Source organism: Chelonoidis abingdonii, chromosome 5 (assembly GCF_003597395.2).
Source record: "Chelonoidis abingdonii isolate Lonesome George chromosome 5, CheloAbing_2.0, whole genome shotgun sequence".
NCBI classification, from domain to species: Eukaryota; Metazoa; Chordata; order Testudines; family Testudinidae; genus Chelonoidis; species Chelonoidis abingdonii.
In genome coordinates, this window is record NC_133773.1 from 95,313,704 (window position 1) to 95,383,629 (window position 69,926).

At 42.9% G+C, this 69,926-nt stretch overlaps 1 protein-coding gene across 1 annotated transcript; it reads right to left on the bottom strand.

The window, feature by feature from the left end:
• Positions 1-21,770: 21,770 nt before the first annotated feature.
• On the bottom strand, positions 21,771-43,273 carry NIPAL1 (NIPA like domain containing 1). Its single transcript, XM_032768911.2, has 4 exons — positions 43,222-43,273; positions 41,655-41,745; positions 35,617-35,777; positions 21,771-23,430 (listed from the first exon to the last, which is right to left on the bottom strand). Coding segments are annotated over exons 1-4 (885 nt in total). The 5' UTR covers positions 43,223-43,273; the 3' UTR covers positions 21,771-22,798.
• Positions 43,274-69,926: the final 26,653 nt, after the last annotated feature.

Consider the following 69,926-nt stretch of genomic DNA (forward strand, 5'->3'; position numbering starts at 1 on the left):
TAACTTTTTTTTAAGAAACAAACCAGTCAACAATGAGAAGTAGAAATGCCACAGGCAAATTTCAGCCAGAGCCCAATTTTCTAGAGTTCTTGTTAAATGTTATAAAGAAAAACCAAACAAAAGCTGCTCAGAAAATTCAAAGGACATAAAAACTGACCCTGGGCAAAATTACAGATAGATAGGTCATCTATTTTTAGAGAAAAACATGAATTTATATCCCATTTTAGAATGCAGTCATATCCATCATCTCCATAAAATATTTAGGTAGAAGTTACGTAAAAGTGTCAATCTGCATGTCTATTTATGAGATTTTGAGGCGGGAATGGGTGCTTCCATATTTTTGCACCTATACCCATTGTGTCCTCCTTTGAAAAATATGCCTTTACAGGCTAGTCCATTGTTGAGGGGTATTTCGAGGTCCCTGAAACAGGGCCGGCTCTAGCAATTTCGCTGTCCCAAGCACGGCGGCACGCTGCAGGGGGTGTTCTGCCGCTCACCGGTCCCGCAGCTCCGGTGGACCTCCCGCAGGCGTTTCTGCGGAGGGTCCGATGGTCCCGCGGCTCCAGTGGACCTGCCGCAGGCGTTTCTGCGGACGGTCTGATGGTCTCGCGGCTCCGATGGAGCTGCTGCAGGCTTATCTGTGGGAGGTCCACCGGAGCCGCTGGGCCAGCGGACCGTCCGCAGAAACGCCTGTGGCAGCTCCACCGGAGCTGCCTGCTGCCCTCCCAGCAACCGGCAGAATGCCCCCTGCAGCGTGCCACCCCAATCACGCGCTTGGCGTGCTGTGGCCTGGAGCCGGCCCTGCCCTAAAAACACTAAAAGGATATTGCCTATAGTAAAGTTTCAAAATCAAGTTCATAGAATATAAATGTTTATAGTTATCCAGAACAATTTTGGGGCAGAACGTATCATTTATGAGCATCCTGTCCATGGGAGAGCAGAGCCATTGTTCCACCCAGTGGTGTATGAATGACTTTCTCTGGTTTAATCTCTGGAAACATCAGTTACAATTAATGTAGGAAATTCATTGATTTGGGTTGTTTCAATGTCAACTCCATGCCAGGAATGGGCATTTCCTGCATGACCACTAATATGTTCAGAAGTCCCAGGACCATTTGAGGTGTTCTTACACTTCTTGCACCACATTCTAAGGCACCCATAGAGCAGTACCATGGCTAATATGATGAAAAGGACACTGCTGATGAGCCAAATAACCATAGCCAGGTCAATCATCTTGCTGGTTGGAAACACAGCATCTCTGGCCATTGTATGAAAAATGGTACACTGACCTCTAGAAGGCTCTATCCCCTGGCAGCGTAACACCAGGATATAGTTTGTAGATGGTGTTATAGCCTCTGCAAGGCCAAGAAATCATGGCTCAAAAGTAAGTTCCTCCTGGTGAAAATTCTGTCGCAAAACACCAGACAAGATGCTGTTCCAGGTGGGCCAATATATGACTCTTTAAAACGCGTTAGGACAGGTAAAATGGTCATGTGACCATACTACCGAAGCTGAAGTAAGGGTGACATTCTTAATGTTAATTTCATCATCATAAATTTTTTACATATATATTAGACCTGGAAAGAAGAAAAAACATATTTGGTATTTTAAAATGTTATACAATACACATTTATTTCTGTGCAGATACACCTAAAGTAATTTATCTAATACACATTTTAAATAAGACCTAAATGTATTTCAACACTGGGAACAGAAATACCATAAACTATCTGTAACACTTAGCTGGCTAACGAAAAAGTCTGCCCAGTTATACAAAAGATACAATTTAATGCTTATGTTGGGTTTAGATTTAGTATTACTTTGATACCAATGTCATCTTATAGCTACCTATTATATAAGAAAACATATGTTTTATGGCAGAAAAGCTAACTAATCCATCTATGACTGTCTCCTTCTTTGTGTAAGCAGTTCTATGTCATAGCATCTTTTCACGTTAAAATATACAACACCTTTAAAGGTGACATATTTTTGCCAGTTACTTCTTTTATATATTAGTGGTTTTACTTATGAAACAGAAAAAAACAGCTGTGACATTAATGCAGGAAAGTCCCCAACAGTCACATTCACACTTTAAAGCAAGCACTACAACAATGCTTTATTATGAGCTACAATTAGACTGTTTAATGTTTGTTTTTATTAGGATCTAACAGGTGCTATTGTTATTGCTTTCTTGTTGTCTTAGAAACGCCCCTCTGCCCTACCATAGTCCATATCAGTAAAAAGCTAAACTCTGGAATGGATTGCGCCAGAAACTGGGAATGGGCAATGGGATGGATCACTTGATTACCTGTTCTGTTCATTCCCTCCAGGACACCTGACATTGGCTACTGTTGGAAGACAGGATACTGGACAAGGATACTGGGATCTTTGGTATGATCCAGTATGGCCATTCTTATATTCTTATGTGCAGTGAGCTGGACTGGAGCCATTTGCATCACACTTACCTTGACACACATGCATCACATAAAGGGATTATTTATCTCCATACAGCAGAGAGATAGTGAGTGTCACAGAATAATTCAGAAGAGCAGGTTCCTTTTTCCTGGGTAGAATTCATGTCCCTGAGAGGACAAAACAAACAAACATACAAAAATAGGTTATTGAACATTTGTGGCTCAGTTCTGCCTTCCAAAAATACGACATCCCTCACTCTACAGATTGCAAAACCAGCTGCCATACTCAGATGTCAGCACTGTAGCTGATTTCACAAGCTTCAGGGCAATGGACACTTACATGATGGAGAAATCTGCTGTGTTAGAGCAAGACTTAAAAAGAGAATACTTAAACAGGGGGTCCTAAGTCCATATTTAGATACCTAAATAAGTGACAATTTTCAAAAGTACTGAGCATCCAGCAGCACCCTCTCAGAAGTAATATGTGACCACTGAACTCAATGAGAGTTCGATCAGGAACCAAAGAACAACTGAGAGAGTGAGAACCCAGCAACATCACTGAAACTTACTTCCAGGGCAAAGTTAAACCAATGCATGAATGCCAGAATGCAAAAGGTTACAAAAGGCAATATCACACCAAAAGATATGATCTTGAATACATATGCCATACATAGATTAGAGTCATTATTTTCAATGGGAGCTGGTGACATATGAAAGTGGATAGGCAAAATGGAAATATAATAGGTACACTCAAAGCCAGATCACAGCATTTGATAAAGACCTATTTGTCTCAGAGTCCAAACTATGTAAGAAATGGCTATTGATTTCTATAACTTTTATTTTTTTTATTTATATTCACACTAATGGTTCCTGGCTATGTCATCACTTCCTTTGACTCTTTACTATTGTATCTGCTTCTGCAGTATCTGTTTTATGAAGCTTTAATGGTAGAATATTTAATTTGTCTGTTCAATGCCCCCTTTGTCAGGGGACGGGATTCATTATAAAAGAAATGTTTTGGAACAACATCTTGTCACAGGAGAGTTGCAATTGCCAGATAACGTGAGTCCGAAGTACATAGTATAAAGCTACAAATGCAATTGGTTAATGGTAGCGAAATGGATATGGATGAGAGGACATTCAGGGTCCAGACACCCCAGGGGGAAAAACAGGCAGTTGAATCAACTGATTACAATATAATAATATTGTACTACAAGTGTGTATTAAGTAAGGTCTTTCATGAAAACTGATGAAATGCTTGGTCATGCATATTATTGCCTGGGGTATGTACAGGTAATGTATAAATGGTTATGTATGTTTGCTGCAAATATGTTTCTAAAATATTTTGTGGAGATAGTTGGTAAATAAGCCTGCCTTAGACAAAGGAATATGGATGTATTTGTTGGGGTCAAGCTTTGTAAGCCAGAGGACAATGAAAATACATTCACATATAAGGTAACAAAGCACTCAAGCTAACTAGTGGCAGCTTGGTGATCACACCAGGGGAAAAAACAAAGTCTTAATCTCTGGGAGGAGGTCTTCCTGCTCTTGAGGAAAAGGCAATGGACTTTGGGAAATATAAGAGGAACAAAAAGACATTCTGATAATCCAACACTTAGGGAACAAAGGTGACAGCACCCTCTGAGTTTGTGAAAGTTGGATCTTCTAGCCTGGAGGGATAGAGATGCTGGTATCCTGATGCAAGTGAAAAAACTGCTTAGGCAAAGATTGTAACTTGCTAAGAATAAGTTTTAGTCACTAGAAAGCATATTATGTTTTGTTTTGTTTGTAACCATACCCCTCTTTTCTCTTGGTTAGTATCGCTTACATCTCTTTTCTTTATTAATAAACTTATTCTTAGTTTTACTATGTACCATCTCAATGCTGCTATACTGAACAATAGAGTGAGTTCTCAGCTAAACTGGCAGACTGGTGTGTGCTCTGTCTTACTCTGGAGGCAGTAAACTTAATTTCTGAGAGAATCTAGTGTTAGGGACTGGATGTTGCAGTCAGACATCTCTGGGAAACTCTCTAAGGAACTCGGGTTCACTGACTGTTACCTGCAAGACAAGGTTTAGACTGGGAGAGTCTTGAGCAGTTTGCTGGCAATGAAGACAGACTGGTGTATCAGGGAGATGACACACAGTCAAGCCCCAGGAAAGCTCTCCCTTGATGAGGCAGAGGGGTAATACAGTGGCTTACAGTTCTTAGTGTCCTAAGAAGAGTGTCACAATGAGTTAAAGATTATAATCAGGAATATCACTTTAATACAAAGAAGGGCCATCAGAGATTTCTCTCAAGCTGTTCACAACAGTGGAAGTCAGTGATTCACTTTTGCATTTCATGGCTTTTATTGCCCCAAGAAAATTATTCATATTTCACCACTTAAGGTAAATCAGACAAGCATAGACGGTAGAAACTAACATGGGAAAATATACTCTGGCTGAATATCTTTTCTATATGTTTCATTAAGGTAAATTATTTAGCAACTTAATTTCTGTTATGGTCATAGTTACAGAGCAACCTGGGAAGCAATACCACTGATCAGCCAGTAAAGGTCAAGAAAAAGCAGGATGGGAAAAAGTTAAAATGAAAAATGTATATATTCTCTCATACCTTTAAATTTTCCGTGTTGTAAATGTCCACCTTTTCCTCCTGGGTTGACGATTTCACAGTTATACTGAGATGTCTTAAAGGAAAGAAAATTCAGTCTGTTCTATATTTATCAGAAAGGTTTTTTCCCTCCTTCTTTGAAAATAAGATCTTCTACCATGTCTGAAGGGCTCAATGGAACTCTAGTTCCTGTAAGAGAGATGCAGATGTTTAAACATCCAAGACCTGCCTGTGGTGATATCACACAACAGCAAATTAATTCGATAGTAAAAGTTCTACTGGGGGAGGTGGAAAATGACTATTATTCATCCAGGTTGTCATTTACACAGAACATGCAGTAAATATAGACTTGAAATAAATACATGGATGGTTATTACTACATAGGGGAATGAATTATTTTGATTTGTGTAGAAATGGCACAATTTCTTGAACATTCTTTTAGATCCCAATATGAAACAAAGTTCTAAATAAAACAATATACAGAAAAAACATAGTATGCCTATGCATCCTCCTCACTCTCTACTCACTGTAATATCCATTTAGCGTTTCTCTAGATTTGGAAGAGAGGTTTATTTTAAATTGGGATTAGCCAGCCCTGACCTAACCACTACCTGATCAACACATATCCTTACAGAACTTAGTGTGTCCTTACCTCTGTTGTCAATGCCTTCTCTTAACAATGATTTCAGATTTTAATAGGGCAGCAGTTGAAGAAAAGGTAAGACACGGGGGTTTGGGGAGAATAGAAATGTCCAGATAGGAGCAGTGGAAGCTCTCTAAAAGTGTGTATGTGGGGGAGGGGGGCATGGGCACCCAAACCATAGCCTCATCCCCTGCACCACTCCTCCTGCCGAGGCCCCGCCCTCACACTGCCCCTTTTCCCTGAGGCCCTGTCCTCATGCTGCCCCTTCCCCCTAGGCCCCTGCTCCCACACTGCCTCTTCTCCCAAAGCCCTGCTCCCATGCTGGCTCTTCCTCCCAAGACACTGTTCTCTGCTCACTCCTCTCCACCCTTTCCCCCTGTCACTCACCCTTACGGCAAGTAAAAAGTGGGGGGGCGTGGCCCCCTAGCTGCCCTTGTTCTGACGCCCTGTGTCCAGACACAAAAATTACTTACGGGATGTAGACATACAGGATGACTCATGGGACAAGCTGATAACCCATGGCTTATTCATGGATGCACTACTAGCTAATAAATCATGATTCTACAACTTTTCCCTTTATGCTGAACTTTATCAATCTATTAAGTTACAGCTAATCTCTCCCAATGATATACTGCTGTTATCTTGGGTTTCTTATGTTAAGGTCCTCTTGGCCTTAAGGAGTATGTACATTAAGGTGAGGCAGTAATAAAGAAGATTATAATGGAGCTCAAGGGAGTTTTGCCTCCTCCATCTACAAAACAACAATTTTCTTAAACTCAGTTACAGTTCAACATAGATATATAAAAAAGTGCTTTGGACCAAGCATTATTATTATTATTTGTATTACCATACTGCCGAGGAGCCTTAGTCATGGAGCAGGAACCAAATATGCTAGGTGCTGTACAAACACAGAACAAAACAACCTTCCCTGTCCCAAGGGATTTACAATCTAAGAATAAGATAAGAGACAAAAGTTGGATATAGACAGATGGGGGAGTACAAGGAAACAATGAGACAATACTGGTCAGGATGATAAGCAGTGGTCTTAGCATACCAGCAACCTAACTGTTGTCAAGTTTGTATTTGTATGTGTCACAACAAAGGAGAGTTTTGAGGAGGGATTTGAAGATGGCAATAAGGTAGTTTTGTGGATGTTTACAAGAGTGTAGGGCAGCCTGGGATAAAGCACTAAGGTGCTTTTGTGAAAATTTAACAAGTGGGCAGTACAGGCTAGCATTATGGCCAAATCAGAGGCAAGCATTGGCAGCTTGATAGCAAATGACAGAGGATAGGTAGAATGGGAATTGATTGTGAAGGAACTTGAAACTAAATACAAGCAGCTTATGTATGATGCACTAGAGAAGAGGGAGCCAGTGGAGGGATTCAAAGAGAGGAGTGATAGGTCATAGCAATTGGCTAGGAAAAAACAGTTACTAACCTGTTCCATAACCATTGTTCTTCAAGAAGTGTTATGCATAGACTCGTAGACTTTAAGGCCACAAGGGACTATCATTATCATTTAGTCTGATATCCTGCATGTTGCAGGCCACAGAATCTACTCAACCACTCCTGCATTAAGTAACCTCTAGCTGAGTTACTAATATCCTCAAATCTTAATTTAAAGATGTCAAATTACAGAGAATCCACTGTTTGCTCCAGTGCAAACCAGCAAGTGACCTGGTCTCTATGTTGCAGAGGAAGGTGAAAAAGTCCCAGTGTCTCTGCCAATCTGCACTTCTTCCCACCTCTAAACATGGTGATCAGTTAGACTCTGAACATGTGGGCGAGACCCCCCAGCCAGACACCTGGATAATAATTCTCCGTAGTAATTTGGAGCCTTACCCATCTAGTGTCTCATCTCTGGACATTGGAGATATTTGCTAACAGCAGTCATGGATGGGCCATATGCCATTGTAGGCAGTCTCATCATACCGTCCCCTCAATAAACTTATCAAGCTCAGTCTTAAAACATATTAGGATTTTTGCCCCCACAACTCACCTTCAAAGGCTGTTCTAGAGCTTCATTCCTCTGATGGTTAGAAACCACCATTTAATTTCAAGTCTAAATTTGCTGGTGGCCAGTTTATATCCATTTGTTCTTGTCCATTCCACTCTTGGTGTCTGTGTTCCCAGCACACAGTTGTTGGAAACCTTTTCCCTCAGCAGTACCCATTGGGTGCCTCGAGTGCCCTCTGTGGCCACACGCCACTGTGTGCAGGTATAAAGGACAAAGCTGCCCCCAGTCCCATTCAGTTCCTTCTTGCCAGAAGTCCAGTGCAGAGGGGTAGCAGGGTGAGTAATGAAATGGACATGTGCAACACATCTTAAAAAATAACAATTACGGAACAATTCAGTAACCATTTATCTTCTTTGAATGGTTGCACATGTGTAGTCCACTCCTGGTGACTCACAAGCCATGAATCAGGAGGTCGGATCAGAGTCTATCTAAATAAAGACTGGAGGACAATTCATTCAACTCTAACATTGTCTCTTGAGTCCTGAGTGACAGCTTAATGAGAAGCAAACATGTGGACAAGGACATTGGAACATGTGCCAGAAAAGGCACAGAGGCTGACTGCGATCTCATCAAATGAACTGTGAGTCTGCTCGGTGACGTGACATTAGCCAGGTCATAGGACAGGCATATACATGAAGCAATCCAAGAAGAAATTACCTGAGTAGAGACTGTCCTTTCATTCTACTGCCTTTGGGATAAGCCTTGGCTGAGGGTGCAGGTAAACTTTTTCCTTAAAGAAGATAGTATAGGGAGGCCCAGACATTAACATGTGCCGCTCTGCCATCACCTCCGCCAGAAAGGTGGCAACCAATAATGCCATCTTCATTGACAGATGTAGCAGACAGCAAGTAGCCAAAGGCTCAAACGGAGGGAATCATAAGCTTGACAACACTAAGGTTAGGTCCCACAGGAGAACAGGGTCATGCACCTAATGATACAATTTCACTAAGCCTTTCAAAAAACCTTTCTGGCATGTTGTTAGAAAAAACAGACTGATTATCCTTCTGCAGGATAGCTGAAATAGCTTCTAGCTGTACCTTCATCGAATTAAGAGTTAATCCTTGATGTTTCAGATACTATAAGTAATCTAGTATGGACTGAATTGAAGAACAGGACAGTGAGACTCCAGAATGGCATGACCAGATGGAAAAACATCTCCACTTAGAGAGGTAAGTAGCCCTACTAGCTTTCTACTATTTAGCAGAACATCTTGAATCTCTTTTGAGCAAGACTGCTCCCTAAGGTCTAGCCATGGAGATCCATACATTAAATGAAGAATGTGCAGGCTTGGGTGGAATAAACAACCATGATTTTGGGATATTAGGTCCGAGCCCAGTAAAAGTGAAATTGGAGGATTCACGGACCATGCCAGGAGAGTGGCGAACCAGTGTTGACAGACCCACGTTGAGGCTATGAGTATGACTCTGGCCTAGTCTCCTCTTATCTTCAGTAATACCTTGTGAATGAGTGGAATTGGCAGAAAAGCATAGAGGAGCCTCCCTGACCATGGTAATAAGAATGCATCTGTCAGGGAACCCAGGCTGTGACTCCACAGGGAACAGAACTGCTGACTTTTTGTCAATGAGACCTCCCCGTCATTCAAAGATGTATCTGGCCACATCCAAGCAAAAAGACCACTTGCGGTGACTCGTAAATGATCTGCTCAAGTGGTCTGCAAGATTGTTTTGGAACACCAATAGGTAAGAAGCTTCTAGATCTATTGAGCTGGCAATGCAGAACTCCTAAAGCAGAGATGCCTCTGGACAGAGCAGAACAGGGCAGGGCAGGGTCCTCCCTGCTTGGTGAAATACAACATTACCGCTCTGTTGTCTGTGAGGACTAACAGGCTGCTTATCTTGATCTGTGGCAGGAACACCTGGTATGACAACCTCACAGCTTTCAGCTCCCTGATGTAGATTTGTTAAACTAAGTCGTCTGCAGACCATAGTCCCTGAGTCTGTAGAGAAGTCAGATGGGTCCCCAGCCCAGGGCAGAAGTGTCAGTCACTAAAGTGAGCATTGGTTGTGGGGGGCAGCATCCAGCCCACCCTGCAGCGAAGTCCTCACCACTAATCTGCCCTCGTTCACCAGTGAACAGAACTGCTGCCTTGCATTCTCAGGGAGCAGATCTTTGAATTTCTCCAGGGATCCCCGCAAACTAAAATCATAATGCCCCAGTAGAGCCTGGTGGTTGGCAATTCTAAGCTGCAATCCCTCAGTCTACCAAATAAGTCCAGTTCTTTTGCCTCTTTTGATTTGGGGGTTGCAGCATGATGCCTCTGGTGCACCCTCTTGTTAGCTACTGCAACCACTAGTGACCCTGGAGGACCTCAGGCAATGAGAGGAGTCCCTGACCTCCTTGACCTGAATGCCCAAGTCCAAAAAGTCACTCTTTCTAACAATTCCTAATAAATCTTGTAGTTGTCAGGAGGGAGTGATGTTGTCTCTGAGGAAATCACCTCGTCCCGAGAGGACAAAGATGAAGGTAAAATTGGCTGTGGTGGAACCTCTTCTGCAGAAGGCTTCTTCCTGATGCTCGGCTCTGGGACTAGTACCAGACACTGGAGTCAGAGCAGCTTGGTGCAAGGACTCACCCCATCTGGACTAGGAATGACAAGGGGAAGATGTAGAAGCTGGGGGAAACCCTTTGTGGTTCCAAAAGAGCCACTGATAAGGGACCAGACCCCCATGACCTCCTGGCTGCAATTCCCCTTGAAGATCCCATTGTGTAGTTGCGAGGGTACCTGGAGAGAAAGGACTAGATGTGGAGTCACAGGTCCTATTCAGAGGTTGAGACACACATGATCCCATCTCAGAATCTGATGAAGACAACTCCCTTTCTGCCAACCACAGGTATAAACTGCTGGGGACCAGTTCTGAGAGCCTGGTGATGGCTGGAGACACACTATCATTGCTGTTTTTCTCTTGGACAGTACCAATGGGCAGACTGTCCAGGAAGTAGGGAGCTGGTGCGGTATCGAGTGCTACACTGCAAGTGTCAGAGTTGAGTGGTCTAACAGTACCAAGGGAGCCAATTCCTGTATGATTAGAGATACCAGCTGACAGTAAATTCCTTGCCACTGTAAATGCCGCTGGCATAGTTGGCACCAAAATTGTATCTGATTGATGCAGAGCCACTGACATTGACAGTTCCATTTCTGCAACCAGACTCAATGATGCCTGTTTTGGCATTGGATTCAACAGTGTTGTCTTCGACACTAATTTGGGGAAGGAGTACCTGGATCTCAGTTGCACTCTACTTAACTCCCCTTTCCTATCTTTCCTGGCTTTTGGGGTGGAAATCTTCGACTTGTTCATGCCTTTGTGGAAGGCTTATGCTACTTCCTCAGCACAGGTGAAGGTAACCTATCCTGGGACTCCCAACAGTATTCAAGGCGCGCTTCTGATTGAAACTGCAGCACTGGGCCCCAACTCAGACCAGGACAACTCTGAGGGTGCTCTCAGCACTTCCTCCATTAGCAGGAACTTCAGCCTAGTCTCCCTATCATTTTTCATGCTGGGCTTGAAGTCCCAACAAATCTGGCACTGGTCCTTCAGATGTGCCGTGCCTAGGCACTTAAAATAACTGCCATGTGGGTGGCTCACAGGCAGAGGGTTTGAGTAGGAAGCACATGGTTTGAAGTCCAGTGATCGAGGCATGCCCGCTTTTCGCTTTATGCTTTCATCCCGTGGTGAAGGGCAGCAGGGGCCACTCAAGCCGTCAAACGGGTACTGCTGAGGGAAAAACTTTCCATCTGTTGTGTGCTGGGCACACAGACCTCAAGAACGCAATGCACGTGGGCAGTCACTCAAAGATGAGAATGATCTTTGCAGCAGCATTCTGAGTGGGCACAACTGCATGTATGAAGGCCACTCAGAAGGATATTGCAGTAATTCAGACTATTATTATTTCTACTCTCCTACCACAAATGACTATCACATTCCTGTAGAGTCCAGTTCTTTCAGTGCTTCTTGTAGTCCTGGCCTTTAATCCTTCACCTTTACTGTCCCAGCCAGAAAAAGCTCTTGAAATATTTAGGACCTCATGGGGAAACTAGTATGTGGGATCTGATTGTGCAACCCATATATATGTTGAGTAATACCTTAGTGACTCATCCCATTTTCTTCAACAAGACGTCTCCCAGCATAAGATATTACTCAACATGCATAAATTTGGAAGAATCTGACCCTTCAGAGGGATATTTTTCAGTTTCATATTGAGCTCAAACTAACTAATACAATTATTCTTTTTGTTGTTATTAGAAAGATTAATTTCACAACCATTAGCAAATCACACAGTTGAAATTCTGATCTGGCTATAATGAATGACGCATACACTCAACCTGTATAGATAATACATCTTTGATTGCCTCACCTGGACTCTACCTACTAATCAGGTTCTCACATCACGTGTTCTAAGATTTCAAACTATTGAACATCTTCAAACACCCCCAGCAATCACTTAGAGAAAATAGTGTTATTTTTGTCATGAAAGAAAGCAGATATTACTCTAAATACACACAGAAAGCATTTTCCCAGGTGGAATCTCCTTTTGTCATTGCCTGCCTATGTTTCCAAACTTTTCCCAGGATATTAGGTATTATTCCTGTCTTCACTGGACATCTGTTTCTCTCTCTCTCTCTCTCTCTGTTCAGAGCATGTGAGTTCTTTCTAGGAGTCCCTTTCCTGACTTCTTCCGTATTAAGTTCAAGCTCCTTATTATCGAGGCTTCACACAGCTCCACTTCAGCCTACACATCAGATCTTGGATCCTTCTAGCTTTATGCTTGTGTTCTATGCTCCATTTGCTCCTCTCACCAGTTTGCCCCATTAATATTCTCCTTGTACTCATGACTTTGTGCCTTTTCCATATTGCATTCCATATTGCATCCATATGCTTGGACTAAACTAAGCCCGTCCTTTTCATCAAGTGCCATCCTCCCTCTCCCTTCCAACTCATTTCTTTCAGCTTCTGATCATTACTTATGTTACAACATTCTACTTCTTCTCAAACCCATGAGTATATTAAAAGGAGAGGGGGTGGGAAATTGCAAAGCAATCATGGTATCCCAAGCCTCGCTTTGCCAGAAGCTGGGAGTGGGTGACAGGGGATGGATCACTTGATGATTACCTGCTCTGTGCATTCCCCCTGAGGCATCTGGCATGGGCCACTGTCAGAAGACAGGATACTGGGCTAGATGGACTTTTGGTCTGACCCAGTATGACTATTCTTATGTTATCTTCAAGGCCGGCTCTAGCTATTTAGCCGCCCCAAGCACGGTGGCATGCCACGGGGGGCACTCTGCCGCTTGCCGGTCCTGTGGCTCCGGTGGACGTCCCGCAGGCATCCCTGCGGAGGGTCCGCTGGTCCCGTGGCTCTGGTGGACCGCCTGCAGGCAGTCCACCGGAGCCGCGGGACCAGCGGACCCTCCGCAGGGATGCCTGCGGAAGGTCCACTGGAGCCGCCAGCCGCCCTCCCAGCAACCGGCAGAGCGCCTCCTGCGGCATGCCGCCCCAAGCACGCGCTTGGCGCGCTGGGGCCTGGAGCCGGCCCTGGTTTTCTTCATCTACAATTTATCTGTAAGAAGAAAAGCTTCAAAACCCAGCTCTATATGTAAACAATGTTACCAACAAAAGCAGTTTTTCCTTCCCTCTTGGTTTTCTGTTGTCTCTCGCCTCCTCACTGTCTGTCGATTATTCATTTGATTTAGATCGTAAGATCTTTGGGTCAGGCACCTTGTCTTGTTACTTGTCTGTGATCACCATCCCACATACATTGCTTACCACATAGTTTTCAGGGTAAAATTAAAAAAAAAAAGGGGGGGGAGGGGTGGCCTGTGTATATAATGTTTGCAGTAACTTCCATTTAGTATAATCTGCAAGTTTGATAAGCATGTTTCTCTCCTCTCCCTCTAACTGAATACTGATCACTGCAGTCCGCCACTACATAAATCCCACAAACATGACACAATGCCATTTACCTGTCATTTGTGGTTATTTAACCAGTGTTCATTCTGTGTGTCAGTGGAACCATACATATCCTGTCCTTACATGGTCCACATCACCATGCCATCTGTGTCTCCTTGTGCTTGTGAATGTTATTGTAACAATATAAAAGGCAGTAGCCAGCCTGGCATGATGGAATGATAACTTACTGAAGCAAGTTTTACAGTATGTACTAATAAAAAGTAAGTTGTTGACTCATTCTGAATCATAATACTTCATTGCATATTTAGCAAAGCAGGCTGATGAATCTGATTCATCATTCTCAATATTCTGTATAGACTAAACTTAAGCAGAAGAAATGCTCTTTCCTAGTCCTTGTACTATAAAGTGTAATTAAAGTGCCCTTGGATAATATATAAAAGCAATATCTGACCGTTTTATCAGCAAATTTACAGTAAGATTTATAAAAAAACTGTAGCACATATACTTGATGAACGTTAAATTTAAAAATAATAGGCAAGTGAAGTTTTTTACTCCTCTCTTTTTAGAATGAATATATATTGCCCTTATCCTGGAAGGTGTTGAGTAACCTCAACTCCTATTGACCATCTTTGAAGATGTTGCCTGTCTGAATTAATGACTCGAGATTGTCGAAATAAAAGGCTCAATTGAAATTATTTAATCTAATATTATTAATCAGAGATCAGGACAGCACTATACAGAATATAGAAATAGATACCTTACCGCCTTTTGTTATCAGACTAAGAGCAGGATGTGTGTCTGTCCTGCATCTGGAAGGGACATGCAGTTTTCATTCCCCTCAACCTAAGTTTTCATATCACTATCTTTATAGAGGGTTTTAGACAAAGGAAATCTAGTTGCCAAGAATGTTCTCCCAGAAACGTGTTGTGATGTCATTTCTATACAGTCTCAGTTTACCTGACTCACGTGAGAAGGCATGATTACTTACAGCTGACAGGACTAACAATTCTTCAAGTTAATCTCTCTCAGTGGGTCTTTCTTACCCCACAATCATTCTTCCATGTTGACTTCCACAACAGAAAACATCTGCTATAACAATAATCTCTTATTAGTTTCCCTAGTCTATATATGCTAATGTTAGCATTATATATATTTAAGGAGATGGTTTCCAAGACTATATAGAGTTTTACAGACATGAAGGTGCCCTAGAGTTATTAAATACAGCATAATGAATAAATTCCTGAAAAGTCTTACACATTGGTCAAGACCAGTGTTTTGGACCATAGACTTCAGACATATTCTCTGGTGAAGATAAAGATTCTGACGAATAGTTAATGCATACAAATGAATCAAATATACAGAAAGAAGGAATTAATGGTATTACTATTTACTAGCAGGTACTAACAGAAAGATCAGCTCTCTGGTGCTCTTGGAAAACAGAAGACTAAAGTCTGTATTGCTAGTGCTTGTGTAGGTGAACAAAGAGCTCCTTTTTTCTATGTACAGAATGCCTGATTACAAAACAAGAACCATTTAGCATTACTCACAGTATGAGTAAAGGACTGGTAGGAGGACATAGGAGGCATACTAAAATTTTGGATGTAATTTTTATGTTGGCTTTGCTGGAAAAATAAGCACATTTAAAGTTACTATTGAAAAACACATCTCAGCTGTAAATATCTAATATTTATATGTACAGTATTTTCATAGTTGCCTAGTATCAAGTGAAAAGTATTTGAGAGAGTAAATTGAATCTATGTGACAAAAATCAGAATCATTAGACGTTATTTCCTGACAAGGCAGATGCAGCTTACTATTAGACTCCATGCCTCAGATGACTAAATTACTTAGTTAACTTTAGCATATAGGACATAGGGAGTTCCTAATATTACCAAGAATTTATGTTAAAATTGGATTTTCCCCATTTTGTTATATTTTATCATTTTGATTTACATGGATCTAATCAATCTCTGCTCACTCACTGCTGTCTGACATATCTGAGCTCCCTCAAAAAGTCTACAATCAACTAGAGGGGTATACTTTCCTTGTAGCTTTAGATCCTTTAAACATTAGTTACTGTCAATTCCAACACAATGCACTAAACCATAATGTATAAAATTTTAGAAGTGCCTAACTGACCTAGGAACCAAACCTAGGCCCCTATGCCAGTTAGATGTTTTTGAAAATGTGACCTGATATGTTTATCATGAAATATGTTGTACTTAGCTAACAAGTTTTGTGTCAATAATAACAAAGTCTGCACTATCATTCACTAGCTGTATATATAACTTACTAGTTAATTGGCATTTGGCACCCTGGCACTGTATTGTACTCTGAATATCTTCGATACAGATTAGCTTACAGCCCAGTGATATCTGGCTCCTTTTAAATTCTGACACAAACCAATATATCACCTTCTGTACTCTTTAACCATTCCCCACCCCTCAAAAACACTTCATATTACTTTATAAATAGCATTCTCATGTTTATCGTATTAGGTATTTGAGGAAAAACAACTTAAAACTCAGGAAAGAAGAATCACAGAAGCCAGAGGTGGGAAAGACCTATTAGATCATTTAATTAGTCCAAAGGTTCTCAAACTGGGGGTTGGGACCCTCAGGGGGTCACAAGGTTATTACATGGGGGGTCGTGAGCTGTCAGCCTCCAGCCCAAACCCCACTTTTCCTCCAGCATTTATAATGGTGTTAAATATACAGAAGGTCCCTGGGTTACACAAGACCCAACTTATGCAAATTCGCACTTACAGAAAAAGTTCCATATGCCAGAAATAGGATTTTTGAATTGCAGATATTTTTGTGTAACGTACTTTGAAAACTCATGGCAATCAGGGAAGGTCCTGGATGACTGGAAAAAGGCTAAAGTAGCGCCCATCTTTAAAAAAGGGAAGGAGGAGGATCCGGGGAACTACAGGCCAGTCAGCCTCACCTCAGTCCCTGGAAAAATCATGGAGCAGGTCCTCAAGGAATCAATTCTGAAGAACTTAGAGGAAAGGAAAGTGATCAGGAACAGTCAGCATTGGATCAGTCAAAGGCCGAGTCATGCCTGACTAACCTACTCGCCTTCTATGAGGAGATAAATGGGTGCTGTGCTGAAGCGGGACGCAGGGTGCGATTGTGTTATTCCTCCGTGACGTTTAGCAGCTTTTGATATTGTCTCCCACAGTATTCTTGCAGCAATTTAAAGTAGTATGGACTGGATGAATGCGACCAAAGTCGGGGACAGAAAGTGGCCTAGTATCGTCAGGCTCCATCGTCTAAGCTGGAGATGGTTTGAAGGGTCGGTCCTGGGGCCGGTTTTGTTTAAGTTCATTCATTAATGATCTGGAGGATGGCGTGGACTGCACTCGCATAAGTTTGCAGGACACTAAACTGGGAGGAGTGGTAGATACGCTGGAGGTGAGATAGGATACAGAGGGACCTAGACAAATTAGAGGATGAGCCAAACAACCTGATGAGTTCAACAAGGACAAGTCAGAGTCTGCACTTGGATGGAAGACCCATTCACTCTTACAGATTAGGGGACGAATGGCTAGGAAAGCAGTTCTGCAGAAAAGACCTAGAGGTTACAGTGGATGAGAAAGCTGGAATGAGTCAACCAGCGCTGCACCTTGTGCCCAAGAAGGCAACGCATTATGTGACAAAAAATTAGAGGCAATTGCCAGCAGATCGGGATGTATCCGTTCCATCTAATCGAATTGGTGAGCCTCATGGACGTGTGGTCTATTGGGCCCCACACACAAGAAGATGGGAAAATTGTAAGAGAGTCCAACGGAGGGGCACACAAATGATTCAGGGAGTTGGAACAGACTTAATTTGAGGAGAGGCTGAGGGAACTGGGATTGTTAGTCTGCAGAAAGAGAAGACATGAGAGGGGATTTGACAGGCTTTCAAATACCTGAAAGGGTGTTCCAAAGAGGAGTGATTCTAGGACTGTTCTCAGTGGTTACCTACTGACAGAACAAGGAGCACATGGTCTCAAGTTGCAGAGTGGGGGAGGTTTAGGTTGGATACTAGGAAAAACTTTTTCACTAGGAGGGTGGTGAAGCACTGGAATGGGTTACCTAGGGAGGTGGTGGAATCTCCTTCCTTAGAGGTTTTTAAGGTGAGGCTTGACAAAGCCCTGGCTGGGATGATTTAGTTGGAGATTGGTCCTGCTTTGAGCAGGGGGTTAGACTAGATGACCTCCTGAGATCCCTTCCAACCCTGATATTCTATGATTCTATGTTTCTGATTTATGCAAAATTTGAGTTACACAAGGCTTTCAGGAACAGAACAATTGCGTAAGTTGGTGGGGTATCTGTATAAAAATGTGTTTTTAATTCAGGGGGGGGGGTCACACTCAGAAGCTTGCTATGTGAAAGAGGTCATCAGCACAAAAGTTTGATAACCACTGCATTAGTCCACATCCTCCTAATATTGGGTTGTTCCCCATGGTGCATTTCCGGTGTTTTGCTCAGCTAAGTTTTCAGATGTTTTCCATGCAAATAAAATAACTTCAACAAAACTACCCTGACTGAACAGGGATCATCAGAGATTTGCTGCTTAGTTAAAAGGATTGTACCTAAAGCATACCCTCCTCAGGTCATTAGCCAACAAGCTTTTTAGACACGCTTTGTTTTTCTCTTTCCCACTCATGCCACCTCCCAACCCCCAAATTATCCCCAAAGCATTATAGAATTTTATAGCATTAGCTTGCTAAATATAATTAGTCAATATCAATTAGTCTAATAGCTAGCTTGCTTGCTTTCCTTGCAGTGCATATTTGGCCTTCTTCACCATCACAACAATATAACGAAGCTACTAAAAGAAGAAATATTTGAGGCCATCTTCTGTGAATACAGTTCTTTTTGTAGTATTATTTGCCTATCTTGTAGTAACGAGAGCAGAGAGATTCCATTCCCTTAATGCTATTATAGTAAGCAAGTTGCAAAGTTAGAGAATGGATGGTAATTGCTACCACTTCATGAATTTCCATTTTATTTCTATTGCAGACCAAGAAGTGAGGACTCCACAGAATGGAGTGTATGTACAGTCTGAATACGGTGCCAAGAAAGCAACTGAGACCCCACCTCCACACACAGAAGGAGGTAACTCCCTATGTGTGGATATCTGGGGCTGTGATCTGGTCCTGTTTCTATCCTGTTTTGGTCCATCATCTTTTGTATCATTCAATCTCTTTCAACCATTGGTTTTCTGCTGTGCAAAGTCCACTGTAAACCCCTACCTCATCCACAGCATCTCTCAGACCTGGTCTCATTTTCTAACTCTCTCAGGGTACGTCTACACTGTACGATTATTTCGAATTAGCTTAAACCGATATTACAAAACAGATCTAATAAAATCGGTTTAGCGCGTCCACAGTGGGATCCCGAAATCGATTGTTTGCGTCCATGGTCCAAAGCTACCATCGATTTCAGGAGCGGTGCACAGAGTGCATTGAGCAAACGCCATAGCACAGCCAATCTTCCCTTTTTTTTCACGTGGTGTGGGGGAAATAAACTGAGGACTGCTGTTCCTGAACCACGCCAGACACGTGTTTGAACCTAACAACATTGGGAGCTCAGCCAAGAATGCAAATAATTTCAGAGACTGCTGTGGACTGTGTGGATAGCTGGAGTCCTCAGTACCCCCTCTCCTCCCTTCATGAGCGTCCATTTGAGTCTCTGGCTTCCCGTTAACGCTTGCACACAGCGCTGTGTATCCTGGAGTTTTTATTCAAACGCTTTGGCATTTTGTTTCTGTAACGGAGTGGATACAACAGATTTGTCTCCCCATACAGGGATCAGACCTAGTATGCTCCCGTACGGTCTATGCTGGAGCTCTTTTCTCGATTTCAAACTGCATCGCAGCCGTGCGTGACAGAGCTCCACGCTGGCAAGCAGGAAATGTAATTCAAAAGTTCGTTGGGGCTTTTCCTGTTACCTGCCCGCTGCATCCGAGTTCAGATTGCTGTCCAGAGCGGTCAGTGCTGCACTCTGGGATGCCGCCCGGAGGCCAATAACCGATTCCGTCAACACGTGAACCCTAATCCGAGTTATCACTATCGAATTTAGCGCTACTCCTCTCGTTTGGGAGGAGTTCCGAAATCGATTTAAGGAGCCGTTTAACTCGATATTAATGACGACGTTGTGTGAACGGATACAGCGTTAAATCGGTATATCGGCCATTAAACCGATTTAAAGTCGCAGTGTAGACCTGGCCTCAGTCTGCTCTGGTGCTGAAAGCAGCTTCAATACCTTCTTTGGTGTTTTCTCTCCACCCTGTATACCATGCTGCTCCCTTAAAACTTGGAACTGTCCTCATCCCTACACCTATACACCAACCTCCCTTACCACATAAACGGTTCCTAAAAATCTCTCTCTCTCTTACTTTGGCTGTCTTGTCTATGAGAAACAAGATGAAAGAAAGTTCCTTTTTTTAAAAAAAACAAACAAAAACCCCACAACCCTAACAACCTATACATGTGCCTTGCTGAAAAACTATATGAACTTGTTACTGTCATCCTCTTTTTCCTCTCCTTATGCCATTTTTATCTGGAGGGTATTTAATCTGTCTTGTAAGGTTCCTTGCACGGCTTTGGGTAATCAAAAATATAATTATAATAAGGAATGAGTTATAATAGGGTAATTGTACTGATTAAAGCTTATAGGCTAGATTCTGATTTCAGCTGTACTGGTGTAAATGCAAACTGACTCCCCTCAAGTTAATGCAGTTAACACTGCTGCGAAATTGATAACAGGTGAGTTCATGATCAAGCCATTATCTACACTGAACTCAGCCCAGCAATTTCCTTCATTTAGATAAGCATGTACATAAATGATACACATGATGGGCTATACAGTTCTGTTCAGATTAATGATAGTTAAATGCTATAGTAAAACCACAAACATTTTTACTGCATTTTCTCTTAAAAAAACATTATCTAACACATAATTAATACACACTTTTATTATAAGACAAAACAGTGGAATATTTTTATACTCAAATTAAAACTTAAAAACCCTTCAAGAGAAGCAATCACTAAATATAAATATTTCCAACAAAAATATAAGATCTCTTATAGTTAAATAATTCATTCAAAAATATTTTAAGAATCAAATCTCATAATAAAAACAATTATTTCCTTTATTGACATTCTAGAGTGTTCTTGACATAATGAAAATAAGCATTAACTATGGAGTTCTGATACTTTAGGAAATACAAGTTTTACGTCCATTTTTCTTTACAAAGTTAACTTTGTATGAATACAAACTAAGCAGGCTCACCAGGAAAGACTTATTTCATGCTTATTACAACCAAGCAGATTTTGTCAGAGCCAGGTTTAAAAATAGGCAGCTCATGTGCATACGCAAAAATGTACAAGTATGAATTCATTTAAAAAACTTTACCTTACTGAGGAGTACAGCTAGACAAACCACTTCAGTCAAACTAGCATTTCACAGGAGGATGGTTTAAAGACAATCTGCAAATGATTGCTGATAGAGTTTGTGTGAATGTGTGCCAACTATCCTCATAACCAAGCTAAAAAGGTATATTTAGTTTAATACTTGGGATTAAAATGATTTTAAAGTAGTATTCTGAATACCATTATTAGTCTGTTTTTTGGTGGTTTCCAAAACATTGTTATAATAAGGGAAAATGATCATCATTAGCAAATAAGACATATTAAGAATACCTCCCCAAAATAAATAAAATACACAACCTTATAAGTTATGCAGATATACAAATACTTGTGAAGAATTGCAGTCCATTTTCCTCTTGTCAGGAACTCTTCAAAGTTAGTAAAGCAACTTTCTTCTGCATCTAAACTAAAGTGCACTTCACAGCACTGGCTTACTTTATAAAAGTAGAAAGAGCAACATTTCATTCTCTAAATTGCAAAAGATTTGTTTGTGTTTCCATGTTACACACAGTCAAGTTTTACACATCCCTTTGAGCAAGTCCTAAAATCACTTCCTGCTGAAGAGGCTTGGAATTCAGTAAGGGAGCCAAGCTGTGCAGTGATGCTGTGCTGAGGAGAAGCTATAGAACTTGACCATATTAGTCTATTGGACCTACACTTTTGATAGCTTAAGTCACTTTCTGGCTCACAATACGGCAGGAAAAGAGGTGTCAAATAAGTTAAATAGAAATCTGTGCATAGATTAGCTGTCTTTTATAGGTTTCATGGTCAACACTGTGACCTAGAGGCTCTTACAACATAGGCAATAGGCCATCAAGACATATAGTTTTAAAGAAGTTAACACATTTGTGAGGCAAATACTAAGTAGCTGTAGAAAATAAGGGCTAGACAAATCACTTAATGCAATGATTTGATGCTTCTTGATCACTCAATACAGTAAAGATAGATTATAGTATTCCCTTTGCTTAATACAGTCAGCACTATAGTGCATTACAAATAGTTTAAAACTCCATGTGTAGCTTTTATATAGAAAAAAATCCAGACTCAGAAGAACTGGACTTTATCATCAAGAAACAGGAACTAACAAAGGAAAAAAGAAAAAGCTTGCAGACTAGATATCAGAAAACTGCTACAGAAGTATGCTTTTTATAAGTTTCAAAATATCTGTAACTGGGCTCAATGCTCACAAATGAAGATCTCATTTAAACAAATTAAGTTTTAGTATAGAACTGTTAATGGGAGAAGGCTGTTTTCTTCAGGACATCTGCTAATTGATAGCCTTCAAAGTTGAATGTTATATATGCATTTATCTTGACAATATATTAAGCATTTCAATCTTTGAAATACTCTTATTCTTCTAGTAATGCCTTTATTAAGATACTTATGAAGTGCCTGTCACTTAAAGTGTTTACTACCCCATATCATGAAGGAAAACTGCACTTTATCAATATATATTGCACATATTGCAATTCTTCAGATGAAGAAGGAAGTCTTTCAATTGATAAAACCACAATAAGGACACTGAGGAAATTCATATACTGTCAGAGATATGGGCAATGAATTGCCCAGGTTTCTATTTGTGGCATTGAATGGAAAATTGTTGCATGTAATCAATAACTAACATCACAGTGACTTATCTACGTCTCCAAGCACACAGTGTTGTTGCCAACATTTATCTCACTTCATAAATGTTTTTCTCCCCCAGGAAAAAAGCAAAGATAGTTCTGATTGATGTAGGTGGATGTAGTTAGAATTTAAAAATTTTAATGGCAAATAGCTCCCTGTGCATTTCCTCGACTGAACAAAGGATTGTCCTCCTCATATGCCAAGATTGGGCTCTCCATGTTCTCCAATAAAGTATGATGAGCATCATATCCATGCAGAGGCAATGAGGGTTCTTTTACAGCTGCGGATGTCAATTGCTTCAGGGTGATATTAGTACTTTTAAAAGCATGCAAAAGGAAAATGCCTATGATTATGGTGAGGAATCCACTGAGGCTACCAATGATATCACCCAGGTCCATGCTATTCCATTCTTTAAACAGGATGATGGAACATGTAACAACTGTAGTAGTGAAACACACATAATAAATAGGTGTCACTAGAGATGTATTAAACATGTCCAATGCTTTGTTAAGATAGTTGATCTGAGTGCTGACTGAGAGCACTAAAGTCCCCACCAAAATATAAACCAGCGGATGTTGGTAAACCGGCTTCTGCTCCAGTATTTCTTTAATGGCAATGCCGAGGCCCTTGACAGATGAGACAGAGAAGGCACCAATCACTGAACAAATTGATATGTAGACCAGTATATTCGTCTGACCTTTCCTTGGAGCCACAACAAAAATCAGCATCAGGGAGACCACAGTTACAACCACAGCAAATGCAATAAACACTGTTTGGGAAGGAGAAAAAGAAGTTACACACAATGAATGAGGTACAGTTTCACATCAGATTCAGTCAGGTACAAAAATTTAGATAGCTTTTCTAACAGCAATATAAACATTGGCACAAATTCACATGGCACAATTCCACTGCAATCAATAGAGTTGCACCCACTTACTCAAACAGTGAAATCAGCCCAGTATTTAGGGATAAGAATCTAACCTGCTTTATGCTTACATTAAGGCAGTAAGTATGAAGTTATTCATTTACTTGCCCATTTAAAAGACAACTAATGAACTATATCAGATTTACACACACACACACACACACACACACACACACTATAAAAATGATTCTGGTGCTCTCTCTCATCCCCCATGGGTGGTTCCATTGCATTAGCCTAACCAAGGGATGCTCACTTCATTGAAGCAAATTCATAGCTTTTGGTTGGCCTTGATAGTCTCACATTTTCAACCTCTCACTCTGGGCAATCCTTTTTTCCACACTATAATCTGTCAAGCCCTCCTACTCTTTTTCACAGCAGTGCTTGAATATAACAGGGTTCTGATAGCTACTTCTTGTGCTTATTATATAGTATTTATTATTCCAAAATACCTCCACTCAGTCTAGATGCTAGTCCTAGTATCACAAATTTTGGAGAGTTAGAATAATAGAATATCAAGGTTCGAAGGGACCTCAGGAGGTCATCTAGTCCAATCCCCTGCTCAAAGCAGGACCAATCTCCAACTAAATCATCCCAGCCAGGGTTTTGTCAAGCCTCACCTTAAAAACCTCTAAGGAAGGAGATTCTACCACCTCCCTAGGTAACCCATTCCAGTGCTTCACCACCCTCCTAGTGAAAAAGTTTTTCCTAGTATCCAACCTAAACCTCCCCCACTGCAACTTGAGATCATTGCTCCTTGTTCTGTTATCAGGTACCACTGAGAACAGTCTAGATCCATCCTCTTTGGAACCCCCTTTCAGATAGTTGAAAGCAGCTGTCAAATTCCCCCTCATTCTTCTCTTCTGCAGACTAAATAATCCCAGTTCCCTCAGCCTCTCCTCATAAGTCATGTGCTCCAGCCCCTTAATCATTTTTGTTGCCCTCCGTTGGACTCTTTCCAATTTTTCCACATCCTTCTTGTAGTGTGGGGCCCAAAACTGGACATAGTATTCCAGATGAGGCCTCACCAATGTCAAATAGAGGGGAACGATCATGTCCCTTGGTCTGAGCAGCCAGGAGCCCTAGGCCCTTTTAAATCAACTGGGTGGGCCGCAGGACTCCTAGGTGCACACTACCGCTCCAGGCCCCATACTTTGGGGGGTCCCGCGGCCAGTGCGGTCAGTCCCGGAAGTACTGGCGTCCTGGAAGTGACAAATCGTGCTCAAGTCAAGAGAACTGTATAATCTCTAACACGGGACACTAAAACAACAGGAACATGAAATTACAAGTCTGGTAGCAAAGATTTTTAATAGACCTATAAAATCAGAGGTAATACCATATGATTCGAGAACAGCAAATGTAGTACCTTTATTTAAGAAAAGGAAAAAACTGATCCAGGCAACTACAGACCTGAGTAGTACGCCAAGCTTCAGAACAAATTTTGAAGAAAAGAAAAATAAGATATGGAGGTAAAGGAAAAAAAAATTGAATAAAATGCAACATTGGTTTACCAAAGGTAGATTGTGCCAGACTTTCCTGATTTCTTTCTTTGATAAAATAACTGACTTTTTAGACAAGGGAAATTGGTTAGATCTAATCTATCAAGACTTCAGCAAAGCATCTGACATGGCACCACACAGCAAATTATTAATTAAGGTAGAGAAGATGCAGATTAGTTCAAGAATTGTAAGGTGTGTAAGAAACTGGCTAAAGGGAAAATCACAACAGACTGTGCTAAAAAAGAGCACTACTGGGCTGGAGGGAAATTACTAATGCAGTTTCTCAAGGATCAGTCTTGGGACTGATTTTATTAATATTTTCATTAAATGACCTTGGCACAAAAGGTAGAAGTATGCTAATGAAATTTGCTGTTGACACAAAGTTGGGAGCCATCATCGAGATAGAGGAGATTGGAATACTATACAGGAGGAACTGGATGATCTTGGGACTGAACTAATAGAAATGGGCTGAAATGTAACAGCACAAAGTGCAAAGTCATGCACTTAGGGACTAAAAGGGTTACTCACCCTGTGCAGTAACTTAGTTCTTCAAGATGGGTCCCCCTGTGGGTGCTCCACTTCAGTCGCACACGTACCACACAGGCCTTTGATTAGAGATTTTCCATTAGCAATATCAGTTTGGCCTCTGCATGCACTGCTGATATCCTTGCGTCTGACACCAAGGCTGCGCAGACACATTGGCCTTTACCACCACTGAATCTCAGAAGGAAACTGAAGCAGAGGGCAAGGAGGATGAAAGTGGAGCACCCACAGGGACACATATCTTGAAGAACTACAATTACTGCACAAGGTGAATAACCTCTCTCTTTTCACTGAGTGGCATCCCAATGGGTGTCTCACTTCAGGTGATCCCCAAGCAGTAACCCCATAAGGAGGAGAGTGCTTCAGAATTGAGTCCAGAATAGAGGAAAGAAATGCACTGTCACATCAGATCTAGAGGCATCGGACGAAGGCATAGTGCCTGGAAAAGATATGCACTGAGGACCATGTACCAGCTCTGCAGATTTCAGATATTGAGACACTTTTCAGTAGAGCCATAGACCTGGTAGAGTGAGATGACACACCAGAACGCGATGGAATGCTGGCAACACTGTAAACAAGCAATAATCAAATACCCAGAAACTCATTTCATTAGTCTTTGAATAGAAATATCAGGATCTTTAGAGCTGTCTGCAAAAGAAATGAACAGTGTAGAAGGAGATTTTCAAATGATTTAGTCCTATCTAGATAGCAGGCTAACGCCCTCCTGACCTCTAGAGTATGGAAAGCAGACTCCAGATTGGAATTATGTGGTTTTGGAAAGAAACTTGTAGGTAAATGATCTGATTTGGATGAAACTCAGAAGACACTTGACGAAGGAACCTGAGATGTTGTCATAAAGAAACTTGGTCCCTGTAGAATATTGTTAAAGAAGGATCTGACCTTTAGGCCCCCAATTTCTCTGATTCTGCAGGCTGATGTAATAGCCACTAAGAAGGCTGTTGTCACAGACAAATTCAGAAAGGAGCAAGCTGCCATCAGCTCAAAAGGAGATTTCATGAGATTTTTAAGAACCAAATTAAGGTTTCAAACTGGGGCAGAAAGTTTCACTCGTGGGAACAGATTTCCCAGACCTTTCATGAACCTTACAGTTGTAGTGTGAACAAAGCACTACTGACTTGTGGTATGAAAAGCTGTTAAGGTGGCCAAATGAATATTAACTGACAGTCCTGTTTTCTTTAGTTGCAGCAGGTAATCCAGGACAAGTGGAAGAGAGGCAGATTCAGGAACAGCTTTCTGGAGTTTGCATCAGTGAAGAAATCTCCATTTTTGAAAGTAAGTATTACTGGTAGAATCTTTCCCACTTTTTAGAAATATCTGCTATATTTCTGCAGAACAGACCGACTAACTCCACAAACAAATCAAGGAGCCATGCCTTGAGGTAGAGAATGCTCAGATGGGATGCAGCAGTTGACTGGTGTCTTGGGAGAGGACCTGAGGAGTGACTGGAAGATTTATCATTGGACAATGAGGTAGGTTGAACAGGTAGGGAAATCATGCCTCCCTCAACCATGTTGGGGCTAGTAGAATAACTCTGGCCTTTTCCACTCAGAGTTTGTTCACTTTTCAGAGAATCAGAGGCATCAGGGGAAACACACAAAACAGATTCTTCATACAAGTGAAGAGGAAGGGATCCCACAAGGAACAGAAACATGACCCCTCCCCCACCTCAGACAGATGCAATGGCATTTTGTGTGTGTAGCTGTGGCAAAGAGGTCCACTTCTGGAAATCCCCAAGTTCAAAATATGCCAGCAAGAATCTGGGAGTCCAACTTCCATTTGTAATCCAGGAAAAAATACTGAGAGTGTCAGCTCTGACACTTTACCTACCCAGAAGACATTGCCAAAATTTTTATGCAATGTTTTATACACCAGTTCCATAACCATATTGCATTGATGCAAAGGAAGGGGATCTTGCTCCTCCCTGCCAATATATATAAAACTGGCAGGCCATATTGTTGGTCATGACTCTGACAGACCAGTGTCTGGTGAGAGGCAGAAAATGAAGGCAGGCACTTCTGACTGCTCTGAGCTCCAACAGGTTGATGTGGAGTGTGGTTTCCTGGGGTAATCATCTGCTCACTACCATTAGGGTGTCAAGATGTGCTCTCCATCCTAACAGAGATGGATCTGTAGTTATGGTTACCATAACTGCATCAGTTATGTATTGGCATCAGTTGGAGGAAGAGAACTCCCATCCCTACATTGTGATGAACCTTCCACTAGAGAGTGTTTCGCCTGTTGAGACACTGACACCTCTTTGTTGAGGCTGTGACTGTATGGCAGGTCAACTGATCTGAGCCATTCCTGGAAACAGTGAAGGTGTCATCTAGCATGTTCTATTACAAATGTGCAAGCCACCATATGACCTAGAAGTTGAAGACAGTTTCTGACTGAACTCTGGGGGCTCCCTTGAATAGTTCTGACAAGGTTGATAGTGTCATGAATCTGTCCATAGGAAGAAAGGCTCTAGATGCCAAGAAATCCAGGGATGCCCCTATAAGTTGTATGTTCTGTAAGGGAGTCAGTGTGGATTTTCCCACATTCAACTCAAAGACTCAAGTCTGAGAACAAAGAAAGTGCTTTCCATTGGGTAGTCAACACCTCCTGCTACGACCAACCCGTAGCCAGCTAGTCACTGAGGTACAGGAACAACTTTAGATAATGTTTTCACCCCTCAGCCACGAGGCCGAGAAGCGAAAACATTAACTAAAGTTGTTCCTGTACCTCAGTGACTGGCCAGGCTACAATTACCTGATGACTAGGGATCTACCGACAATACATTTTGATCAATTTCACTCAGTCATAAGATTTAAAAAAAAATCATAAATTTAATGATTTCAGATATTTAAATCTGAAATTTCAGTGTTGTAACTGTAGGGGTCCTGACCCAAAAGGGGGTAGTGGAGGTGTCCCAAGGTTATTGATGGGGGTTCATGGTATTGCCACCCTTACTTCTACACTGCTGCTGGCGGTGGCGCTGCCTTCAGAGCTGGGTGGGCGGAGAGTGGTAGCTGCTGGCTGGGACCCCAGCTTGCAAGGCAGCAGCACCACCACCAATAGCCACGCAGAAGTAAGGATGGCATGATATGGTATTGCTATCCTTATGTCTGTGCTGCTGCCTGCAGAGCTGGGCCTTTGGCCAGCAGCCACCACTCTCCAGCCACCCAGCTCTGAAGGCAGTGCAGAAGTAAGGGTAGCAATAACATGACCCCCGTACAATAACCCTGCAACCTGCCATAGCCCCCTTTGGGTTGGGCCCCCCAGGTCTCCCCTGTGAAATCTGTATAGTATAGGGTAATAGTACACAAGAGATAAGATTTCACTTTGGAGACCAAATTTCAGAGTCCGTGACATACTTTTCACGCCTATGAATTTGGTAGGGCCTGAGTGATGACACAGGTAGGCAGCCACTACTGACAAAACCTTTGAAAATGCTCTTGCAGATGAGGAGAGCCCAAACAGGAGTATCTGGTACCAAAAATGATCCTGGGCTATGATAAAATGAAGAAAGCTTCTGTGAGATGTGTGTATCGCTATGTGGAAATATGTGTCTTGAAGGTCAAGGGCTGAAAACTAATCCTCTGAATTTAGGGAAGGAATTATAGCTGTTAGAGTCACTATCCTCAACTTTTGAGACTTGAGAGATTTGTTCCAGGAGTCTTAAATCTAAGATTAGTCTTCACTCTCCGTGTGCGTGTGCGTGTGCGCAAAAGGAAATACCTCAAGCAGAAGCCCCTTCCCTTGTGCTGAGTGGGGACCAGCTCTATTGGTCCTAGGAAATAGACAAAAAAATAAGTATCTTAGTAAGAACTCATGAGAGGGGTCCCTGAAGAGGGATGGGGAGAGAGATTAGAAGGAGGGATGGGGGTAAAATGGATGGTGTAGCACACATCAGTCTGAGGTGGTATGTTCCTATGCTTGTCAGAAATGGGAAAGTTGGTCCCCAAATGTGGAGAAGTGGGCAAACGTTGCAGCTGACAGGCTAAAGAGAGTGGAGGGTCTGAATCCTCAAGTATCCTGTCAAAACTGGTGCTTTGAAGATGAAACGTGCTGCGAACTTGTGTCGGGTAGGCTGGAGAATCTTTTTCTCTGGAATCTGTGTCTTTCTTGAAGGCTCAGTCTCTGAAAAGCAGAGAATTACATTGGCTCAAAGATCTCACCCATTTGCGATCTACTGAATTTTCTTTTGTTCCTAGGAACGTAAAGGGCTAATGAACGTAAAGTGGACCTGGAGTCTTTAAGGGTATGCAATGACTCAACAATATTCTCTGTGAACAACATCAGTCCATCAAACAGGAGATTCTCTACCATACTCTAGACTTCTCTGGAGAAACTAGGCAACTGGATGCTGGATGCCTTGTGCATTACCAACTGCTATAGTGATAGAACAGGCTGCAGTGTCTGTGGTGCCCAAACCACCTAAAGAGATGCTCTGGCCAGTAACTGCCCCTCAGCAATGTAAGCCTGATATTGCTCCCTTTGGTCTGAAGGAAGGTGTTGAATAAGAAAACCATTTTGCATTATTTGTAAGGTTATATTTGGTCATCAGCACATAATAATTCACAATGTGAAATTGTAGGTTTGCTGATGAGTAAGATTCCAGGTGCTTCTGGTCACTGTTATTCTGGGTGGATTTATATCAATGTTGTTTGCCCAATTCATTCACCACATCAACTACCAGACAGTTGGATGGAGGATGAGAAAATAGGAACTCAGAGTCCTTGATGGGAACATAATACTTTTTATTGACTCTTGCATATAAGTGTTATTGTGCCTGATGTTTGCCAAAAGGTTTTTGCAGGTTCCACAAGAGCCTCATTGTCAGGAAGGGCAACTCTGGATGATATCACAGAGTCAAGAATATCGAACAGTTTGTGTTGAGATGCTTTGACTTTGTCAAGAGATATCTGTAAGTCATCGGCCACCTGTTTAATGAAGACTTGGACCTGCTGAAAATCAGCTCTATGTGGAGAAGGCATTACTGCCTCATTTGGTGATGAGGATGAGATGGCAGTCTGAAGAATAGCTTCTCTGTCTGCCCTAGCCGCCTGATCTTCAAATGTTTCCTCCTGTAGCTGGGAAGGAGAAGCTTGAGTCTCCTTATCATCCTGATGGGAGAGGGCCAGGGCCCTGGAGAACTGTTGGCGATAAACTACCCAGAGATCCCAGTATGGCCATTGAGGGCCATAAGAGGAGGAGGTGGCATCCCACCAAGAGTGACAAGTTCCCTGGACACCCTCCCTGTCTCTTCAAGAAGGGGGGTTCCTATGTGTGTATGTGGGAGAACCCTGGACAGAGACTGAAGATACTGAAGGAAGGTCTCCATCACCATCGTCCTCTTCTTTCTCTAACAGGGGAACTCCAACCAAAAAGGGAGGTGAATTAGATGATACCAGGGATGCATAAGAGTTTGGAGACTGAGTAGTTCTCAAGCAACAGTCCATCTGGTTCAGCAGTCACCAATAAGTTTTTCAGGTACCTAAGGTCTTGTGGTACCAAGCAGAGTTGTGGCACTGAGTGAGGTTGTGATATTGACAGACTGGTATGTGTGTCCCTGGAGAATGGTTTTGAGTGCTTCACAGATGCTGCTAATATAGATGGAAGCTTAGTCTTACATGACCAAACAGCCTAACAGGGATACCAGGAGAGGGGTTAAGCCTGACAGTACCAGTCTCCTGTGTTTGCTCTGACCATCTGAATGTACTGGGGCCTTTCAGACCCATGCTTTCCCTTAGAAGATCTGTGGGATTTTCCCACCTTGCCAGTGCCGAAGGAGCCCTTCTCCTGTATGGTACCAAACCTCGAGGTCAAAGTCTCTGAGCTTGGAGAGTGAGGTCTTTTTGAGATGGATTTCTTAAGAGTCAAATTAGAGCTCCTCTTTTTGGGATCTTGAGAAGAGGTCTCTGAGGCTCTTCTCTTTTTAGGAGAGTGCTGTGCTCAAGTTGAAGGGGCACTACAGACCCCCAGAGACTGGTGCACACATGGGTTCTCCTGACCTGTCTCTGAAGCAGGGTGAAGGATGTGCTCCATCATTAACTGCCACAGCTTAATTTCGCAGGTTCTTTTGTGCCCTGTATTTGAGGGCTAAACAGAAGTTGCACTTCTGTGCGACATGCGACTTCCCCAGACAGTGAATGCACAGAGTGTCCCATCACTGACCAAGATGAACTCTCTACAGGTGAGGCATGGTTTAAACCCTGCCGAACTAGGCATGCCCCTCAAAGGGAGTATTTCCCCAAAGGAAATAAACAAACTATAACTAACAAGCTAACTAAACTAAAATAAGCTAGGCCAAAAAGTCAGCAAGCAGCCAGGGCATGCACAATGCAGATACACTAAGATCCGTTTCAGGCCAAGGCAGTTGAGAAGAAACTGAGAGCAGTTCACCTTTGCAGCCTGATATAGCCTTGGTGCAGGGCACAAAGATAACAGCAGCATATACACAAGCCAAATGGATACTGCTAATGAAAATCTCCAATTAAAGGTGAGTGGGGTGCATGTGCACCTGAAGTGGAATACACTTGGGACACTACTTGAAGAAAAACGAAAGTTCCTGCTATAAGCTACTGTGATCCTAAGAACCCCTCAATGCCAACTGTTTGTGTAACTGAACCCCCTAACGTGCCTGAGAAACTCACAACACCTAGCACACAGCTTTCATAGTATTTATCCATGAATAATGTCATGTGAAATCTCTAAAAAAAAACAAAAAACAAAACAAAAAAATAACTTATCATGCTGATTCTCATGATTGTCATGAGACGTATGTATGGATGATATTTAGGGAGTTGTGCGTCGTACTGCAAATATGTTTTAAAGTTTGTCACCAATCAAAGAGAAAAACAGGTTTCTTGCAGATGGTGTAAGATGCGTATCTCTATTGAAATGTAAATTAAGTATTGTAAGCCAATATAACACATTCCATTTACATATGAAGTCAACAGGGAGACAAGACACCAGAGCTTGAACCAAAGGGGGTTTCCCTGTCTCTGGGGGAAGACAATTAACTTTGGAAAGTATAAGGGGAAGGCAAAAAGACACCCTTAGGTGTTAAACAGACATTGTGTTTACATTCGTGAAAAATGGGACCTCAGCCAGGCTTGGCTGAAATACTGCAAGAAACATTTGGGGTGAGAAACTTCCTTAAAACAGAATTTAAGTTTAGTCTCTAGAAAGTGTGTCATGATTTTGTTTTATATGTAGCCTTTCACTTTCCATTATCTATATACTATCTCTGATGATAAACTTATGATTGTTTTCACTATAAATATAACTCAGTGCTGAGGTATTATACAAGAAGCTGATCCTAAATCGAATCATCCAAGCTGTTGTGAACACTATCCTTTTGGGGACAGCTGACCTGGAAATTCTGTGAGTGTTCAGTGGATGAGGGGCTAAATACTACAAGGGAATGCTTCAAAGGGGCTTGGGTACTGGGCTACTGCAAGGAAAAGCAAGGGCTGACATTGCCTGAGAAGACTGTTGGTGGCTAACAGGCTGGCAGTGTCAGGGAGATGACACCCAGTTAAGCACCAGTAAGTCTCTCTCACTGGAGGCAATGGGGTAACAAGGTGACTTATAGTCCTGAGCATCCCCAGAACTATCACAACTAGGGGCTCATCAACTGGAAATAACAGAAGAGGACAGAGACATAGGTGTACTACTCAATCACGGGATGATTATGAGCCATCAATGTGATATGGCTGTGAAAAAGGCAAAAATGATCTCAGATGTGTCAGTCAAGATATTTCCAATAGAGAGAGGGAATTTTAATGCCATTGTAAAAGCACTGATAAGACTTCATCTCAAATACTGTGTACAATTCTGATCATCCATGTTTGGAAAGATGAATTCAAAACTAGAACAGGTGCCTAGAAGGGCTACTACAATGATCAAGAGAATGGAAAATCTATCTTATGGGAGGAGGAAGACTAAATGAATTTGGATCCCAGCAAAACTAAGGCTGAAGGAGGATATGATTGATCTCTATACATACATCATAGGGGTAAACACTAGAGAGGAAATTAGAAGGTTTCTAGATATCAGAGGAGAGACACTCTGGAGCAGCCTTTCATTAGGACTAGTGGTGGCAAAACAACCTAACCAGTTCTAAAAATGGATCTTATGCTAACAGGAGGTTGGGTACCTGATGCAGGAGGTAGTGGAGATGTCTCTGCCAGCTTTTCCTGACAGACAGTTTCCTTGGACCAGGGGTACCAGGTTACTCTGTGTATGAAGAATCTGGCTTATGAGAATGCTAAGGTTTTTTAAAAAAGAAAAGAAATACCCTAGATAAATTGAAAAGTTTCTCCTGAACTCTTACTAATGTGGAATCACAAACAAAGACAGAGAGAAACACAGACCACTTAATATGCATATCTGTTCTGAAAAGTGACTCCGGAAATATGGAGTTGTGGGGTTCCAGGATTATTGCCTCAATAGATTTCCACACTATTTTATTTTCAATTTACAAAAAAAATACCCCAAATTTTTCCTTACCTCAGTCTCATTTTCAGATGTGCTTAGCACCCAACTACTCCACTGAAATCAATGGAAACTGCTCGGCAGTTAGTTCTTTTGAAAATCAAGCCAGGTGCCTAGCTTTTGGCATCCATTTTTAAAAATCTGGGCCCAAATATTTGTTTCTATTACTCAAGTGAACAGATATGAGTGAATTTTACCTAATTCATTTTCAGAGTAGATCTGCACTCTGCATAGGTCAATCATGGCCAAAATTGTGTCTACGTAAAAAATATTGATGAAGGATAGGATGAGGGGGATATGGGGCTACCAGGAGCATCCAGTGCTCTACAGAGGAATAAGATCCATGCTTGCTGTGACATCTGTGACGCAGTCCCCTAGGGACTTCTCAGCAGAACAACATTAAGGAATACAAAGGAGGCAGCTTAGTTGTTAAAAGAGAAACTGCTCAGCAGTTATGGGGCATGCTGAAGCAGCACTAGAACAACCCACTGGTAATGGCAGGAGTGGGGATGCATGAACAAACAGTACCACTCTCAAATCTTGCATTACTAATTGACAGGACAGATGCCAATACCACACTCCCTTCCCTAGATTATCTCTCATGGTCTCTCACCAGAGAGGGGTAGATGAGAAGGGGAAAGACAATCCCCATCCCCATCCTCCCAAAAATGACTCAGTTGCCTGGGACTGGGCGCAAGAAAGCTAGTGAAAGGGATAGCGAGAGTGAAGAGCCTCTGGAGACTGAGCACTAGACCCTTAAAAAGTATTTCCAACTCTCCCAATTTTTTTTAAGAAAGCATATATAAATATTAGCTATTCTGTTTAAATAGGTAATGTGAGGATAATAATTATAGTAGTAACTCCCCTGCTCCCAGCATAGCACTAACAGAACAGAACTCTGGCTGCTGTCATAACTGGCTCACACAAAGAATAAGAAATTAAGCACAGCATACAAACCACGGGCAGTCCTCAGACTTAAGACACAACTGGAACTGCAATCCACTCCATTGCAGGACTGAGCATTGCAAAGTCGAAACCAATTGTCATAAGTCAAATCGGGGTGTCAATTCAGAAACGTTGTAAGTGCTGTTCGCAAGTCGAATGTCGTAAAGTCAAGGACTGCCTGTATTATCATGGTCTTCATGTGATAACAGACAGCATTTAGAGTCAGCTATGCTTTCTTGTAAATACTGATTTTTGTTTATTTTTTAAATACTAGTGTAAAGATGCTTCAAGTAAGTCTTGCTTGCTTACATTCACAGCCTGATTTTTGCCTTCAAGGTATGCTACAGTAAAGTAAAGCACCAAAGTGATATCAAATTCTACTTCATCTTCAGATGAAAGTGAATGGGGTGATGGTGGTGGTAACGTAAAACCCTCCAATTATTCACTTATGGACAGGTCTAGTACTAGCTGACATATCTATGAAAGTAAGAGACATTGAGAGGCATATTTTCACTAATGACAGATTATTTTAGTTACAGACCTGGATCTTTCAGTTTTATTTCCATTTCATCTAAAGAAGTGACCTCCTCTTCTTCAGGGGCATGAATAACCATCACCGTTGACCCCAAAATGCTCAATATGCAGCCCAACTTCCCATGAACATTCAGCTTTTCATTTAAAAAATAGGAAGACAATATTGCACTGTGGATTAAAAAAAAAGTAATAGGTTCAGCTGCACAAATCACTTTATAATATAGTAATAATGCTTTTATGTATAGTGATACTAATTCAAAAAAAGAGTTTTGAATTGGGGATAAGGAAACCAGCTGAGAGTAAATAAAACCCAGCCAAATCATCAACCTTTTTCCAAAGCTTCTTTTAATTCTAAAAAGGTCAGATAAATCTTGCCACGTTTTCTATGGCTTTCCAACAGGCCTTGACTCTTCCCTCCACATCCTTCCCCATAAACTACAAGGTCAGGCAGAGCTCTAGTTTTTCCAGTCATTCTTCCTTTTGGTTACCTATGAATGATCAGAGACAAGCCCTACTGAAACAGAAGCCTCAGAACAAAAGACTTAAAGAATCAATGGCCCGCAGGTTTAGAAAGCTGGAGCTAGTGTGGCAAGGAAAACATGGGATGGTAGAGTAGGAGACAGGATGTAGTCCTGTTGGACCGCAACCATTTGGAATTAGAACTAGGTCATTTTCACATGTAATCCAAGCAAGACTGGTGCCCCAGTTAACTGCCAACATTTTAAAATTTAGCTTTGTTTCAGCACAATATCATTGTACTACTTTAGCATTTAACACACCACACATACAAAATACCAGTGCTTACAAACAGATAAGCACTTCAACTTTCTCATGTGAGATTAAGGATTTATATGCAGTCAGATAACACGGTGATGGAGTGCAGTATTCAAATGTAGATACATCTAGAAATCATTTTATCTACTTCTGAAACTGTGTATACACAATAACATTTACAATAAATTTGGACAGAAAGGGATATGATCCAGTTGAAATGGCAAGGGGACATTTTAGGTAAATGGAATGTAATTAACTGAACTGGAATCTGGCTAGGTCAGAGTCAAGCATCTCTCCTCTTACATAAAGTGCCATGGGATCATTTAATGTTCATGTGATTACCAGTGACCAGGATCTCTTCTTCCACCACCACAGTGCCTTCCCAACACAATGCTAAGCAACTAGTACAATGCTGATTTGGCAGGAAAACCATCACCTACTTAATCACTACTTCTATCACTTAAATATTTCCTGGAGTCTCCCATTCAAGTACTGACAGCCTGATGCTTCTAAGCTTGTCAGATCCAACAGGATCATGGGCCAAAATGGTATGGTTGCAGACTACAATATATTAATCAGTTATACAATTTTGAAACATCATAACTAGATGAAGTGATACAATATTAGACAATTTCAAAATATGTATTAGGTCAACATAACAGCTTGTTTTAAGTACACACTAATGCAAACAAGCAAATCAAGCAGCGTAGGGCTATACAGAAACTGGAAGCTAAGAAAAGGGATATAATAATTGCTAGATTTTAAGGCCACAGGGAACAATTTGATCATCTAGGCTGATCTCCGATATATCACAGGCCATTAAATTTCACCCATTTATGCTTATCCTGATTCAAGAAACTTGGCTTTGAATAAAGCATACCTTCCAGAAAGGCATCCAGTCTGGATATGAAGACATCAGGACATGCAGAATCCACTACTATTCTTGGCAGCTATCTTCTTCCAATGATTAATCACCCTCACTGATAATAATTTGTGACTTATTTCTAATTTGAATTTGTTTGGCTTTAAACTTTGAGCCATTGGCTTTTGTTAAGCATTTCTTTGATCAGTTAAAGAGCCCTTTAGTACCCGATATTTTCTCCCTGTAATCAAGTCTCATATACTTTAAGACCAAAAGGGACCATCATGATAATCTAGTCTGACGTCTTACACATTGCAGGCCACAGAACTTCACCTACCCACTCCTGTAATAAGCCCATAACCTCTGGCTGAATTATTCAAGTCCTAAAATCTTGATTTAGGACTGAAATTACAGACAATCCAACATTTATTCTAGTTCAAACCAGCAAGTGACCCGTGCCCAATAGTGCAGAGGAAGGCAAAAAAGCCCTATGATCAATGTCAATCTGACTTGGGGGAAAATTCCTTCCCAACCCCAAATATGGTGATCCTGACCCCGTGGGTGAGATCAGACACATGGGAAAGAATTCTCTGTAATAACTCAAAGCCACCTCCGGCCACTGGAGATAGTCCTAATAGCTGTCACGGATGAGCCATATGACATTGTAGGCAACCTCATCATAACACCTCCTCCATAAACTTATCAAGCTCAGTCTGGAAACAGTTTTTGGTTTTTTTTTGCCTTCACTACTGCCCTTGGACGGCTGTTTCAGAACTTCATTTCTCTCATGGTAACCTTTGTCTAATTTCAAGTATAAATTAACTGACGGCCAGCTTATATCCATTTCTTCTTGTGCCAACATTGGCCCTCAACTGAAATAGCCCTTCTCCCTCCTGGGTGTTCATCCCACTGATGTATTTGTTTAGCCTTTGTTTTGTTAGGCTAAACAAGCCAAGCTCATTAAGTCTCCTTTTGTAAAGGAGACTTTCATAAGAATGGCCACACTGGGTCAGACCAAAGGTCCATCTAGCCCAGGATCCTGTCTTCTGATAGTGGCCAATGCCAGTTCAGAGGGAATGAACAGAACAGGTAATCATCAAGTGATCCATCCCTTGTCGCCCATTCCCAGCTTCTGGAAAACTGAGGCTAGGGACACCATCCCTGCCCATCCTAGTTAATAGCCATTGATGGACATATCCTCCAGGAATTTATCTAGTTTTTTTTTTTTAACCCTGTTATATTCTTGGCCTTCACAACATCCTCTGGCAGAGTTCCACAGGTTGACTGTGCGTTGTGTGAAGAAGTACTCTATTTCTCTGATCTTCTAAGAAGCCCTTCTCTGCACCTGTTCCAGTTTGAATTAATCTTTTTTAAACAGGGGAAACCAGAACTGCACACAGTATTCCAGATGAGGTCTCACTAGTGCCTTGTATAATGGTAATAACATGTTCCTATCTCTACTGGAAATAGTTTGCCTAATAAAGCCTAAAACTGTATTAGCCTTTTTCAAGACCACATCACATTGGTGGCTCACAGTCATCCTGTGATTGACCAATACATCTAGGTCTTTCTTCTTCTCTGTTGCTTCCAACTGATATATCCCGTTTATAGCAACAATTCTTGTTGTTAGTCCATAAGTGCACAACCTTGAACTATGCACTAATTAAACTTCATCCCACTTCTAATTCTCCAGTTTTCAAGGTTGTCAAAATTTTCTTGTATGATATTCCAGTTCTCCTCCATACCGGCATCATCTCCCAACTTCATGTCATCTCACATTCCCACTTTGTGTGTCAAGGTCATTCATGAAAATGTTAAATAATATTTGGCCCCAACACTGATCCTTGAGGAATTCCACTAGTAGCTTCCCTCCAGCCTGAAAGTTCACTTTTCAGCATGACCTGTTATAGTCTCTCCTTTAACCAGTTCCTTATCCAAATTTTGATTCTCAGTATTAATCCCCAACTTCTACAATTTCACTAATAATTTTCCATGTAGAACTGCATTAAATGTTTTACTGAAATGCAGGTAGATTAGATCTACTGCATTTCCTTTGACTAAAAAATGTGTTATCTTCTCAAAGAAAGATCAGGTTGATCTGGCACAATCTATCTTTTGTAAAACCACGTTGTATTTTATCCCAATTACTGTTTACCTCTATGTCTTTAATTACTCTTTCAAAATCTGTTCTGAGTCCTTGCATACAACTAAGGTCATATGGGCCTGTAGTTTTCCAGACCATTTTCCCCCCTATAGCTCTGTTCTCATTAACCATCCTGCCATTGCCCCCAGCTCCTCATCACCCTTATTTAAAAAACAAAGCAAAGTATTCATTTAGGTGTTGGTCAGACCTAGATTATCTTTAATATCCACCCTGTCCTCAATGTTTAACAGTCCCATTTCTTCTTTCCTTCTCTCTTTTTCACCTCTCAAGTTTCTTTGAATAAGCTAAAAAGATTGAGCTCTAAGCCTGCAATTGTAATACATTTTCTCCAGCCCTCAGCTTATTTTTGTGGTTCTTTTTAGCACCCTATAATTTTTTCACCTCTTTTAAATCATGGACATACGAACTGTATGTAGTATTCCAGTACCTTAATAAAAAATAACCCCACCATGAAAAGGAAAAGGTTTTAGAAATACATTTAAGTGACAGATCTTATATTTCATTTTTAAAATAAATGTATTTTTAGTTTTGACAAATAAAATAGGAAGAAACATATTTAAAGCATTTCAGTTATTAAAAAGTTATTAAACATTTGGGGTGGAGAAACAAAAACCTAACAGCATTCCCACCAATATGTACTAGCATTATTAACACCACTAGTGTGCAGAGATTTGGAAATACACCTCTACCTTGATATAACGCTGTCCTCGGGAGCCAAAAAATCTTGCCATATTATAGGTGAAACTGTGTTATATCGAACTTGATTTGATCCGCTGGAGCGAGCAGCCCCGCACCCCCGGAGTGCTGCTTTACCACATTCTATCTGAATTTGTGTTATATCGGGTGGCGTTATACCAGGGTAGAGGTGTCTTGTTTATCAGATGCTGGAAAGCCAATAAGTAAGCACAAATCTATTTTGTTTTTTTCAAAAAAAGTTGTTATTCTCTCTCCCCAACTCAAAGTAAATTCAGTTAAACAAAGGGATCATTTCTATCAGAAGACAAAGGGAAAAGGCAAGGGTTCTGAGGAGAACCATGAGATTGATTACAGGGGGCCTTATAGTGACAGACTCAGAGAGCTCAATCTAGTTTAACAAAGAGAAGACTCGAGGTGACATGATCCTCTATAAATACGTATCTGGAAACAAATATTCAATAACAGTCTCTTCAATCTAGCAAAGAAAGGTGTAGATAGCACAATCCCATAGCTGGAAGTTGAAGCTAGACAAATTCAGACTGGAAATAAGGTGTAAATTTTTTACATTGAGAGTAATTAACCATTGGAACAATTTACCAAGAGTCATGGTGGACTCTTCATCACTGTCAATTTTAAAATCAAGACTGGATGTTTCTCTAAAAGATAAGCTCTAGGAAATATATGGGAGGAGTGCTATGGCCTACGTTATAGAGGAAGTCAGACTAGTCAGAGGTTCTCAAACTGTGGCCTGTGGACCACCAGTGGTCCACAAGCTCTATTCAGGTGGTCTGTGGATAGTTCCCTCTAAGGTGCATGCCTGGGCGGCCACACATGAGAGAATGAAGGGCCACCTAATTAGTCGAGTCACGACTGCACGGCTCCACTAATTAGGGGCCTAGACCCTGGAAAAGACACCCGTATAAGTGAGGTGGTGGCCTTGACAGGAAGGGGGGGTAGGTGGGAGGGGCAATGGAGTGAGAAGAGGGGGTGGGATGGGAATTTGGGACGTGCAGGGCTGTGGTGGCCAGAGAAAGAGGCGACTTTCCCCAACTCCAGGGCTGCGACTGCCGGGGAGAGATCCCCCCTCCTTCCTAGCCCCAGCTTAGGGGCTGTTGCGGTGGCGGAGATAAGGTGCATCCATCACATTAGAAAGCTAAGACTACTGATATTAAAATATGAGTTGTGTGCTTTTTTATTTGTAGAATAAAAACACCCAGTAATAATTATAAAGTTTTTTTAATATAACGCTTTTATCCAAGGCACTTTTCAATAGTTAGCTAATGGTACAAACAACATCTGGAAAGATTATTAAGTGGTCCGCCAGCCACTCGGCAATTTTCAAGTAGCCTGCAACGTTGTTTTTTTTTGAGATCCACTGGACTAGATGATCCTAATGGTCCCTTCTGGCCTTGTAATTTACAAGCCAAATTTTGACCTGGGTTTGCCATACAGAGTTTTCTTTTAAAACTACTTCCTGTGCAATAAAAACAGTATTTTCTCATATAGTAAGAGATTCACTTCTCAGTGGCTGCTTTTGACTCATACTAACCTTATAAGAACACTCAGTGCACCCAATGGGGTAACCAAGGTTGCAGGTGCAAAGGCATAGGCAGCAAAGTTGGCAGCCTCCCCTACTCCCACTGGAAAAGAAACAATGTTAGTACAGAAAAAAAAAATCTGTTAGAAGTGTTAAGATGATGGGCAGAAGATAAGATGTTTGACAAGAAAAGTAGGTAGTAAAATAATAATATTTCTTATTATCTACACTAATGTCCAAATGTATTCAAAATTATATATATCTACCAATTACTGCTGGACATAACCAAAATAAAGATATTACAGAGTTAATGCATACACAGGAACAGTTTTCAAAGTACTGTATGGGTATATTAAAATGTAACAGTCATGGTAGTGGGGAGGAGAACTTTTCCATGTACTGCTATTTTCCTCTTTTCATGCAACTCCAGTTTGTATTCCTAGGTTTGTTTAACAGAATTGGGGGCAGGAGGGATGAGAACAAAAGTCAAACAAGCCTCAAAGTAACCTCAACTAGTCACCAAAGAAAACTCTTAATGCCTCAAGAGGCAAAAGAGTTTTGGAAGCAAAAAGAGTATTTCATGAAACTGGGGAATCCTGGGTACCATAATGAAATTTGGCATAGAGTTTTTTGGCAGGGGAAAAAGGTTGTCTTTTTTCCCTTGAAGTTTTTTTTTTATTAAAAATGTGAACACCCTGTAACAGGGTCAGCACACACCTCTTGGGGGAGCCTCTTTTCTCTGGCCACTATACCAGCAATCATTGTCCTTTCCACAGGGGGCACCCACCTCTTGTGGATGGCTCTCTTTCTTTCTGTTAGGTGTGAGCCTGCTTTTTCTTTTTTTGGTCTTACAAAAGGATGGGGCCAACCTCTCAAGCATCCCCCCAGCTACTGGTTCTCTCGGCTGGTCTTCAGCAGCTCAGCCTTCCAGCCAAGCTGTACACACTGTTCCCTTCTGGGGTACACAGTCCTGAGTTCTTATCACAGCCCTGGTATAAGGTCACAGCAATTAGGAAGCTGGTGGTGTTTCAGCAGGCCTCTCTGAGCTCAGTCTTCAACTAGACCAGCAGAGTCCATCTTGGTACCCTTGCTGACTTGGCCAAGTACTGTGCTCAGTCCCCTGGGCTTCAGCCTGCCAGCACTGACCTTCTGCTGGTCCTGCTGCTCTTCCCACAAGCCAGGAACACAGTCTTAAAAAAACCTTCCCTGGGCTTCAGTCCTGTCTGCTGTGAGCTCTCCACAGTACTGCTGCTCTGTTCAGTCACCTAGTCTTCACTTCTCAAGCTCCACCCAGGAAGTGAACTTCTCTGCTGCTTGTCTTACATAGGGCCCTTCTGGCCCCTTATTGGTTGTTGCAGCAGCCCCTTTGATTGGCCACTCTTCTGCAGCCATTCTAGGCTGCCTGGAGGATTTCTCACAGCTCTATTCTGGGGCAGAGTGATGCAGGGCCATGGGGCCTTCAGCAGGGGCCTCCGGACCTAGTCCTCCCTGCCACACACCCATTTTAAAGTTATACACATTGCTCTGTTTTAGATGTAGTTTAGCAGAGAAAAGTAGAAACATTTTTACTGTGACTCACTTGAAAGTAATCCTGCCCACCAGAGCCATTCCTTCAAGTAAGAATATCCACCCTGCCCTGAAAAAATAAATTTTTAATATTAGAAAAAAAAGTTAAAATGATGCTTCAAAATTCAGATTTGTAATAAATATTTCAAAAATTCTACAGATTATGAAATTTATTCAAATTGAAGTAGTTAAATTTGCATGTGCAATGCTCAGTCTGTAGGGGACATGGAGAAAGTCAGCTACACCTAATTTTGAGTTATTCTTAAAAATATAATTGTTTAATATTAAATTCTATTATTTCAAGTCCTATATCTTGAACATGAACTTTCAGTAGACACATGAAAGGATAAGAAGACTTCATTAATTAGGATTACTCATATGCTTAAAGTAAAGCATGTGTTTAAGTTATTTGCTATATCAGAGCCTACACAGCTATCTATACCAAGACGCATCTGGAACATTCTTAAAGTTCCGTAAAACTTGTTTTTTTACATAAAAAGTAAAGCTGCTACAGCTATCCAAAGCTTTCTCATCCAAAATACAAACAAGTTATATATTGGGAAATCCATTTTTCCTCAAATATTGAGAATATCCAGAATGGTAGGGTATTATACTTTGCAGGAAACATTACAAACAAAATCAAAATAGCAAACCAAAACAAACTCAAAACCTTCAAAAAAGGATTTAAATGATAATTCTAATAGCAGCATGGTTGGATTTTCAAAAGCACTTCAAACTAGTCTAATTCTATTCCTATTGACTTTGAAGGGCCAACTCACTCTTACTGTAGAGATAACTTCTGTACTACACAGTTGTTAAAAATATTGTCAGCAAGTTAGCTAGTAAGTTTTTATTAATATTCATTTTGAAGTGACTTGTCCTGATAGCTCTTTATTTACAAAAATAGAGTTCAATTCTCTTCAGAATGCCCTTATTCCCATCCTGCAAATCCACAAGCTGGGCACGTATTCAAACACCTACTTTTATAACTGTATTGTCATAGAATCACAGATAATTAGGGTTGGAAGGGACCCAAGAGGTCATCTAGTCCAACCCCCTGCTCAAAACAGGCCCAAATCCCAACCAAATCCCCAAATGGCCCCCCTCAAGGATTTAACTCACAACCCTGGGTTTAGCAGGCCAATGTTCAAATCACTGAGCTATCCATCATAACTCAAGTGTTTCCCTCACTCATACTGAAAGGGAAGAAAGAACAAAAATCTTTTTTGGGAGCGGGGCAGAGACAGAATTTTTTATCTTGCACCTAGATATTATTGTGGTGAATGCATTAGAAATACCTTGGATACACATAAAACCCACTGCCATGTGCATCCCCTAAAGGTTCTTAAATCCAATATTACCTGTAGTCACCTACTGAAAACATCAGGTTGGCTGTAACCTTTGACATTGCTGGTTTATGAGTAAAAAAAAAAAATAATTCTGTCAAAGATAAGCAAGTAAACAATTCTACCAAGACTCTCGTGACTCCATTGTGTCAAGCCAGTTGCATTTGTAGAAGCCCTTCTTTTCAGAAGCCTGTTTACAGTATAGAAGCGTGGAGCCAACAAAAATACTGGAACCAATTGGCCAGGGCCCACACCCAATAGAGGCTAATTATGCTCCACAGAATGTGGGGACACTCAGGTATGTTTCATTGGAATGGTTGTCTGGAATAGGTAAAGAAAGGCCTGTGTTCCGACAATTGATGATCTGCACAACATGACTCATATAAAGAGTGACACGCAAACCAAAGAAAGAACAGCACGCTGGGGAACAGAGTGAGGAAAAAAAAACAAAAAAAAAAAAAAGACTTTTCCTCTGTAAGATGCACGACAAAAACAAATGTAAGAAGCATGATAATACACAGTGTTTAGAAAAATCAGGCTAGTCCCTCATTATTGGATATGTTTATATATAAAAGATTAAATTGTAAATAATATTATTTGTGACCTGGGAATGGCACTAACAGGCCACAACAAAAGTTTAATTGCAGCTTGACTTGCACCACCTTAGGAAAAAAATGGGGAGGGATGCAAGCTGCTGGCACCAATCACGTTCTCCAGCAGATGGTGTAAGGAATCCACAGGTTAACTACTACAGGTAGGTATGTCTACACTGCAATTAAAAACCTGCATCTGGCCTATGCCAGCTGATTCAGGCTCATGAGGCTGAGGCTAAGGCTAAGGAGTTGTGTATTTGTGCTACAGATGTTCAGGCTTGGGCTGCAGCCAGGGCTCTAGGACCCTGCAAGGTGGGAGGATCCCAGAGCCAGGGCTGCAGTCTGAGCCTGACTGTCTACACCTCAATTAAACAGCTTGTTAGCCCTAATCCTGAAAGCCTGAGTCAGATGGCAGGGGCCAGTCACAGGTGTCTAACTGCAGTGTAAACAGACCTTACAGGACTGAAATGGTAGCCCTGTTTCTTATTTTGTTTTCTTGTAATTTAACACCAGTTTATTTTGCGATGGGTTTTTTTATTATTGTTTTTTTCAAGTAAATGTATAGAACAAGAGCCAAAGGAAAAACGTAAATGGTCAGGATTTTGGGTGGGAGTGGTGGGGGAATGGCAGAGTGATGGAAAGAGAGGTATTAATCACAAATGATTCATAACTTTGTCTTTTTACAATGATGCTAAGTCCATTTTATTTGTTAAAGATTTAAAGATTTTTGGAATGCCGAATACAGTACATTTACAGCAAGCTGTATTTTTTAGAAGCAATATTGACATCCACTGGGTACTCTGGATAATGTGAAATGATGAGACAAAACTCTGAACATGTTAAGGATGCACAGTGTCTGTGATCCACTAAAGAAAAATCCCTATTTGAACCGTCACTAAGCAGATGTTCAGACGATCTATCCTGACCTGTAATCAAGTTTAATTGCTAATTTTAATAAGCGTTGGCCTTACTGAAGGGTGTCTCAGGTTACTCACCATTCTGAAGCAATATCTACACCCCTGTTTAGGTACAAAGGCACATAGTATAAACATCTATAAATGGACAGTAAACTCTCTTTTTATCAGAGGCTCAAAAGAAATATACCATTGTCAAAAGAACTCCTACCCAAACAGAATGACATCTATCTGTATCAGTTTTCAGTAATTCTTTAGTTTCCCACCCATGAACAACCTTCATAGCATCTAACAAAGACATTTTAATCATTCCAAATATATTAAGTCACTTAGGTCAGTATAGGAGGATCCCATGTGAATAAAACTATTCCTTCTCAATGACTACCATGAAAAGTGTCTTTCATTTATGAAATTAAACCTTTGTTGAGTTTGTAAGATCATAAAGTGTATGAAGGGAAGTTGGAATCACAGTATGTGCCAATGAGCAATTGTGAAGATAGATATTAATATCAAGGCAATTATGATTTCTGATCTAAGTTTAAAAATATGTACAAAAAGAAGTGCCTCTATATAAATCAAAAGGTCCTTTGAGGGCTAGGGAAAGAAACATCATACAATCATGATTTCTTAGTGACTCAGTATGCATCACTATTCTTTTACCCACCGCTAGTGATCTAATGCTGGCAGTGGGAAGGAGGAAGATTAGACTGAAGGGGAAAAAGTCAGACAAATGGAGTAATCTTACCAGATCCAACTGATGGGCTTCTTTTAAGGAGTATTTTACATTCATTAAAATGGGTCTCTGAATAGCATCTAGTTCCTTTAATGTCCCCACTACCAAGGCCGCCTGGGGGTGTGCGGGAGGGTGGGGGGGGGGCAAGTGGGGCAATGAGCCCCAGGCCCCGGGCCCCACAGGGACCCCGACGAGAGTTTTTCAGGGCCCCTGGAGCCAGATCCTTCACTTGCTCCGGGGGTCCCGGAAAACTCTCGTGGGGCCCGGGCCCCCGGAGTGTCTTCTGCTCTGGATCGTCGTTGTCAATTCGGCGGCGGGGAGTCCTCCCACTCCAAGGCGGAAGGACCCCCTGCTGCCAAATTACTGCCAAAGACCCAGCGCTTCGGTGGCGGGTCCCACTTCGGTGGTAATTCGGCGGCGGGGTGCCCCGCCGTGAGTCTTCAGGGCACTTCGGCAGCAGGTCCTGGAGTGGAAGGACCCCCCGCCGCTGAATTACTGCTGAAGGGGGGGCCCCCCCGCCACTGAAGACCCCAGGCCCCCTGAATCCTGTGGGTGGCCTTGCCCACTACTGGACATTTGAAAAGTAGCCATATGCATTTGCCACCAATATGCTTCCTCACACATAAATACAGGCATCAAGCTTTGATTTAAAGCTCATGACAACATTAAAGAATTTCTGGGTCAAGCTGCCACTTCATCCTTAAGTTATCTTATTGCTCTCAGATTTCAGCTAATCATGTTATATTAATGAATGTTTAAGCATTTTCCACCTGACCTGCTAGCCTCAAGTTAGTTCAAACTGATAATCCTACTTTTCAAACTGGCATCAGTCACAGTTGCTGCAGGTTTAAGAATCAGCAGTACTACATGAGCTCAAGAGTATCACATACTCTATTTCAGTGCTCTTGGTCACCCTACAAGCTGCTTGCTTTATATATTGTTTTAGAAAGGTACTTTTTTCAGATCGTCTGTCAAGGTCATACATTAGTGTGCACATAACGTAAGTGCTATATTAGAATTCAAATTTGATCTGTTATTGACCATTCAGAAATCAAATACAAGACAGAAATATTGCTTTTGCTTTGCTGATATCATACAGTGAATCATTTCTAGTACCAAGAACAAAAACATTCACTATAGTTCAATACTGGCAAGGAACTAATCATTTTCCAATCTGCTGAAAATTTCCAGCAGATGTTAAACTAGGAGAGTTTATCATTAGCAGATCCCTCTTTGAAAGAACAGACATTTTTATGCTGATGGATCCTTATTTTTCATACAAAATTATGGAAAATTACTTTTGCTCATTCTATTATAAAATATTAATGTGTAGTAGCTGTTATCTAGCTAATTCATTTCTCTTTAAATTAATGCTAGACTGTTTATAATGAAACACTTTTTGCTTCATTTGTAAGACCTAAAATTTACTATGATTTGATGAAATTAAGCAATTTATTCCCTACTTCTCAACTTTTAAATTAGATGAAGAAAGCTCAATTGTTATTGTATTGATTTATATCATTTTATCAGTTGGCTACTTTCCCAAAGCTGAAGAAAATTATGAGCAAAACTGATTGTGAGAAAAAAATTAGACAGAAAAATGTGATAAAAATTGGGAGTTTTAAGAAGAGTTTATTAGATGGCCAAAAAACCACAATTCCATAATGAAGAGAGAACAACGTTGGGTAAAAGTCCATCCAGATTCAGTGGCAAAATGAAGGTAGCAATTAGAAATAAAAAACCAAGACATAACAAGTGACAAAAAAGAGAAATAGGTAGCAATCAATATAAATTAGAATTTATGAAGTGCAGAAAATTGATAAAGAAAGCTAAAAATAGGCAGATCCCTGTTCAAATCCCTTCAAGGGAGGCTTCAGAGCCCAAACTGCAATGTTTACACAGCTATTTCAGTGTGGTAGCACAAGCCTGACTTGACCCAGACTCAGACTTCCTGCCACTCATTGAGTAGATACACTGTAACATGCCTGCCTCTCCCCCTTCACTTACAGGGAGACTGCCTGTTTAATTCAGGCTTTGTGAATTGCAGTGTTATTCCTGTGAATTTTTAAGTGTCAAAAAGTTAAGTGCTGCGACACTCAGTGCTGTAATGCTTAAATCCTTCTACAGATCTGGGACCTGGTGTACACATTTTAAAAAGGAGGTTGAAAAATTAGAGATGGTGTAGAAAAGAGCCACCCAAATGATTCAATATGCCTTACTGGGAGAGACTTAAAGAGCTCATTCTGTTCTGTTTACCATAAAGAAGACTGAGAAATGAGTTGACTACAGTCAATAAGTACCAACATGGTGAGAAAATACTGGGTACTAAAGGTCACTTTAATCTAAAAGATAAAGACACAATCAATGGCTGGAAGATGAAGCCAGAGGAATTAAAATAAGAAATTTGGGCCAAATTTCTTATCAGTGAGGATGATTAACTATTGGAACAAACTACCAAGGGAAGTAGTGGATTATGCATCTCTTGATGTCTTCTAATCAAGACTAAATGCCTTTCTGGAAGATATGCTTTAGCCTAATATACGCTATACTTTAGCCAAACAAGGCTTCAGGCTCAGTACTGGGTGACGGAGTGAAATTTAATGCCCTGTGATGTATAGTCCAGACTAGATGGTCTAATGGTCCCTTCTGTCCTTAAACTATTAATCATTAATAGCATGCCCCTCCTTTTGAACCACAACATCAAATTGGGCTAGATCAGGACTTTTTTTCTTTTAAGCCAACCCACTTTGAACTCTATGGATTTAACTATTTAATTTTAAAATCAATTGAACAGAAATTTGTGTATCAGATTTGCTTGTTGTTTAGAAGCTGGTAGAGAGTTTAAACATATTAAAATAGGATTGTTAAATAACATTAATAAGGCTATGTTCAGAAAACAGGATTTAGATTTACATGACCAGTTTGATGCCTAGCTTGCCTAAATGGAAAAAGGAAATCAAACTAGAATAACATCACAAGTAAGAGAGGAAATTTGGAAAAAAACAAAATATATTCCATCATCTTATAGGCAACAAATCAAAATTCAGCCACTGGAAAAGAATGTTACAATTTGTAAGATTGCTTGTTAGAGCTAATTGTAACATGACTTACTTGTGCTGATATTAACATGATTATTTAAAAAAAAAACAAGTTTAAAAAACAAATGTAGAAATAGATTAAGTGAAAATAACAGGATACTTTTTTTTGTAAATAAAACTTGTAAAATCCCTGTCAGCTGAGAAAGATTTCAGTAAGGCATTTGATATGGTTCCACATTGGGAATTATTAGTTAAATTGGAAAAGATGGGGATCAATATGAAAATTGAAAGTGAAAATGGATACTGGAAGCTGGTTAAAGGGAAGACTACAACAGGTCATATCTGAAAGGTGAACTGTTCAGGTCTGGAAGGAGGTTACAGTGGAGTTCTCAGGATCGTTTGGGGACCAATCTTTTATTATGACCTTGGCACAAAAAGTGGGAATGTGGCTATTAAAGTTTGCGGATGACACAAAGCTGGGAGGTAGGCTAACACAGAGAAGGACCAGGATATCCAACAGAAAGATCTGGATGACCTTGTAAACTGGAGTAAAGTAAATGAGAATGAAATTTAACAGTTGAAAGTGCAAGGTCAATCATTTGGGATTAAGTAATAAAGATTTTAGTTATAAAATTGGGGACACAATCAGTTGGAAGAAAGGGGAGGAGAAGGACCTCGGGAGTATTGGCTCATCACAGATGACTATGACGCCAATGTGATACGGCCATTAAAAAAAGCTAAATGCATTTTAGGATGGCCAGGCAAGGATCCAGCAAAGATGAAGGAGGTGTTAGTACATTATACAGGCACTGGTGAGACCTATTTGAATACTGTGTGCAGTTCTGGTCTCCCATTTAAGAAGGATGAATTCACACTGGAACAGGTCGGAGAACGGGCTACAGGATGACCTGAGAATGGAAAACGCTGTCTGAAAGGAGTATCAAGCAGCTTGGCTTGTTTAGCCTAACCAAAGAAAGGTTGAGGGGGATTATGAATACTCTTTATAAATAATCAGAAGGGATAAATATTAGGGAAGGGAGAGGAATTATTTAAAGATAGTACCAATGTGACACACGAAAAAATGATATAAACTGGACACTAGGAAGTTTAGACTTGAAATTAGATTAAAGTTCTAACCATTAGAGGAGTGAAGCCTTGAAAGCCTTCCAAGGGGAGTAGTGGGAAGCAAAAGACATATCTGGCTTTAAGATAAGCTGATAAGTTTATGGAGGGCAGGCTGATGGGATAGCCTAATTGGCGCAATTATTTGGCAATTGATCTTTGATTATCAGCAGGTAAGTATGCCCATAGTCCAGATGGGATGGGATCTGAGTTACTACAGAGAATTCTTTCCTGGGTGCTGGGCTGTGAAGTCTTGCTCACAGACTCAGGGTTTACACTGATCGCCATATGTGGGTCAGGAAGGAATTTTAACTCCAGGGCAGATTGGCAGAAGCTCTGGAGTTTTTCGCCTCTCTCTGCAGCATGGGTCACAGGTCACTGCTGGAAGGATTCTCTGCAGTTGAGACTTCCAAACCACAATTTGAGGACTGTCAATAACTCAGACATAGATTAGGGGTTTGTAGATAGAAGTGGATGGGTGAAGATGTGTGGCCATGCATTGTGCAGGAGGTCAGACTTAGAATGATCATAATGGTCCCTTCTGACCTGGAAGTCTATGAGCTAAAGAGGTAGATAACCAGGCGAGGGGGTTCTCATTTGCCCAATACAAAAATAGTTTATTTTCCGTTTCTATTGCCTTTCATCCATTTCTTGAAGCCTTTTCCTAACACGTACAGGAAATGGATTTGCTAACTGCCACGAGAATTGGTGTACTTGTACTTTGTACAGGTCTAGGTATACTGTCTGCAGGATCTGTTTATTAGATACCAGTAAGTTTATATTAGTTGAGTTGAAAGGAGACAATCATAATAACAATACGAGACTAAAGGTTTAGTGCCACTGGGAGAAGTGAATATAAATTTAGATATCCCACCTAGAGCTTAAACACTATGTGGGCTACCCATGCGTAAAGTTGAGCATTGAGTATATGTTTAAGCAGTGTTTCACCTGTGGTTCACAGACCCTAGGAGTCCGCAGACTATGTTAAAGATTCCAAAGGGGTCCACACTTCCATTTCAAGAAATTTTTAAGGAGGTCCACAATTAAAAAAGGTTGAACCACTGGTTCCCGTCATTCCTTCTCGACAGACGGAGGCTACCTCAACTCCGAAGTAGAGGAGGGAGGGTGGGTAGTGGAGGCACCCACAGGGACACTCAGGCTCAAAGAACGTCAGTTACGCAAGCAAGTGAGAACTCCTCTTCTTCTCGAGAGATGTCCCTGTGGGTGCTCCACTCTAGGTGACTTTGAAGTAGTGTAGTTCAAGAGGTAAGGACGTTTCGAGTCGGCAGGAATGCATAGATAATACTGCCCGCCTAACGAGTGTCAGAGAGAGGGCCTGAGTAAGGGCATAAGTGTTTGACGAACGTGTGATGGAAGACAAGTGCCTGCTCTACAAATGTCAAGAAAAGGTTACTTTGTACTAAGAAGGGCGACAGAGGTAGATACAGATCTAGTGGATATTTTGTGTCTGAATCAATGCTGGAAGGTGTAATGTTCATAATTCTGATACAAGTTTGTATGCAATCAGAGATCCAATTCGAAAGTCTCTGGGTAGAGATAGCCATTGCCTTTGGAGCGCTCCGCGATGGAGACAGAGTCTAGAGAGTTTTGAAGTTTGGTTCTGTCGCAAATAAAGATAGGCCTGCAACACCATCAAGTGTGTCACTGTGGCTTCAAAAGAGTTTGCATTGGTTTCAGAAAGGAAAGTTGGTAGATTATGGTTCATTTGATGTGAAATAGGAAATGCCCGTGAACTTTGAAGGAATTTTGGGGAGCATAAGGAGTTAATCTTTGTCCTTGAAGAAGAGCAGTATAGGGATGGATCTGCGCATAAGGGCTGCTTATTCTCGCTGCCTGTCCTGCGAGGTTTAATGGCCCCAAAAAGGCGTTTCATCTGAGAGGTGCAAGAGGGAGCAGGTGGCTAAAGGCTCAAAGAGTTGATGAGTTAAACAGGACAATGACTAGGTGAAGATCCCATGGAGGGGTAGGTGGCCGTAATGTCTTGGATATAGGAGTTGGAATCCCCTTCAAGGAAATGCGTGTGATGGGATGAAGCGAATAGACCGAGGATGGCAACTGTACCGATCGAAAGGGTTGTGATGGCAGCTAAGTGGAGTTCGATGGGACTGAAGGAAAGGCCGGATGTTTATGTCAATAGACAATCGAGTTATGGCAGGGAAGAGGACAGAGTAGGAGGACCAGTTGTTTGGTTATGCACCATTTGTAATCGTTTCCACTTTCGGAGATTAGGTTGGTAGGGTGGATGTTGTGGTCTGCTGTGTAGAAGTACGCCTCTGAACTTGATTTAGAATAGTCTCTATGTCTCATTGGGAGAACCATGTAGCTACCAGGCTTGAGAGAAGCATGGAGAATGATTGGGGGTGCCAGAAGCCGGCCCGTCGTTGCTGTGATAAGAGGTTCCGGGAATGAGGAGGCAGGGTAGATCGGTTGATTGAATTTGACATTCTGGTGAGGGAATGGGAACACGGTTTGTCTCGGCCATGAAGGGTCATCTGATGATACCCTTGGCAAGGTCCGTTCGTATTTTTATGAGACTTTGAGCAATGGTATTGGGGGATAAAGCATAAGTGAATCCCTGGTGCCATGAGATCCCTGAAATGCGTCTCTGAGGGAGCGTGTGCCCAGTCTCGCGCTGGAGCAGAAACTGGAAGGCATTTCGTGTTTTTCCAGCATGCGAAAGATCATGGTTGGGTGAACCCAAGTTTCGAAATATGCTGTGAATTGATCCCTTGCTATCATCCCATTTGTGCTCTGACTGGAAACGTCGTGCTAACTCATCAGCAGTGGTGTTGCATTACCCGGCGAGATAACAGCGATATGCTGATGTGGTCGCAAGGCACCGAATTCCAGGAGTTTTATGCCTCTGAGCAAAGAGAGATGGGAAGAGCCCCTCCTTGTTCTGATATTACGTAGACATGCAGGCATGTTCTGTCATTATGCGTACAGTGCGGATTTTGATAGTGGAAGGAAGCAGCGGCAGGCCATCATAAGCTGAAGTTCTAGAAGTATGTGCAGGGAGGTCGCGGAATGAGACCATAGCCCATGGACTGTTGGTGAGTTAGAGGTGGGCCCCAACAGCCCGTTGAGGGGATGCATCGGTCGCCATCAATCACAGTTGGGGGTCTGGAAGGAAGGGGACATCCAGGCAGAGTTGTAGGGGACTGTCCACCATTGAGAGAGTCCTTTGACTCGGTAAGGAGGCTAATTGTTGTTTAGTGAACGTGACTTTGGTTTGTAACCTTGGCCTAGCCAAGCTGAAGCACCTCATTGGAACATGTGTTCTGGACTCATGAAAGTTGCATGAGACAGGTGCCTAGATGTTGGAGCAGTTCTGGCGGGACCTGAAGGGCTGTTGCAAGAGCCTTGTAGCCAGCCAGTTTTATGGTATTGATCGGTCCGGTGGGAGAGATGCCCATCCAGTTATGGGAAGTTGAGGCCGCGCCTATAGAACTCGCAGGTTTGCTGGGTAGGACTAATGTGGATTTTTTCATTTATTGCAGGCCCAGGGATTGGAAGCACTCGATGTGATGTTGTTGTGAAGCCGGAGGCCTCACGAATGGAGGCCTGTAGGAGGCAAACATCTAGGTAGGGAATAATTATGACTCCTTTATTCCTCGAGGTAGGCGTACTACCTGCAGGAGCTTGGAGGAAAACTCAGGGGCCAGTGGAAAGGCCAAAGTGGTAAGAACTCTGTTTGGGAAATGCAATTGAGCCGAGGTAAAACAAAGGAAAACGTCTGTGGGCCGTGGTGGATAGTGACGTGAAACGTAAGCGTCTGAGGTCGAGGCTGAAAACAACGCCTGCTCCAAGGCTGGAATAATGGTGGTGAGAGTAACCATTCTTGAACTTTTTGCTTTGACAAATTTGTGAGCCTCCTGAGGTTCGAGATCGGTGCATCTCCCGTTTTCTTTTCTGTCAGAAATAAGGGAGTAGAAGTCCTTTCCCCTTTGGCATTCGGGCACGGAGTTCCATTGCACCCAGGTGAAGTGATGTTGTACTTCTGCTGGAGGTGTGGCTCGTGAAATGTGTCCCTGAGGAGGAAGGGGAGGGTTGTGGTGGGGAGGTGAAGGAGAGGAAGGGGATAGAATACCAGTTGTGATGACCTCTAGAACCCACTTGTCACGTTGGTAATATTCACCATTGGTGTAAAAATGGCTGTAGGCATGTCCAAAGATAGTTGTAGCAGTGCATACGCCTGAAGTTGGTACAATTTTCAAACGAGACTCCGCGACCAAAGGTTCAAATCGCTATTAAGTTGGAGGAAGTGGGGATCGCGGAGGAATGGGGCGACCACCTGCTGGTCATCTGGATCCTCTGGCGTTGGTGGTGTTGTGATTCCTGAGAATCTTGGAATGCTGAAGTATATGAGGGGTAGCGTGGACGGTGTAAGGTTTGATTATCTGTACTGTCCGCCTTCTGTTTGTTAGGGGTTGGATGCTCTAAGGACCGAAGAGTTGCCCTTGAGTCCTTCTGAGTGGACACCTCATTAGTGGTGGAAGCAAAGAGTTTATCACCATCAAAACGGGAGATCCCTATGGGGCTCTGAACCGCGAGGAAAGAGGAAGAGGAAAGCCAGGACCTCGGCGCATGAACCACCTCCGTAGCGATGATTTCGCTGCGGTATGGGATGAATCCAGAGCTGGCTTGAGAGCCGTGCATGAGATGATTTGGCCCTCGGAAACTAAAAGCTGAAACTGTTGTTTCTTGTAGTCGTGGAATGTGATTCAATAAGTTGTCATGGTATAAATCCGCCACTCGAACCTGTAGCGTCCAAAAGAGGGTACCAGCATGAATTCCTCTAAGCTTGATTACCACTTAGAACGCTGTAGCGCTGCACCAAACGCAGGAATTCCAAGTAACCTGGTACAACTCTGGTGCCCCCCAAAAAAAACCCCCTTGCCCCCCCCCCCGGGGGGGAAACCCCCCAAAAACCCCAGACCCTCTGGATCTTAACAACAAGGAAAGGAAACCCTTTCCCCACGTTGCCTCTCCAGGCTCCCCTCCCTGGGTTTACCCGGAAGATCACTGTAATTTCAAAACACTTGAATCTTTAAAACAGGAGGAAATTTACGCTTCCCCCCTCCTTCTCTCTGCCCTCCCAGACTTCCTGAGAGAGAAAGTAAATCCGACACAGGGAAGAATTAGCCTCTCTCTCCCCCTCCATCCTTTCTCCCCACCAAATTTCCTGGTGAATCCAGCCTCCCTGGGGTCTACACCAGAATAAAAAACCAATAGGGTTTTAAACAAGAAACTTTAATTAAAGAGAGAAAAAAAATTACTTTGTAAATTTAAAATGGAATAGGACAGGGTCTTTTCACTATAGACACTGGAATACCCTCGCAGCCTAAGTATATCAATACAAATAAAATCTTTCAGCAAAAAATACAAATTTGAACTCCTCCAGCCAAATGCACAATAAAACTCCTTCCAGCCAAATGCACATTTGCAAATAACAGACAACAAACATAAGCCTAACTCACTTCTTATTATCTAGTACTCACTATTCTGAACTTATAAGAGCCTGTATCAGGAGAATTGGAGAAACCTGGTTGCACATCTGGGCCCTCTGAAGCCCCAGAGTGAACAACAACCAAATTCGTAACAGCACACACAAAAACTTCCCTCCCTCCCACAGATTTGAAAAGTATCCTGTCTCCCCGTTGGTTCTCTGGTCAGGTGACAGCCAAGGCTTAGTGAACTTGTTTAACCCTTTACAAGTCCAAAAGAGATATAAAGTACTCTGTGCTATTAACTTTTTCTTATCTGTTTATGACAAAAGTCCATGAACTTGTTATAGCTTTCGTATGGTTGTACCTTGGCCAGAATGCAGTTAATTGGCATTTGAAATTGTAAGGTGAAGAGGCCATAACACCTTGCGACCCAGCAGGTCTAAGCGCTTTGCCTTCCTGTTGGCTGGGGTATGGCGGAACCATACTGTTGTTTGTTCTTTGATTGGCTGCATCCGAGTGGCGAAGAACAAGCACAGGCGGTTTTACCGCAGTGCCGGAGGAAGCCCGGCTCGTCGAAAGTGCTCAGGCAGGGAGCATCAGGTAAGAACTGTGGATCTGACAGAGAAGGTTTGTGTCTGTCTTTTGAATTGACAGAAGGTGCTTTCTTTCTGTTTTCTTCTGCCTTTTTAGAAGTGGAGAAGCTGTGTCTGTGAGCGGGAGCAGAGTCTGCACCAGGGTCTGAGGCGGACCCTAAGGGATTTTTGAAGTAAATAAAGTTTAAGTTTATCTCCCTGTCCTTTCTTCGCTCTGGAGCTTAGTTTAGTGCAGTTTGAGCACATTTTGGGAATATGGGTCTCCCCCACATTTTATGCACTGTGAATGTCCATCAGAGAGAGGGATAGCGTCCTTACAGGAGGAGCAGCGCTTAAAGCCTGTGGAGCCAGGCACATTTGAAGCGGCTGAGAGAACAAAAACATTTTTTTTTTTAAAAAACAGTAGAAAAAAAGGTAGGTAACATTAACTAACAACTAACTAACAAGAAACTGTCTAACTACAAGTTATTTTAAGATGATGAAAGAAATTATTTAAGAAGTCTGCTGAGGTCCGTCTCAAGCTGGGGACGGTAGAGAAGGAACTGAGGGAACCGGCCGCGCATGCTCACTACAGGTATACTCAGAGCGGGGGCCAGGCTCTGAGCATGCATGGCCGCTATGAGTACTGCTGCAGAAATCTCCGATCAAAGGCGCAGGGGCATACCGACACCTAGAGTGGAGCACCCACAGGGACAGTCATCTCGAAGAAAGTCAGTTACTGCACAAGGTGAGTAACCTCCTCTTTTCAGGATTGGGTTCTTAATATTCAGTTTCACAACTACATACAGTATCTAACCAACAAATGCTGCTGGGCAGGTCTTTTTGCTATCTGGATTTTGATCCACAGCTTTGAACACACTATGCAAAAAAGCAAAAGCCACTGAAGAAAAATGCTCTTTATTTTGAATTAAGAAAAAAAAAAAGACATTGATCAGCTGGGAGGTAAAGAAAGTCAGAACATTTTTAGTAGAGTCTGTGGGTTGATATCAATCAGCAGAAGTGGCATTCTTTATCAGTAAAGGGAAGCACAGCCTCAGTAAGCACTGTACATCCAAGCTGGTCAAGTCAAAGTAGGAAACTGTTAAAACTACTACAAAAGCAGCAATGAGGGCAGGAAAAAAAAAGTGGGAGAGAGTGGAACAAAGCTGAAGAAGAAATGGTTTGTCAGCTCTCTTAATTGTTCCTAGGAATGTGTTGCATTTGTCCATTACACTACATGTGTACATGTCTTGTGCACTCGCGCCAGAGAATTTTCCCTAACAGTATCCACAGGGACGGCTACGCTTGTGTATTGGTGTCCCTTGTTCTCAAACCTGACGGTAGAGAGGGGCAGAGCTACTTTGCCCATCCCTCAGTACCCTCCTACCAGACTCTTAGATGAAAAACTCTCATGCATTGGGGAAGGAGGGTGGGTCATGTAATGGATATATGCAACTCATCTCAAAGAAAACAATTATGGAGAGGTGAGTAACCATTTTTAATTCTTCAAGTGATTGCATATGTCCATTACAGCAGATGACACCCAAGCAGTTTCCAATAAAAGTGGGGCTAGGAGTCTCATCAGAAGAGGGACTACAGGACTGCTTTCCCTACAGTTGCTTCTTCTCTTGATGCAGTGGTAAACGCATAATGTTTAGCACAAGCATACACTGAAGACCATAGTGCCACTCTGCGGATGTTCACAACGGGGACATTTCTCACAAACACTGTGGTGGCTGAGTGTGCTATGGCTGAAAGTACAATGGGTGAATGTACAGGAGGTGCGATGCCCTTTATCTTGTAGCACATGACATTACTGCTGGTGATCCACATGGACAGTCATTGTGCTATTCCAGGATTCCCTATCATTCTTTCTACTTAGGAGATGAGCAGCTGTGAAATGACCCAAAAGGGCTATTCTATCTAGATAAGTGGCCCATGGCTCAGTGAACATCCAAAGTGTGGAGCTTTTGTTGATCTTTATAACCATATGGTTTTGAAAAGACGACCGGTAATATACTTACTCGTTGAGGTAAAAATCTGATGCACTTCGGACAGAAATTTAGGGTGTGGCCTAATGCCCTGTTTAAAAAAAACAAAACAGTGTATGGACAATCTGTTAGCAGGTGTGATGGGGTGTCCACTTGCCCTGAAGGGGTTAATGTAGACCGGGGTCAGAAACCTTTCGGAAGTGGTGTGCCGAGTCTTCATATATTCTCTCTAACTTAAGGTTTCGTGTGCCGGTAATACATTGTAATGTTTTTGAAAGGGCTCTTTCTATAAGTCTATAATATATATAACTAAACTATTGTTGTATGTAAAGTGAATACAGTTTTAAAATGTTTAAGAAACTTCACTTAAAATTAAGTTAAAATGCAGAGCCCCTTGGACCGGTAGCCAGGATCCAGACTGTGTGAGTGCCACTGAAAATCAGCTTGCGTGCCATCTTCAGCACGTGTGCCATAGTTGCCTACCCCTGATGTAGACTAAGAAGGACAGGGCCAATTAAGCAGACAGGCCACAGCTGAGGGGATCAGGTGGCTTAAGTAATCCCTTGACTGAAAGAGGGAGCACAGCTGAGGAGGAATGAGCTGGGCTAGGGTTCTAAATGCAGGAAGCTGATGATACAGAGGGTTGTGTCACTTCTTAGGAGACAGGAGGAATGTTTGGGGCTTTACAGGGAGGTAGCTTACAGTTACTCCCTGGGAGGAGAGAGTTGAGAGGCCAGCAAACCCAGAGAGAGTAGGAGAACCAGAAGGTAAAGAAAGGGCTCAGGGAAAAAGGCAGTAAGGTCTAGGAGGGAACAGAACTTGGCTGCTGACTAGAGGGTCCCTGAGCTGGAACCTGAAGTAGAGGGTGGGCCTAGATTCTCCTGCCAGTCACTGGGGAAGTGGCACCATAGGGCAATGAAAGGAAAGACTGCCAGAGACTGCTAGTGAGGAAAGACTTTGATACTCTGGGAGGAGGAAACACTCATGGTGACTTGGCTGGAGGGCCAAGTCATGATACAGAGGGAACACCTGAGTTGCAGAGAGAGTGGTAGTGATCTGTACAGTGAGCAACAGAAGGGTGCCTCAGACCTGGAAGGAGCTAACCTCTGGAGAGGCCAGGAGGAAGCACTCCTAGTGGTGAGTGGACCTTATGACATCAGGGCACAGAGGTCTCCTATTGTCCTGGAAGAGGTGATGGCTATTAGAAAAGCCACCTTTGCTCTGAGAGGTGTAACAATGAATAGGAGACTAGTGGTTTGAAAGGGGGACCCATAAGGCCTGAGAACACTATTTTCAAATCCCACTATGAAGTAGGGTCTCTGATAAGTGGGAACAGTCTTTCTAGGCCATTTAGGAACTTGGTAGTCCTAGGAATAGAGAATACAATACTGCTGTAATATAGGGGAGAAATGTTGAAATTGCAGCCAGATGCACTTTGATAAGCTATCAAACTTTACTCTCTGAAGTATAACAAACAGTCCAAGATCTTTTGAATCGTAGAATGAGTAAGAGACATCAAATGGCTAGCCTCTCAGAAAAACGCTTCCACTTAGTAAAGATAAGTAGCTCTTGTTTCCCACTATTAAACAAAACACTCTGGACCGCCTCTGAGCAGCGAGCCTCTTCTGGTTTTATCCACTGAGGAACCAGGCTGTGAGGTGTAGTCACTGAATGTTCAGGCACAACACCAGCTAGTGATTCTGCAATATGAGGCCTTTGACTAAAGGCAGGAGTCAAAGTTTCCTGATTGACTTTTTGTGCAAGTCTGAAAACTATAGCTGCCTTGCCCATGCTGGTGCAATGAATATCATTTTGCCTTCCTCTTGCTTCAGCTCAAAAATGATCTTGGGAATCAGCAACACTGAATGGTAGACATAGAGCAGGCTCCTGTCTCAGAGGAAGAGAAACGTTTCCAAGATGGATCTGGGGTTATGGCTACCCTAGAAGAGAAAAGAGGGTATTTCCTATTCTAAGGGGTTTGCAAATAAGTCCACTCTCGGGACTCCCCCCTACATGAAGTACTGATCTTTGAATAACCATGTTGACAGGGGCGGCTCCAGGCACCAGCACGCCAAGTGCGTGCTTGAGGCGGCAAGCCACTGGGGTGCTCTGCCGGTCGCTGCGAGGGCGGCAGGCAGGCTGCCTTTGGTGACATGCCTGCGGAGGGTCCGCTGGTCCCGTGGCGTCAGCGGTCTGCCGAAGCCGCAGGACCAGCGGATCCTCCGCAGGCAAGTTGCTGAAGGCAGCCTGCCTGCTGCGCTTGGGGTGGCAAAATGCCTAGAGCTGCCCCTGCATGTTGAGACAGCATTCATGATCCAAGCTGAGCAACCTGCTCAGCAGGTCCACTAATCGATTTTGAACTACCAGTAGGTCTGATGAGAGTCAGCGATTTCCAGATGCAGAAGTGCCAAAGCCTGACTGCCTGCTGGCACCCCTGCTCTCTCTCCCCAACTTGCTGTCCTGTTGGTATCCAGGAAGTACATGAGATAGAAACTGATGGTGCACTGTGACAATTGCCTGTAATTCAAAAATGTTTATATACAGCAGGCCTCCTGAGTGGACAAGACTCAAGCTTGCAGATCTCTGATATACTTCCCACCCCATGACTGAAGCCTCTGCTACCAAAATCATGGGGGAAAGGGTGGGGAGAAGGGGAACCCACCTGCAAACACTATCTTGGTTCATCCACCAATTCAGGGATAATAGGACCCTGTCTTGGATACATACTAGTCTGTCCTGGTGACGTACCTGACGGGCTACACTGACTTGAGCCACATCCATAACCCTCTGAGATGCAGCCTGGCATACAGGCGAGGAGTTCCATAAGTGCACACTGCCATATGCCCCAGGATCCTGAGGCAGTTCTTCACTGAGGTTTGAGGATGTCCCCTGAAGGATGCACAGAGGCCTTGTATAGATAGTAACCTTGGTAGCACTAGAAAAACCCTGGTTAGGGTTGAATTCAGGACTGCCCCAATAAATTCTTTTCTCTATGAGGTGCAAAGATCAATTTCTCTTTGTTTGCCTCCAGTCCTAAGCATGTAAATAGACTATGTTTGGATAACTTCCTCCATCTGCTGATGGGAGTGACTCCACATCAGCAAATGTATACCAGTAAGTACCAGTGGCAGAAGTGGACTGTCACACAATTGACAAAAACCCTCTGTGTGGATGATAGGCCAGAGGGTAGACTGTCAGCTGGAAATGATCTCATTCTCCAACAAACTTTAGAAAGGTTCTGTGGCTTAGGTGGATCAACACATGGAAATACACATCCCTCAAGTCAAGGGCAGCATTTCAATCTCCCCAGATCTAACAAAGGGATAGCAGTTGTGAGGGAAACCATACAGAACCATAATGGCTTCATGTATGTGTTCAAGATTCAAAGGTCCAAAATGGGTCTGAGACCCCCTTATCCTGCCATATGTCCTTTAAGACTAACTCAGGCTAAGCAGCTGGGGATCCCTTACTTATGCTTAAAAATCTTGCCAGCTCCAAGCCCAAGCAGCATAGAGACCCAGTTTCTTCTTGACAGGGATTTTTATTCCCTCTTCGCAGAGTTCAAGATGATGGGATGAGTCCCCATGCATGTCTTTTACATGGGTGTGGGGGGAGCAATCAACAAAGTGTTCTTTTTTTCCACAATGGCTCATTTCACTTCAAATGAACTTTTTTTGTGTGCAAGGCCCAACACCTTCTCTAGAAAGCCAGTCTTTACATTAATTAATGCTGCTTTCCTGTTTGGAAAGTTATACCATTTGCACTGTAAACCTCTAACACTTAATAGAATCTTATTACCTCGGTACATATATTAAGTGAGGTTAATATATGCAGCATCCTACAAGTATTTTGTAAATGCCAAACATATTTTTATAAATCTAATGCTTATTTTATTAATACTAACACAAGTGAGTCAGACTGGTTTCCAGCTATGTACTAGCCAATGTTCAGATGAGGCCTAGGAGCCTTGGCATGAACTGGCACCTGATCACCACCAGCATCACACCCACATCGTACTCTGAGAAGATGGAGGAGTACTCCAAAGGCCCAAGTGGAATGGTACAGAGTGTCATCATCAGAGATTAGGACTGTGACTTTTTGCAGTACTGGCAGCAACATCAAGGAGTTCTTGGCTATCAGTACCATGCACTGAGTTGGAATAGTTACCATTGGCCTCTGAGTTGGCAGCAGGCACAATGGAAATGCCACCAGACCTGAAGTTGCTGGCAGTACAGCAGGCCCCAGTGTGAAAGCCAACATGTACACCACACGCGATAGCCTCAGCAAGTCATTATCAGTCTGAATGCTCAGTTAGGACTCTACCAAGAGGCTAATCAGTTTCTTCACAGGTTGTAAGCTTATGGAGGAAGAGGAATTCTAAGTGACTGAGGGTGTTCTGATGCCAGACCTCCCTGAAGATGTACCTGAGGTGTTCTTCATTTTCGTCCTTAGTTCTTGTCTTGAAGCTCCTACAAATCAAACACTTATGCATGATGTGACCCTCACCCTACCAGTTCAGGCAGTGGGAATGAGGGTCACTCACAGGCATCAGCTTGTGACATCTGGAGCAGGGTTTGAAACCAAGGGACTTTGGGATAGGCTCCACTGCTGGGCAGAGCCTGAAGTCCACTGATTACTGACAGTCAGAATAATAAGGTAGGTAGGAAGAAAGTGTTATTCATTTTGGGTCCTTGGACCCCCTTTTCTTTCTAAGTACTACTAGCAACAACTAACTGTAATGGTTTAGTCACATAAGGAGTGACCTCACAGCATGCTCTGACCACTGACAGTAAGAAGGAACTGAGGATGGGCAGAACTGCTCTGCCCTTTTATTCCCTTGGCTCAGAACACCAGGAAAATTAGGCTGCAGGCACAGCGACCTCTGTGAGACATGCACATGTAATGGACACATGCAATTGTTTGAAGAACTGAGGCATTTAAAAAAAAATCTTTCTGTACTATCTCACTTTTTATTCCACATTAAAAATGTTTGTATGGATCTCCAACTATGCTTGACCCAGCAAAAGATTTTTATTCAAAATGTACTGGATGCCACAGAGGTTGCACGAGAAAGACTTTATCCTCTGATCTTTGCTGGCACTGTAACAAAGAAAGAGGAACCCTGATGCATATGCTAGACAACTTTTCAACTGTCAGGAAGCTGTAGAAAGAGGAAGCCGTGGAAAGAGGAAGCCATAAAAAATAAAATAGTGCTTGGCTTCAGCAGCCAAACCTCAACTGAAAATCATATCCTAGGTTATTTACCTGCTAACCTGTGTTTAACTCCACCAGAAAGAATCTGGTTCTTGAGGGCTGCAATGATCATCAAGCACATGATTTTACATAAAATGGAAGAGTGGGCTTATGCGCAAGAATAGAACAGTGGTATTTGGAATTAGGTATTTGGTCTGAGTTAGCAACCAAACAAAGTTAGGTATTTGGTCTGAGTTGGCAACCAAACAAAGAATATCTTATCACTGTGGACCCCATACTTTTTCAACATTTTTTAAAATCCAAATGTATCTAATAGTTTAAAAATGCCAGACCTCCATTCCACTAATCTTGTCCTTCTTTCCCTTCCCTCCCCGGTGTTCTACTCCCATTCAAATACATCTTCTCCATTACTGTTACTCTGACCCTAACATGTTTTTCTATGTAGTATTGTCCAGTTTTCTATTGTCTGGTCTTACAGATTGGACAAGTTGTACAATTGTGTAACGGCACAGAATCATAGAAATGTAGGACTGGAAGGAGCCTCCATAGCTCATCTAATCCAGGCCCCTGAACTGAGGCAGGACTAAGTATTCTCTAGACCATCCCTGTCAGACGTTTGGCTAACCTATTCCTAACAATCTTCAAAGACAGATTTCCACAACCTCGTTAAGTATTTCATTCCAGTGCTTAACTACCAATACATTTAAAAAGCTTTTCCTAATGTCCAACCTGAAACTGCCCTTGCTGCAATTTAAACCCATTGAGTGCAGCTGCAGTGGCATGAGTGGTGGGTGAGGCTAGCCACCTCAAGCAGATGCCTAGCATCTCAGATAGCTATAAACTGAGAGCAGCGAGCTCCTCCTGCTGCAGATACTACTGCAGCTATGCTCTGTTTTTGGCGTACTAGCTTGATCACAGTGAGCCTAGGTATATCTCCTCAAGATGGAATTCATACCTTCCAGCTCTAGTGTAGTCATACCCCTGGGTCATCCAATATGTTCTCCTACAAGACGAGAAGTATAGATTGGCATTTCTGATAATAATAAGAAAATCCCTTAAAAGTATTTTTAAATCACTACTACACATCTTGCAAGCCTCTTTTTACACATTGTGGAAAAAGTAGGGTACAAACCCGAATTCCCTCTTCTCCAGCAACTTTAGTGGTCACCTTCAAATATGCAAAGAAATTCATCTAATCTTTTCACAGCACAAGTCTTCACTCATTTCACTGTGCAGATATCACAGGACCCTCAAATTAGCGAGTATTCTTACACAGTTCAACCTTTGATGAGATGGATCCTCTGTGAAATCATCTTTCACTTCTGCTCTCCCCCCATTTTATTTCTCCCTTAGTGACAAGGGCCCTGAATTCTGGCTATTTTCATGTTGGTTGACACAATTCAGTTGGAACCACTCAACATTACTTGACGTTTGATCAAGAAAAGTGATGCAACTCCTTCCTTTACCATCTTGTTTTATGTAAAAAAAAAAAAAGGGGGGGGGTTATAATATTAGGACATTGCAGGGCAAACAGGACTACTCTTTTTTTTAATAGGAAGAAAAGTTGAAGCTAAAAAGCCAGTTTAAAGAAACATTTGTTCAGGGAATAAGGCTGAAATACTGTAGCGTTTATGAAGAGTACAAAGCCCAACCTGGGACTTTTAAAGAGCTTCCAAAAATAGTTCCAACTTTCCTTCAAAGGTGGTGTGGCCTAACTTCCTATGGCAGTATCAGTACAGGATCCTTCCTTCCATACTAGTTACTAAACACATGCCGCTCTGATATAATGAAACACTGATGTTGACATCTTGTAACGGGCTTTTATTAAAAAATTTTAAATGGCAACCCCAAGAGTGAGAAAAGAAAGAAGCAGAATACCCTTGACTTGGTCAGCTTTATCGAGCTACTAAGATACTGCCCAATACAGCAGAGCCTATTACGTATATTTTAGTTCAGTAAAATAATTCTCTCCTCCAGAAGTTTTGGGAGCTTGGTCCAAGGATAGTAAGATCAGGCCCTAAGATATTAAATAAAGTTATATGTTCAATATTTGTAGAAATTGTACTGTATCAGTAACTACTTTCACCCACTCTCGTGTCGGTTGAGCCAATAGACAAGGTCACCCTCTTGGTGCTTTAATATACAGAGAGCAGATTTGTGAAAGTGACATTCTTACAGTCATCTTTCAGGGAAGAACTTCACTTTGATGTATTTATGATTGTTTTGCTGCAGCAGCAGCAGCAACCAAAAATCCCACTCAAGATCAGAGACTTAGGATGCTAACTACTGCTCTCTCTGTGTGTACTCTGTTTAAATTATGTGACTACTGTAAAAACAGCTGAGAGATAGGTATGCCTCAAATTAGCTACTCTTGATTTCTCCACACACAGTTTTTGCACCAGTGTAACAACTCCTGTGGGCACAGGCTGTATCATACAGTGGTATGCCTTGCTTGCTGAATGTAACAGCTACAGTGAAATCAATGCTATACCAACTTTGTAAAACAGAGCTCAGTCTGGGTAGGTGCTGCCCTAGAGACAGGATCTTTCTCAGTCCGCCCCACTACATTTGCTGGCTGCTCTGTTGCCGGGAAAGTCGCACCAGCGTCAGTCTGCTCCTGCTGTGAAGATTCAGCTCCCAGAGCCAGCCCACCTCCGCCCAGCAGCGCCTCTTCCCAGCCGTCCGCCCTCGCCTCCCCACAGGCTGCTCTCTCCCGAGACCGCCCGCCGCCTCCCCAGCCACCTGCCCGCTCAGGGCGCCCCTTTGCCTTCCCTCAGGCCAGTGCTACCCGGGCGCGCCCTCCTCCCCAGGCCACCAGCCAGAGACACCCCAGCCCCTCTCGGCCCTTCGCTGCCGCCCGCTCCCAGGCTACAGCCCCCGGGCGGGTGTGACTGACCTGCGCGGCAGGGCTCCCGGGCTGGTACCATCACAGGCTCTCCCATGCCTCTGGGCTCTCACCGAGTGCGGGGCGCGGCGTCTCCTCACAGCCTCATCCGGGCGCTGCACCGGCCCGCACCTCCCTCAGCGACTCCCAGCCCAGGTGCGGAGGCTGCGGCCGGCGCCAGCGCCCTGCCCCAGCCGGCCTCATTGTGGTGTCACAGTGACGGGAGAGTAGGGAATCCAGGGCAAAGGGGAGCTCAGAGAGCTACTTCCCGTCACTGCAGGGTTGTAGGAGGAGAGGAAGCAAATGCTGGATCCTTTCCCCGCTCAGGCGGAGCTTGGGTAGTTTGGGAAGGGTCCCGGGTTGGACACACAGTCTGGTCTCATGTCCCAGCTTGAGGGGGTGTTCTTAATCCGTCCCTGACCTGAATTCCTCACACGGCCCCCTCTATCAGCAATGGACAGGTTTCCAACGGGGTGAGGCCGCAATTTACAATCCCTCAAAGCCCCACGGAAATCCGAGCCCCACAGAAAGCAATGGACGTTTTGCCCTTGACATCTGTGTGGCCAGGATTTCATCCCAGGGCTTGCTATTGCTGGTTTCAGGTATGATGCTGCTTTCAAGGAGAGTGGGTGGCCAAATCATTAGGATTCCAGTAGTGGATTTTAGACTGAAAACCTTAAATGTAATGTAAGTGTAAGCAGGGGAATGGTCCTGCTATTGTGGAGAACTTCCCTGGCTTATACACTACCTCAGTGCAATGGGCTAGCAAAAGGGCTCCTCTTCCACTCTCCAGTGTGACAAAGTCCTTGAAACACCAACAAGTCTGGGCCCAGGATTCCTGGGGGCTTGACCCCCAAACTTGTCCTGGTCACTTAGGGCTAAGGTGTCCCCACTCTGGGGTGCTCTCTCCACACTGGACACTTCCCTGGCCCTGGATCTTTACATACAGTTCAAAGCAAATACAATTTATTAAACAGCAATCTGTTTTTAAAAAATAAGGAAAAAATGGGAAAGGTAAAAAGAAAATGCATAACCCCCACTTTGTGGCACAGGGACATCACAACCATCATCTCTGGAATGTAAGGGAAGTTCACAGTCTGTTCTTCACACATCCCAGGCTTCCATCTCAAGTCCTGGCTGTACTGTAGGGCTGCTGCTGGTCAGACACTTGCTCTGATGGTGGCTACATGCATTCAGGCTCTAGGTGGCAGGACTCTTCTCAGCATCAGCTCCCCCTGTCGGGGTTACAATCCCCTTCCAAGTCTAGCCTGCAAGGCCTCTTGGCTGGGGGGGGCATCTCCCTGCACTGGGCCTGCTGCCCAGGATCCCCTGTCCCGCTGCCCAGCTGCTCACCACACCTCATTTCAGACTGCTCCAGCCTCAGTTCCACTCTGCCTCAGCACTGATGCTGCTCTGGCTCCAGCCCCCTGGGCTGCTTTTTCTGGCCCCTCTGGCTCTGGTTGCTCCAGTTCTCCTCCCAGCACAGGTCTGCTCTCTGGGCTGCTTCTGTGGCTCTTCTCCCAGCACAGATCTGCTTCCTAGGCTGCTTCTCTGGTCCTCTGGCTGGCGTAGCCTTGCTCTCCAGCTCAGCTTGGGCTCCTGCTCTCTACTTAGCTTGGGCTGGCCGCACTCTGTCGCAGGCAGTTCCAGCTCACATGGAGAATGGGACCCCCCGGCCTCCTGACTCCCTCATTAGCCTGCTCGCCCTGTCAATCAAGCTAACCTGGAGTATTGGCCTCTCCCCATTGTTCCTGGAGACTATCAGTCTCAGGGTCCTAATTTTCCACCAATCCCTTCCCCTTCTTTTGGTACTGGAAGCTAGCCAACCAAAAATAAATAAATAAATAAAATTTAAAAAAAAACAACAAAAAACCCCAAACCACTGAGTTTTAGTAAGGGGCCAACAGTCCCCTTACATAAGTCATAATGAAACCTAAGCCTCACATGGGATAGAACACGTGAGGGTACAGCAAGCATGCCGGAAGAGGGTCTGTGGGCCTCTGGAACACCAAATAAAGAGTCTGTCTTCTGGCTTTGCATAGACTGGTACTACAGACCTTCGTGGGATTAAGCCTGGGGAGGGACTTTAGTTTCCACAGAACATCCCCCCATAGGCGGCAGGTTATATGGGCTCGAGGTGCCCGGGCTCCAGGAATATTCAGGGCTGGGGGCCCTGCTCCAGCAATATGTGGAGCTGGGTCTCTCTCCCGCCCTGCCTGGATCAGGTCCCGGCCCCGTCCCAGTCCCCGCGGGTCTTCCCCCACCGCCCTGCCCCACCGCGTCCCTGCCTGGAGCGGGTCCCGGCCTCTGCCTTCCACCCCTACCCCTGCATCCCCCCTCCGCCGCGTCCCTGCCTGGAGCGCGTCTCGGCCTCCGCCTTCCACCCCTACCCCTGTGTCCCCCCTCCGCCGTGTCCCTGCCTGGAGCGGGTCCCAGCCTCCGCCTTCCACCCCTCCCCTTCCGCCGCGTCCCTGCCTGCTCATGCTGCCAGAGAACGGCTCCCGGCAGAACTGCTGTCTGCTGCCCCAGGGTCCTAGCGCCTGCCAACCGCTAATGGCAAGGCAGGCTGCCCTTACCCTGCTCTTCTGCCCTAGCCCCGAGCCTCTCCAACGCCCCACACCCCTCATTCCCAGCCAGAGCCCTCATTCCCCTGCACCCTAATCCTCATCCCCAGCCAGAGCCCTCATCCCTCTGCACCCTGATCCTCATCTCCAGACAGAGCCCTCATCCCCCTGCACCCTAATCCTCATCCCCAGCCAGAGCCCTCATCCCTCTGCACCCTAATCCTCGTCCCCAGCCAGAGCCCTCATCCCCCTGCACCCTAATCCTCATCCCCAGCC

Excerpts from the sequence above, each read along its gene's own strand:
- NIPAL1 (XM_032768911.2), bottom strand. Across the intron at positions 35,778-41,654 it reads GCACTGAGTGTTCTTATAAG|TGCAATATTGTCTTCCTATT; the intron begins GTTAGTATGAGT and ends TTTAATCCACAG. Across the intron at positions 23,431-35,616 it reads AATAAAACTGAAAGATCCAG|TGTTTATTGCATTTGCTGTG; the intron begins GTCTGTAACTAA and ends CTTCCCAAACAG.